The 60,948-nt window shown below is 43.2% G+C and overlaps 1 protein-coding gene across 1 annotated transcript; it reads left to right on the top strand.

Moving 5' to 3' along the window:
- Window positions 1-9,525: 9,525 nt before the first annotated feature.
- On the top strand, window positions 9,526-34,686 carry LOC115109287 (large neutral amino acids transporter small subunit 1-like). The gene is made up of 10 exons (XM_029634037.2): window positions 9,526-10,323; window positions 13,567-13,692; window positions 23,027-23,132; window positions 24,387-24,431; window positions 25,365-25,488; window positions 25,705-25,808; window positions 26,102-26,198; window positions 26,425-26,574; window positions 31,757-31,934; window positions 32,046-34,686. Exons 1-10 carry the CDS (start codon window positions 9,762-9,764, stop codon window positions 32,099-32,101), a joined length of 1,548 nt encoding a protein of 515 aa, XP_029489897.1. The 5' UTR covers window positions 9,526-9,761; the 3' UTR covers window positions 32,102-34,686.
- The last annotated feature ends 26,262 nt before the right edge of the window (window positions 34,687-60,948 follow it).

The following is a 60,948-nucleotide window of genomic DNA, read 5'->3' as shown; positions in this document are numbered from 1 at the left end:
CCGTAGGAGGGCATCAACCAGCAGCAGGACCGCTACCTCCGCCTTTGTGCAAGGAGGAGCAGGAGGAGCACTGCCAGAGCCCTGCAAAATGACCTCCAGCAGGCCACAAATGTGCATGTGTCTGTTTCTGACCGTTTGAGCAGACTCCATGAGGGTGGTATGAGTGCCTGACGTCCACAGGTGGGGTTTGTGCTTACAGCCCAACACCGTGCAGGACGTTTGGCATTTGCCAGAGAACACCAAGATTGGCAAATTCGCCACTGGCGCCCTGTGCTCTTCACAGATGAAAGCAGGTTCACACTGAGCACATGTGACAGACTGGAGACGCCGTGGAGAACGTTCTGCTGCCTGCAACATCCTCCAGCATGACCGGTTTGGAGGTGGGTCAGTCATGGTGTGGGGGGGGCATTTCTTTGGGGGGCCGCACAGCCCTCCATGTGCTCGCCAGAGGTAGCCTGACTGCCATTAGGTACCGAGATGAGATCCTCAGACCACTTGTGAGACCATATGCTGGTGTGGTTGGCCCTGGGCTCCTCCTAATGCAAGACAATGCTAGACCTCATGTGGCTGGAGTGTGTCAGCAGTTCCTGCAAGAGGAAGACATTGATGCTATGGACTGGCCCGCCCGTTCCCAGACCTTAATCCAATTGAGCACATCTGGGACAGCATGTCTCGCTTTAGTCCAGGTCTGGGAGGAGATCCCTCAGGAGACCATCCGCCACCTCATCAGGAGCATGCCCAGGCATTGTAGGGAGGTCATACGGGCACGTGGAGGCCACACACACTACTGAGCCTCATTTGGACTTGTTTTAAGGACATTACATCAAATCAAATCAAATGTATTTATATAGCCCTTCATACATCAGCTGATATCTCAAAGTGCTGTACAGAAACCCAGCCTAAAACCCCAAACAGCAAGCAATGCAGGTGTAGAAGCACGGTGGCTAGGAAAAACTCCCTAGAAAGGCCAAAACCTAGGAAGAAACCTAGAGAGGAACCAGGCTATGAGGGGTGGCCAGTCCTCTTCTGGCTGTGCCGGGTGGAGATTATAACAGAACATGGCCAAGATGTTCAAATGTTCATAAATTACCAGCATTGTCCAATAATAATAAGGCAGAACAGTTGAAACTGGAGCAGCAGCACGGCCAGGTGGACTGGGGACAGCAAGGAGTCATCATTTCAGGCATGGTCCTAGGGCTCAGGTTCTACGAGAGAGAGAAAGAAAGAGAGACTTAGAGAGAGAACACTTAAATTCACACAGGACACCGAATAGGACAGGAGAAGTACTCCAGATATAACAAACTGACCCTAGCCCCCCGACACAAACTACTGCAGCATAAATACTGGAGGCTGAGACAGTACATCAAAGTTGGATCAGCCTGTAGCGTGGTTTTCCACTTTAATTTTGAGTGTGACTCCAAATCCAGGCCTCCATGGGTTGATAAATTTGATTTCCATTGATAATTTTTGTGTGATTTTGTTGTCAGCACATTCAACTATGTAAAGAAAAAAGTATTTAATAAGAATATTTCATTCATCCAGATCTAGGATGTGTTATTTTAGTGTTCCCTTTATTTTTTTGAGCAGTGTAATTCTTATTGGATAGTTTTTTTTCAAAAGCTAACCAAATCAAATCAAATTGTATTTGTCACATACATATGGTTAGCAGTTGTTAATGTGAGTGTAGCGAAATGCTTGTGCTTCTAGTTCCGACAATGCAGTAATAACCAACAAGTAATCTAGCTAACAATTCCAAAACTACTACCTTATAGACACAAGTGTAAGGGGATAAAGAATATGTACATAAAGATATATGAATGAGTGATGGTACAGAGCGGCATAGGCAAGATACAGTAGATGGTATTGAGTGCAGTATATACATATGAGATGAGTATGTAAACAAAGTGGCATAGTTAAAGTGGCTAGTGATACATGTATTACAGAAGGATGCAGTAGATGATATAGAGTACAGTATATACGTATACATATGAGATGAATAATGTAGGGTATGTAAACATTATATTAGGTAGCATTGTTTAAAGTGGCTAGTGATATATTTGACATCATTTCCCATCAATTCCCATTATTAAAGTGGCTGGAGTTGAGTCAGTGTGTTGGCAGCAGCCACTCAATGTTAGTGGTGTCTGTTTAACAGTCTGATGGCCTTGAGATAGAAGCTGTTTTTCAGTCTCTCGGTCCCAGCTTTGATGCACCTGTACTGACCTCGCCTTCTGGATGATAGCGGGGTGAACAGGCAGTGGCTCGGGTGGTTGTTGTCCTTGATGATCTTTATGGCCTTCCTGTGACATTGGGTGGTGTAGGTGTCCTGGAGGGCAGGTAGTTTGCCCCCGGTGATGCGTTGTGCAGACCTCACTACCCTCTGGAGAGCCTTACGGTTGTGGGCGGAGCAGTTGCCGTACCAGGCGGTGATACAGATTCTCTCGATTGTGCATCTGTAGAAGTTTGTGAGTGCTTTTGGTGACAAGCCGAATTTCTTCAGCCTCCTGAGGTTGAAGAGGCGCTGCTGCGCCTTCTTCACGATGCTGTCTGTGTGGGTGGACCAATTCAGTTTGTCTGTGATGTGTACGCCGAGGAACTTAAAACTTACTACCCTCTCCACTACTGTTCCATCGATGTGGATAGGGGATGTTCCCTCTGCTGTTCCCTGAAGTCCACAATCATCTCCTTAGTTTTGTTGACGTTGAGTGTGAGGTTATTTTCCTGACACCACACTCCGAGGGCCCTCACCTCCTCCCTGTAGGCCGTCTCGTCGTTGTTGGTAATCAAGCCTACCACTGTTGTGTCGTCCGCAAACTTGATGATTGAGTTGGAGGCGTGCGTGGTCACGCAGTCGTGGGTGAACAGGGAGTACAGGAGAGGGCTCAGAACGCACCCTTGTGGGGCCCCAGTGTTGAGGTTCAGCGGGGTGGAGATGTTGTTGCCTAACCATGCTCCCTTCCTCCTGCAGTACATGTTTCGAAAAGAAAACAGCATCAGTAAATATCCCACATGAGTGATGACTGCTTACCTCCAAAGCTTGGAAGAGCACTTTGGGACCTACTTGCCTGTGATCCTGGCTCAGTTAACATGCCGTTAAGGGAAATCTAACAGCTGATCGAGCTGCAGACAACGCATTCACGGGTCATTAAGGATGCGTCATGCGGTCCAAACACTTAAAATACACACCCTATCCCCTCAGCCTTCAAATTAAGTGGAAACTTCTGATGACGTTTCATGACGTCTGACGAGTATACACTTGCAGGGCGAGGGAGTAAGGAATGATTTTTAAATGGACCACCCCGAAAATCTCCCCCTTCTAATTTCCTTCATTTTGTGACTAGAGTCAAATACTTTCTGTGACACACATCAGTCAAATACTTTCTATAGAACAAACTTCACATAGGCAAACGAAATTAATAATGAATGTATGTGTGTTATATTAAACATAGAGGGAATAAAATTAAGCAATAAACATTTCAGAACAACTATGGCTGAATTATTATCCTTACATTTTCAAAAACACTAGTCGAATAAGACATGGGGGAGATGACGAATTTTGACAAAGAGATGTATTTATAGACTAATACAAAATCAGTAACGGATTTAGGTACCGGCGGCAGCCGCCCAGGGCGGCATCTTGCCGGGTGCGGGCGCTGAAGGGGGGGTTCGCCCAGGGCTGCCATACCAGCTAGAACCGCCACATACACTTGAAACAAATAGCCAAACCGAAAACTGTAGGCATAAATGCTTTTTGCTACTAAGATCAGTGACATGTAGGCTAAACTAACAACGGGGTGAAGATCAGAAATCTCAACGAGCAAGCAAGTCAGCAGCAATGAAGAAAGCAAAATTCTGGCAGGGGGGAGATTTTCCGCACAACACCGGAAATTCGTCACTAGTTCATCCAGCAATGATTGATGTTTTCAGCCACCGGTAGCTTGTGTGTGCTTTATATGCGCTACAGTCAATTACGAGCGCATATCTACTTATATTACATCTATAAGTATTAATATACGTCTACTGTATGATAGCTAGCACATTTATTAGCTAACTAACGTTAGCCTGCCTAGCTGGAACTTCTGAAGAATGACATTTTTTTTTATTTCTACAATTTCCAAAAAAATAAACCCCAAAAAGCATATTTACTTTTTACGATACGTGTTTGTGCCGTAATGTGCATTAGTAGCACCATTTTCAAATTATTTGCATTCATTTTTACTTTCCCATTGTATATTGACTTCTCCATTGGTGTTGTTTAGAAAGTTTTCGCGGACTTTTCTTAGCGGATGTACAATCGTCGCGAATTGAATTATGGGGAGTTTCAGGCCCCGGAGTGACCATCATTGTACATTCGCAAATCCGACTAAAAACGAGGGCTGAGGGGCTTACGTTGCCAACATCCCTTGCTTGGCTGATCATTTGGACCGCCAGCCAAGATGGCAACGGGGATTCCCCCAGGGGCATAAGGCGAGGGTGTGTCTTTTAAGTGTCTGAACCGTGACTCGGAAGGGAATAAATACCCTGTCGTCTCCCTCTGAGCATTAATGCAGCGTTCAGAACAACTAGGAACTGGGAAATCTCCGACTCCAGTGCGTTCAAGACAACTGGGAATTCGGAAAAAACGAGCTCCAACTAGGAAAAATCCATTTGAACGGTCATCCAACTCGGAATTCCAACTCTGGAACTCGGGCCTCTTTCTAAAGCTTTTTAAAAATTGTATTTATTTTTATTGAATCAAATATAACAGATAATCTGACATCATGGAGTCAATAATTAACAAGAACCTAAAGGACAAACAAAAACAGAAAAATGTGTTATGACAGCATAAGAGAATGCAACAATGTGACTTATTCAGAAAATAATTAATTATAGAATACAACCATAGACAAGCTTTTCTTATATAGTAATTTCAGAGACTCAATTAGAAACAAACTCTCAAAAACACTTTAAAGCAGGGGTTTTATTTGTATTTTTTTGTGGATATAAAAATGTACCAACCAAAATCATGACATTAGTTATACATTTCAGAGTACAGTAAAAAAAATAAGTTCATAACATCATTGCATTTAATATCAATAGTGTGACCAGTTTTACTCAATATGTACTCTTCTATTTCTCTCCAAAATCTACTCGTGTACAAACAACTGTATAACAAATGTATCAGCGTTTCAGGTCCATCATTGTAGAAAGTACATGTCATGTCTAAACCTTAAAACCTGTTAGAGCTACTAGTTCCCCTTTGGGAACTCACCCCACCCCCCCCTGAGCTGTAATGTGGCGCAGGGAACGCAATAAATAATCCTAAAAATATTTAACCTCCACAGAATCGCTTGAAAAATGGCTCAAATGAAAGATAAAGAAGTTATTTATCTACCCAGCAAGTCAGATTTCTAAAATGTTTTACGGCGAAAACATAGCACATATTTATGTCCAACCACCACTGCATACATACCTCATTAGCTTAGCCAAGTAGGAAAAAATATGCAATCAACAAACGCAGGATTAAAAGAAAAATCATTTCACTAACCTTTTGAAATCTTCATCAGATGACAGTAATATAACATGTTACACAGTACATTCATTTTTTTTTCAATAATATGCAATATATATCCATAAATCTCTGTTTACAATTATGCATCGTTCAAAAATGCTACTGCAATGTCAGGAGAAATAAATAGCTCCGGCAGATAACGTCAGCTAACAAGGAATACACATCATAAACTTTGACTAAATATGCATGTTTTACATATGTATGGCAAGATAAACTTCTTCTAAATGCAATTGCTATGTTACAATTATTTTTAACGTTACATTTGGCGTTCACTAGGCTATAATAGAGAGTCGGCGCTCTCATTTAGCATGCTGACTCCTCTATCATGGAGTCGACAGAAACCCAAAATGAAGACGTAAATATTCCCTTACCATGGCTGTTCTTGCTTCAGAAGACGTGGAAGGGTTAATACTCACCAAGTTAGCGTTCAGTTTTCAAGTCTGTGTCTTTCCGTTCTCAAACTAGACACTTTTCGGTCGAAATGTATGCAAATTTCAAGTGGATGCGCACCAAAACGTCGAAAGTATACATTATATTTCGAGTAAACTTGTCAAACTATGTTTATAATTAAGCCTTAGCATGTTATAAAGGTCTACAGCAATCGTGAGGGCGAACAGATAAGCACACGTTGTTCAGTCCGTCCTGAGAGAAAGAGAGAGAAATTTCCCAGCTCCCATTGGTGAAACTTTTTTTTTGCGTCACCGGGACGTTTGGTCACGCTGAACGTCTCGTGAGCGCGCGATTCTCACAGTTACACGCCTCATCGAAAGCAGGCTTCACGCTGAAGACGTAGAAACTGTTTCCATGGTTATAGCTGTTTGGGAAGTGTGTATACGATGACGTCAAAGTGATGGCAACTTTTCCCATTACAAGAGAGACTTTGGGAGAATGCATGCCCTGAGACTTCTGCTTTAGCTAGAGACAAAATTTAAACGGTTTTATAAGCTTTAGAGTGTTTCCTATTCGATAATAATTTTTATATGCATATATTAGCAACTTTTGACAAAAATTTATCATGGTTTATATGGGTGCCGAATTCCTCCAGAAGGGGCAGTATTCAGGGCTAGCCCTAACAGGCACCATTGTGTTGGAGGGGTATATATTGTGCAAAATCTTTAGGTGCCCCTTTCTTAATAGAAATAAAAAGAAATGAAGATACAAAGCCTTTTGCCATGAAATGTCTGATAGTTGTAAATTCCAAAAGGGTTTCCCTCTTATGTGTGATCTTTCTTTTGCTAGAAAAAAATATTATATTTTGTGTTTATTTGTACACTTGGGACTTTTGAGTTCAATACCATTAATCAATAGACTAGGTTCTATTCTATGTGTATCTTGAGAACACATATGACTTTTAATTAGCTGGGAAATAGCTGAGGGCATAGCATTAACCACAGAGTGATATTCTTTGTATGTAACAGGAAAGGCTTTGACTCTTAAAAATACCTTGTAACATAACATTTGGCCACCACTATCAAACATGTCACCTACAAAGATGATATTTAAAAAATAAATATGAAAAAGTAATTGAAAAATCATTTCCATGCCATAAAGGCTTGCTGATTACATTTTGATAACATTAGTGGCAGTTTGGTTATGTTGTATTTTCAAGACAACCAAATTGTGAACCCCCAATTTTCTTACAAATATAGTGAGGAATAATGAACCAAAGATTCTGGAGATTCTATGCATTTTTCAAACACTTAATCTTAAAGATATTATTCATATCGACAAAATCACATAACTCCAAACCTCCTTTTTCCCTAGTTGCCCTAATAATTTCTGTCATAGATTAACAAAATATGATTGAACTATATGTCTGTACAACAAATGAAGGATTGTAACTCTGAGATAATCTGAGAGTAAAGGCACTTGCGAGAATAGAAAAAACTCTGAACAAAACGAGGTACCACATATAGACCTAAAGTTAACCATGTAACAAAATGGTCATTATCAATGTGAATCTTGCCTGTCTGCGCCTTTTAGGTCACCCTGGGTTGGTTGGATCTATTGCTGAGGTCGTCAAATTATCACGTTCTTCCCAACGATTATAGGCGTGTCCAGCCCTTTTCCCTTCCTTACGTGCCTTATTGACCAGTGGCCATAGTTTGTGCCTTAGCTGCCTCTCAAGATCTCAGGACTTCTGCGTCACGGAATGCTCTCCATGTCTTGTTTCTGAATGTGCTCATGGTGTATTGCATGATAACTGGTCGGGTTGTCTTGTCGTTTTGGGGGTATCCGACTCTGTGCACCGTGTCCACCAGGAATCCAAGTTTTCCCTGTCTTTGGAGCGATCTTGGCCAAAACATTGAACAAGTCTTTCCTCACATCTTCATTGCGGGTCTCAGGAAGGCTGTAGAGCCGCAAATTCCACCTCCTACTGTACCTTTCAGCCTCCTCACTGACCTTACTAGAATCCCTCTTTGGAATCATCCCTCGCAAAGCAAACGTTAACTAAACAAATAGCTAACATTAGCTAAACAAATAGTTTATTTTATTTTATAGTACAGGAAGTAATTTAGCTATCTAGTTAGCTATCTATCTAACCAGACTGGCTAGCCAACATGCACAGAGAAAGTTTGCTTTTGGGTCTCAACCAGCACTTAAATCTTATTGATTTTGGTTCAAAAGTCACATTGTTAAATTCCTTTCATAATGTAAATATGTTTGTGGTTCAATAAATCAATGAAACATGTGGTACTCCATAACTGTCTGAGTTCACAGGGATGCTGCTGCTCTCGTCGCCATTTTGTGTGACCTCCTCCTTCTAGAGCTTCACCTTTCCGACCAGTAGATCACTGAAATCATGATTTGACTTTGTATTTTTCTGAGTTCCCATTTGTCTTGAAAGCACCCTCAAAACTCATGGTACCCTTCACCAGCTCATATCTGTGTGAAGCTGGATTCAGTGCTCTCATCTGCATTAACACCAGATATCAATCCAGGTTGGATGTGACAGCAGAGATGAGGTGCACACTGTTGACCACGCCCCCTGACTTTGAGAATCTCCGAGGCCACATACATCAAGCACACCCATCCCATTAGTGGTGGTGAGAAAAGATACATTATGTCAGACTCATTTACAATTGACTGTTATAGCCCCACATTAAAATTATGTTTGAATACTGTTTGAATGTTTTTCAATTGACTGTCATAGCCCCAAATATGATTATCTTTTTAAATTCCACATGATTGGGGTTGAGAAAATTTTCAGATATCAAAATGGGGTCTTGGGACAAAAAAGTTTGGGAACCCCTGCTATAAACTCAGGAGGTACTTCTATGCACGCAACGGTGCGAGTTCACACAACATTAGGCCTACCGGACTGAGAAGCCAGAAAAATAAAAACATTTACAGATGCTATCACAGGTGTAGCGAAATGCTTGTGTTTCTGACTCTAACAGTGCAGTAATAATAGCCTACATAGCAATACAATTTTTTGTATTTTAAATAAATAAATAGGCTATCATGCACACATGAAGCATTCCAAACCAAAGACCATTAAGAAATGGACAGAAAACTGGTAAATATAATTAAATAACCCTTATCTCCTTTCACACAAGTGTAGCACAGTTTGTGAGCTATCCAAATAACGTGTCCACTTAAATAAATAAAGCCGTAGGCTAAATGAATGTAATAATGTGAACTATGGGAAATGACTGGAAATGGCAAGGATTAACGGGATATTGGATAAACATTAATAAACAAAGGGCAAACAATTCACAACATGGAATAATTCATTCGCACGGATTGGCGGGAGATAGTGAGCGCATTTGTGGAGAAAGAGGCACATACTGTTTCTTCGCCACAATGCCCTTCCTAGTATTACAATTCACTAATGCCTTGAAAGTACCAATAAAACTAGTTTGGCAGTTTGGCCCTGTCTGAGACATCCTTTGAGGCCAAAGCATCAGTAGAGGGCGCAAAAGCTTTGGTCTCGCATTGAGCAGTATGTGGGGTGGATTTGTGACGCTGTCATGAAAGGAGAAATGGAAGAGGCTGTCCTAGACAGACCATGAAGCTTTATACTAAAATCCTTTATACACAGAGTTCCGTTGACACAGCACAGAACACACACGTGTTTCTGTGTCAGCATCGTGTCTTTGCACTTCAGGAGCGACAGACAGGATCATAAACATTCAATTGGAGAAGAAAGAAAAAAGGGAGAGACACAGACACCAAGCAAAAAGCCGTGTCCCCACAGGAGCGAGCAATGTCAAGTTTAAAGAAAAGATATTCGAATTCGTCAGCCGAACGGGATGTGGAAGACAAGGAGGTTACGGAGAAGATGCTCTCTCCAGTCGGAGGAGAGAATGGAAACTCAAGCCGGATGGGAAGCCCGGATAAGGTACCCGGGGAAGAGAAGGTTGTCCTAGAAAGAACCATTACCCTGGTGAATGGCGTAGCTATCATAGTGGGTACCATTATCGGCTCGGGTATCTTTGTGACCCCGACTGGAGTGGTGAAGGAAGCCGGGTCCGTCGGACTGTCCCTTGTCGTTTGGGCAGTGTGTGGGGTGTTCTCAACCATAGGTGCACTGTGTTATGCTGAGCTGGGCACCACTATTTCCAAATCAGGTGGTGACTATGCTTACATCCTTGAAGTGTATGGTTCCCTGCCGGCTTTCCTGAAACTGTGGATCGAGTTGCTCATCATTCGCCCGTCATCGCAGTACATTGTCGCGTACGTCTTCGCTACCTACCTTCTCAAGCCAATCTTCCCTGACTGCCCTGTACCCGAGAATGGGGCGAAGCTAATCGCCTGTCTTTGCATCTGTAAGTAGCCATTCTGATTCAATTTACTATTCTCAAACTCAGTGCTACTATATCAGGTGGTAGTTACACACGTTGCATCCTCCTTTACGCATGGCGCCACGTCAGGATTTCGTAGTATGCAAATGTATCTTCCAACAGACACTGTTTTATAAAAATATTTTTAATGAAACTTCATTTTGTAATTTCCTGGACTATGTTGATATATGGTGCCAAAATCTTGAAAACACGTAGCCTAGGCTTACTCACTGCGACACTGTTATCTTGGCAGTGCGCTTGCCACTCACCCAAACGGAAACTCTGTAGGCTAGGTCTACTGTAGTTGAAAGAAACTGTTGAAAAAATAGCGCGTTATTTCATCATCCTTGGTTGGTAGAGGCCGGCTTTTTGCCAGCATTACCCAGGCGCCATATGGTCTGATCACACTCACATGGACATTTTATTTTTCTCCAGATAATTAATAATTTAAATTTAAATAAGGAAAATAATGTAAATACAATACAAATATAAAACATAATCTACAATAAATGATTGTTTCCCCATAATATGCTAATAACATTAATTCAGTTACACATCTTGCGCACATTATTCTCATAGACCCTTATTGCGCGGGGTATAAACGACAGTAATAATCAAATAAAAGGAAGGCGTGTGATGTGACTTACTATGTTCAATATCAATATGATGAAGGGATGTATTAAGTTTTGACACTATCCTTTATCACTTTGTTGATATCATATGCTTTGATATACAAATTAACAATATTGTATTCTCCAACGAACCAATTTGGACAGCTTTATAGGCCTATACATTCAGTAAGAGTTGTTCTATAAATGTTTTTGTGAGTCAGGTGGCACTGTGAAGTTCAACACGTAGATGTTAGCTAGTCTGTAACAGACATGGCTGTTGTGTTGTGCTGAACGATTATTATTTTTCGTTTTTTAAACAATAAATTGACCTAAATCGGTTCAATTATTTGAAATTTGTTCCGTTTTTTTTCTGTGAGCTCAATGCACACATTGCACAGTTTCTCTAGAGATAAATCAGATCCAGCCTGAACTGTATGATGTTGTAGTTTCCAACAGGCCAATATTCTACATAGTTTAGCGCATAAAACGCATTTGTAGTCTGTGTTTATTTTATGCCTGCTACGGAAGAGGCAGAAGAATGCACGACCATGCTTCGCAAGGTACAGTATCTCTACCTGAAAATACATGATCTAATTGATTAATAGTTGGTATTCAGCCGTCATAAAAGCATGCCTTATTTACTTTGGAGTACTACAAAATAGTGATTTTTGTCAAACCGCATATGCAGCAGCTCTATAGGGATGAGATGATGACTTGGAATGAAATAAGAAAGTCATCAAATAAAACAAATGTCACAATATACACAACTGAAATATTTGATTAAAGTAATGTGAATAAATGATGGTTAATAAGTGATAAGCAGTGGTGAGCAGTCACCACCATCATGGGACTTTGTTGTATTGTTGCATTCTGTGTTACATTATTCAACACATATCATAAAAACCGAAATAGAAAACCTTTTTTTATAATGAATCGAAACCGAACAGATCTCAAAAAGTACTTATCGCTCAGCACTACTGTTGTGCAGTGTTGGATAGTAGTTAGCCAGTTGGGATTATGGGTGGATTAGTTTGAGCTCTGCATTAATTAGCCAACAAATCAAAAACATTCTCACATTGTGGAGAAGCAGACTTTTCTTTCTGCTCTCCAATTCCATCTCTCTGTTACAGACTTTTGCCCCTTTTGGACCCATCTCTCTTGTAGCATACATTTCTCTGTTGGGGGTATGAATCAGTGGAGGCTGCTGAGGGGAGGACGGCTCATAATGTAGGCTGGAATGGAGTGAATGGAATGGAGTGAATTGTATCGAACGCATGAAAACCATGTGGTTGATACCACTCCGTTGACTCCATTCCAGACATTATTATGAGCCTTTCTCCCCTCAGTAGCCTCCACTGGTATGAATGCCTGATTAAGGTGCAGGAATGTGTGTGTGAACGTCATATGGTATAGGGCCTGCGCTAATCTCTAATCCCTTTTCTGAGCGTGTAATCCCCAACAGTGACCACATGATAGAGACTGAGATAGAGGGGCAGCCAAGCCAGGGCACATATATAGATTAGAGATAGGGTTGAAGCCAAGATGTTGTTGGTCTAGACTCTAGAGTTGACATGGTCAGTCAGGATAGCTAAGCTTCTATTATCCACAATACTGTTCCATGCAGTTTTGCTAATCCATTGAGTTGTGCTAGGCTAGGATGTTTGTCTGACCGTCTGTGTTATTGTTCCAGTGATTGATTTGGTGTTTAGTAGTTATTAGGTCGCCGTGCTTTAGTTTAATGTATATTTCCACAGTGGTGAGGTTTAACACAGTGGCCCCCTGGCTGGTTGTGGGTTGAAACCTCAGGTTCAGTCCATGTCATTTGTTTAGGAGGCTGAGACTGAAGCCTTTTTGCCTTGGTAGTCCCTTTACTCTGATCCCAGTGGCAGCAGGTCTGCTCTCTCATTCTCACTCTCAGTGTGAGTGTGTTTTCGTGTGTGTGTGTGTGCCATTCCTCCCAATCTATACTGTACTCCCACACAGGCCCTCTTTGTTCTGTTTGGTTCCCCATTATTGCCCAGGCTGATTTTATTTATGGTTCTTTGAAGTGTTCGTTAGTTAATCTTTTTTAATGGGGAGTCAGAGGGACAGGGGGAGGGCCTTGATTTTATTCCAACAAGAATCTGTTTACTGGGTCTCTGAACTATTCCACCCTCTGTGCCACATGCCACACCTCACAGCGGTCCAGCGCACTGATCATTTACATTTGAGTTATTTAGCAGATGCTCTTATACAGAGCGACTTACAGGAGCAATTAGGGTGAAGTGCCTTGCTCAAGGGCACCATAACATATTTTTCATCTAGTCGGCACTGGGGGTTCGACCCAGTGACCTTTCGGTTTACTGGCCCAACACTCTTAAACGCTAGGCTACCTGCCGCCCGATCACATATATAATGTGGGCTGGGTCCTGGGATTTCCCAACCCTAGCCTCAGGGTCCCGCTGTGCGTGCTGAGTGGATGCTACGCGAACAATTAGTACCTTCAGAAGGATTTATTGAGCTTACTGAGCTTATAAAAGGTGGGAGAATTTGTAAAGATTTTTTTTAGCTCATTCATGAAGACAGTAATAAAAAGGCATAACTCTCACACACGGTCTCTTTCTCTGTCTTTCCCCAGTGCTATTGACTGCTATAAACTGCTACAGTGTGAAGGCAGCCACGCGGGTCCAGGATGCCTTTGCAGCTGCCAAGCTCTTTGCCTTGGGCCTCATCATTATTATTGGTTTTGTGAAGATTGGCAAAGGTAAGATACAGCCACACAAAATCACTAACACACTCATCATTAATGCACTTTACAGGAGGAGGTACACAGTGAAAACTAAACAGACAAGCCATAAAGTGCCATGCGACGGGAAAGGAAGTGGACATTTGTAGCTCAGTTGGTAGAGCATGGCACTTGTAATGCAAGGGTAGTGGGTCCGATTCCTGCTTCAGATAAAAGTGTCTGCTAAATGGCATATATTGTTATATATTATAAGTCAGGCCCAATAACGATGTGTCAGGTGATCGAGTGCAGGAAGTTGGCGTGGCCTTCATTGCCAATAAGGTATTTCCCCATAGATGGAGGGTGTCCCCAAGAGAGTGAAGTAACTAACTGTCTTAGCCCAGCGCCCAGTTTTTCTCAAGTTATCTATCCGGATTTCAGCTATCAGATTGGATGTATAGAAATAGAATGTAAAGAACATGAGTCCCCATTCAAGTCAATGATTCATCCGTTCTATTCATTCTATTGTTATGCATTTAATCCTATCTGATAGGTAACTGTGCGCTGGCGAATAGAAGTCTTCTTCCTCTTGACTAGCAGGATCAAGCATTATCATGATTGATTTTATTTCAGTTTCATATGAGCTTATAAAACACTATCTTGAAGAATCATGTGCACAAAAAAACGAAACAAAATTACATACAATTGACATGCATGCAAAATAATCATAGCAAGTACAGCTACCACTTTGTATGTTACAAAATGATAGCTGTACTTGCTATGATTATTTTATTACTTGCTATGTAAAAAAAAATTATGAGCAGTATCAAATACGCCCTATAATTTCTAGACGCACAAAGGCAGCTTCATATCTCAGCAGCTTGAGTCAGTCTTTGAGAGCACAGGAAGCTGCTGCTATCATAGAACCAGGAAAAACACCTCATGTTGCACAATGTAAGAACAGAATGGATAAAAGAAATGGAAAACAAATAATCAATATTATACCCATCCTGTTCCCAACTCAAGGGTTCCAACTGGGGTCCTAAGGAAAGATTATGATCATTAACTTTAAGTGATATAAGTCCAACAGACATCACCATTCAATCCACTAGTGTTTTGGTCCAATTAAGATGTTCAGCCCAAATGAGAGGCATAAAAAACAACGTTATCATGTTCCAACAGTAAAACACTACTCCATTGTCCTGCGGGAGGAAGGAGAGCTGAGGGCCAGTCAGTACTGATTGAGAGATCAGTGTGGACTGATTCAGTGCCCAGACTGGGCTTATGGGCCACCTTGAAGGAAAACAAACAAGTCTTCCAGTCAGACTGATTTAATATTATGTAAAAGTAATTATGTTAGAATAAAAGGTACTGTTGAAGTGCAAGGAATTGCACTTTTTAAAACCTTTGTCCTGGAGATGCCTGAGATTTTGTAACCTGATGTTTTACTGTAGCAAGTTAGCAAATGAGAATTCCTTTACAGAAGTGTGTGGTTAGTGCATGGGAGCAAATGAGAATTCCTTTACAGAGGTGTGTGGTTAGTGCATGGGAGCAAATGAGAATTCCTTTACAGAGGTGTGTGGTTAGTGCATGGGAGCAAATGAGAATTCCTTTACAGAGGTGTGTGGTTAGTGCATGGGAGCAAATGAGAATTCCTTTACAGAGGTGTGTGGTTAGTGCATGGGAGCAAATGAGAATTCCTTTACAGACGTGTGTGGTTAGTGCATGGGAGCAAATGAGAATTCCTTTACAGAGGTGTGTGGTTAGTGCATGGGAGTAAATGAGAACTCCTTTACAGAGGTGTGTGGTTAGTGCATGGGAGCAAATGAGAATTCCTTTACAGAAGTGTGTGGTCAGTGCATGGGAGCAAATGAGAATTCCTTTACAGAGGTGTGTGGTTAGTGCATGGGAGCAAATGAGAATTCCTTTACAGAAGTGTGTGGTTAGTGCATGGGAGCAAATGAGAATTCCTTTACAGAGGTGTGTGGTTAGTGCAAGGTAGCAAATGAGAATTCCTTTACAGAGGTGTGTGGTTAGTGCATGGGAGCAAATGAGAATTCCTTTACAGAGGTGTGTGGTTAGTGCATGGGAGCAAATGAGAATTCCTTTACAGAGGTGTGTGGTTAGTGCATGGGAGCAAATGAGAATTCCTTTACAGAGGTGTGTGGTTAGTGCATGGGAGCAAATGAGAATTCCTTTACAGAGGTGTGTGGTTAGTGCATGGGAGCAAATGAGAATTCCTTTACAGAAGTGTGTGGTTAGTGCATGGGAGCAAATGAGTGATTCAAGCTTAACTAAACAGCTTACAGAGAGGTGCCACCCTATTTACCAGAGGCATGCCCCCCCTCCTTCAGTGTACCAAGACTGCAATGTCTAAGGTGCATACATTTGCAATGCTGCTCAGGGAACCGTTTCTGAGACTGATAACCTTTCCCAGGTAACCCTGTGCCCTTAGGGGCCAGATACCCTCTGTTGGGTGACTATGTGTAGTCATGGCCAGCTGTGCAACCATGGCTGGTCCTGTTCTTCCCTGTTGGCCTCCTTGTTATCACATCTTTTTCCCCTCTCCTGGTTGTATATTTGGATGCACATGAGTTAAGGGTGAAGTGTATGAGAGAGAATTTCTTTGCAGGCCAGAGCACTGGGCAAAAACTGGTTTAATCAACGTTGTTTCCATGTAATTTCAACCAAAGAAATCATTGTGATGACGTTAAATCAACGATGAAAACTCATTGGATTTGTAAAAACTCATCAATGTAAGGGCATTTTGTGGGTTTTTTTCACCCAACTTTGAACCTAAATCCAATGGCATGGTGAAATGTTTTGTTGATTTTGCATTGAATTCACATTAGTTGACATCTCAACCGAATGTAAATCAAAACTAGATGTTGAACTGACATCTTTGTCCAGTGGGGGAGCTCTTGCTTAAAGCACCAGACTAGATTGAATCAAACGTAACACTTTTAGCTATTTTTGTCAGACACTATAATACGGCTAGGTAGAGTTAATACTATCAATCATTCAGAGTTAAATATGGTTTCCCGGCTCTCTATCTTCTGTCTTCAACAGCAGCCCCACTCTCCCCCCCTCCATCTGCATGGTCCTGTCTGACTCTGCCACTGGTCACAGACAGATGAATGGCAGGCTCTAAGGGGGAAAATATATTTAAATAAAGAAGAGCTATGGGTGTCTGTGTCTGCAGGGTCAATATGTTAGTGCTGGTTGGGAGTGGAAGTTGGTGAGGGGCTAATGTCAGATGGGCATTTTCTCACAATGGATTTGTAAACAAATGTCTTGTAGGCCCCAATGGTCATTGGTTACTGTCTGCTTTTCACAAAAAACAGCAACTTTAAACACTTATTTGTTTCTTGTTCATTCTTACACGGACTGATCTTTCTAATAGAGGACATTTTTGATTAAGGCTTTTACTTGCAATGGTCATGGTAGTGGTTGTCTTTACTTGAATGAACTTGTTGTAAGTCCCTATGTGTCAGAGCATCTGCTAAATTACTTAAGTGTGTCTATATCTGTATTTCTTTGTCTGTCAGGATGGGTGTGTGTGTGATAGTTCTATTGCCCCGTGACAAACTCAGTGTTGTGAAATAGCTTGTATCAAATTACCATGGTCCTCCTGCTGCCAGCTCATGGCAGTGGTATGGAGGAGGATCTTCCAGAGCTGGACTGCTCTGGTCCGGTCTTGTCTTATCTGGGTGGGACGCCACTGGGTTGGAGAGATACATCTAATGACAGAGGTCGAATGAACGTTCCTCTTGTCCTTTTTCTCTTTTCCTGACTGAGAGACATGCTCACTTCGGTGCATTTTAAACCCCTGTTGTCTATACTGGGCAGTCACCTAGGGTAAACGGATTAAGTATACGATTCTGGGTCATTCCTTCATTTGGCAATGGGCTCAAGCAGGTTAATGGCAACAGGATTGTTAAAAACTAATCTGATTAGGCTACTGCAATAGTCCAGTTCCTTTTCAATCAAAATTGTTTTTGTTTGTCTTTTGGAGCCAGTCGGGAGGCTCTGTAGGGACATTCCTTGTCTGGGTGTCTTTAATGTGTGTTTTTCATGTGTACATCTCTGTCTCAGTACATCTCCCCTTGGCTGCTTATGAAATAGGCAGCCCTGCAATAATTTTGCCATCACATTTCTTTCTGCTGACTCAGTTGAACGAACGCTAGTCAGTATTGTAACGGGATCTCTTAATGGTTTATTTACAACCTGACCCAGCTGCTCATTGTGCTGCTGTGACCAACTTTAACCCTCCCCAAATACAACACACATACGCCCACTTCCTGGTGGGAAGGAGCGATGGGCCAGTAACCGAAAGATTGCAGGATCGAATCCCCGAGTTGACAAGGTAAAAATAGGTTGTTCTGTCCCTGAGCAAGGCAGATAACCAACCCACTGTTCACCAGGCGCCGAGGGGTTGGGTTAAATGCAGAAGACACATTTAAGTTGAATGCACCCTAACCCTAACCCAGTTGTACAATTGACTAGGTATTAAATCAAAATCAAATTCCCACATAGTCTCCCTCTGGCTAATCACGTAACTGCCAATCGTACCTGTCAAGCCACTCCGACATTGCTCGTCCTAATATTTATATATTTCTTAATTCCATTATTTGACTTTTAGATTTGTGTGTACTGTTGTGAATTGTTAGATACTACTGCACTGTTGTAGTTAGGAACACAAGCATTTCGCTACACCCGCAATAACATCTGCTAAATAAATTCAGTAAAAAAAGAAACTTCCCTTTTTCAGGACACTGTCTTTCAAAGATAATTCGTAAAAATCCAAATAACTTCACAGATGTTCATTGTAAAGGGTTTAAACACTGTTTTCCATGCTTGTTCAATGAACCATAAACAATTAATGAACATGCACCTGTGGAACGGTCATTAAGACACTAACAGCTTACAGAAGGTAGGCAATTAAGGTCACAGTTATGAAAACTTAGGAAACAAAAGAGGCCTTTCTTCTGACTGAAAAACACTAAAAGAATGATGCCTGGGTCCCTGCTCATCTGCGTGAACGTGCCTTAGGTATGCTGCAAGGGGGCATGAGGACTGCAGATGTGGCCAGGGCAATAAATTGCAACGTCCGTACTGTGAGACGCCTGAGACAGCGCTACAGGGAGACAGGACGGACAGCTGATTGTCCTTGCAGTGGCAGACCACGTGTAGCAACACCTGCACATGATCGGTACATCCGAACATCACACCTGTGGGACAGGTACAGGATGGCAACAACAACTGCCCGAGTTACACCAGGAACGCACAATCCCTCCATCAGTGTTCAGACTGTCCGCAATAGGCTGAGAGAGGCTGGACTGAGGGCTTGTAGGCCTGTTGTAAGGCAGGTCCTCACCAGACATCACTGGCAACAACATCGTTGGGCACAAACCTACTGTTGCTGGACCAGACTGGACTGGCAAAAAGTGCTCTTCACTGACGAGTCGCGCTTTTGTCTCACGGATTCGCGTTTATCATCGAAGGAATGAGCGTTACACCGAGGCGGTGTGTCACAGCATCATCGGACTGAGCTTGTTGTCATTGCAGGCAATCTCAATGCGGAGCGTTACAGGGAAGACATCCTCCTCCCTCAACGTGGTACCCTTCCTGCAGGCTCATCCTGACATGACCCTCCAGCATGACAATGCCACCAGCCATACTGTTCGTTCTATGCGTAATTTCCTGCAAGACAGGAATGTCAGTGTTCTGCCATGGCCAGCGAAGAGCCCGGATCTCAGTCCCATTGAGCACGTCTGGGACCTGTTGAATTGGAGTGTGAGGGCTAGGCCCCCCCCCCCACCCCCCCCCCCCCCAGAAATGTCTGGGAACTTGCAGGTGCCTTAGTGGAAGAGTGGGGTAACATCTCACACCAAAAACTGGCAAATCTGGTGCAGTCCTTGAGGAGGAGATGCACTGCAGTACTTAATGCAGCTGGTGGCCACACCAGATACTGACTGTTACTTTTGATTTTGACCCTCCCTTTTTCAGGGACATATTATTCCATTTCTGTTATTCACATGTCTGTGGAACTTGTTCAGTTTATGTCTCAGTTTTTGAATTTTGCTATGTTCATACAAATATTTACACATGTCAAGTTTGCTGAAAATAAACGCAGTTGACAGTGAAGTGACGTTTCTTTTTTTGCTGAGTTTATGTGTATGTGACCAATAAAAAGTTGCTGTTATCTATCCACTGATATTGTATTAAGAAGTTTTAAACTACTAGGCCACTGTTTTATCTTGACCAAATAATACAGCTGGCTCCAAACTAGGAGAACCTAGTGCTGTGGGCCAAGCCAGTATCTATCTTGACAAAGAAAACAAAAAGGATTCCAAGGTTAGCCTTATCTGAGTGGGGTTTGTAGATGTACCTTTTCTAGTGATAAAGATGGGTGTAAATAGTGAAAAACCATTTGGCAGTACGTCCAAACGGAATCACAACCGCAGACCACACGTAACCACACCAGGCCAAGACCACATCCAGCTTCTTCACCTTTGGGATCGTCCGAGACTGTGGGTTTGCACAACCAAAGAATTTCTACATAAATTGTCAGAAACCAGGGACCTGACCTGACTGCAGTTCTGCATCATAAACGACTTCAGTGGGAAAATGCTCATCTTCGATGGCCGCTGGCACCCTGGAGAACCGTGCTCTTCACGTATGAATCGCGGTTTCAACTGTACCAGGCAGTCGGCATGTATAGCGTCGTGTGGCGAGTGGTTTGCTGATGTCAACGTTGTGAACAGAGTGCCCCATGGTGGGGGTATGGGCAGGCAGGCATACGCTACGGACAACAAACTCAATTGTGAAGTTTGGTGCCATCCTTGACGATGCCTACTTCCTGCAGTGGAGAGATGAACACTATGGGCATAAGGATTGTACCAAACTTCGCTAACCTGCAACTCGGGACACCTGCATTTCACTATGGAACATGACGAGGGAGGTCTGGACTTCCTGGATGTACACGTCCACAAAGCAGATGGAGACATTGACCACAGTACCCCTCACCCTGAGGACCAACCTGAATAGTCTACCACACTCTCTTTCATTTGCACCACCAGCTGAATAGCGTTTTCTTCCTAATTGTCTTCCCCGTGCCCTTTATGAACTTGTCGATTCCCTTGTTCTGATTATTCGGCTGAAGGCCATTGAAGGCCGAAGAGTTTATTTTAACCTTGCTTAAATAAAACAATGAATTCTTAATGCTGAGCGAGCGTTGAGCATTTTCCTTTTCAATTATGATTACATACTTTGTTAGCACCTTGACTCATGCTGGTAAGAAGTGGAGGGTGCGCAACCAATATATTTGTGTCATAAGAGTGTCAGTGGACTAGCTGATGTTGCAGAACTTTGGGAAGACCCTTACCATGTTGGAACGTAATGCAGGCTTTAGGCTTAGAGTTGGGGGACAATAAAGGTGGAAGGTTATGGTCCTACATGAAGAGGGACATGGGGGTTCTCACGGCCCAGTGTTTGTCCTGTTTAATCATGGGCCCCTGTCTGAAACAACACTCTGGGAATTGTTTGTTCAGAGAATGTCTGGCTCTTTGGGCCAGCTGGTACTGTTGGAATGTCCATCCCTGGTGTGTTCCCTCAGGCATACGCTTCACATTTGGCTTGCTTTTATTTATTTATTTTTTTAACAGGTAGCCCCTGAGTTGTGGAATCAGTGAAATCCCCATTACTGCTGATGGTAGGGGATTAAAGTAGAGGTTGACCGATATTGAGAATTACAACAATACCGAATGAACACTTTATTTAACTTAATTAACATAATACGTAAAAATCCATTTATTGTCAAATAAATAATGAAACATGTTCAATTTGGTTTAAATAATGCAAAAACACAGTGTTGGAGAAGAAAGTAAAAGTGCAATATGTGCCATGTAAAAAAGCTAACGTTTAAGTTCCTTGCTCAGAACATGAAAACACATGAAAGCTGGTGGTTCCTTTTAACATGAGTCTTCAATATTCCCAGTTAAGAAGTTTTAGGTTGTAGTTATTATAGGAATCAAAGGACTATTTCTCTCTATACCATTTGTATTTCATACATCTTTGACTATTGGGTGTTCTTATAGGCACTATAGTATTGCCAGCCTAATCTCGGGAGTTGATAGGCTTGGAGTCATAAACAGCACTGTGCTTCAAGCATTGCGAAGAGCTGCTGGCAAATGCAGGAAAGTGCTGTCTGAATGAATGCTTACGAGCCTGCTTGCTGCCTACCACCGCTCAGTCAGACTGCTCTATCAAATATCAAATCATATACGTAATTATAATATAATAACACACAGAAATACGAGCCTTTGGTCATTAATATGGTCAAATCCGGAAACGATCATTTTGAAAACAAAACGTTTATTCTTTCAGTGAAATACGGAATCGTTCTGTATTTTATCGAACGGGTGGCAACCCTAAGTCTAAATATTGCTGTTACATTGCACAACCTTCAATGTTTTGTCATAATTATTTAAGATTCTGGCAAATTAATAACGGTCTTTGTTAGGAAGAAATGGTCTTCACACAGTTCGCAATGAGTCAGACGGCCCAAACTGCTGCATATACCCCGACTCTGCTTGCACTGAACGCAAGAGAAGTGACACAATTTCCCTAGTTAATATTGCCTGCTAACATGAATTTATTTTAACTAAATATGCAGGTTTAAAAATATATACTTGTGTATTGATTTTAAGAAGGCATTGGTGTTTATGTTTAGGTACATATTGGTGTAACGATTGTGCTTTTTCCGCGAATGCTCTTGTTAAATCATCACCCGTTTGGCGAAGTAGGCTGTGATTCGATGATAAATTAACAGGCACCACATTGATTATATGCAATGCAGGACAAGCTAGTTAGCCTTGTAATATCATCAACCATGTGTAGTTTAACTAGTGATTATGTTAAGATTGATTGTTTTTTATATACGTTTAATGCTAGCAGCATACTTTGGCTCCTTGCTGCACTTGTGCGTCTTCTCGTGGAATGCAATGTAATCGGCCATAATCGGCATCCAAAAATGCAGATTACGATTGTTATGAAAACTTGAAATCGGCCCTAACTAATCGGCCATGCTGATCGGTCAACCTCTAGATTAAAGTTTAAACCATGGATGCTCACAGCCTTTTGAACAAGCTCTAAATTATATTAGTGATATTTTGCCTGGGTACATTTGTCTAGACCTGCACTATTTCAACGGTTTCAAGTTGATCATGGTGCATTTGGTATCTAGTGTTGTATCATTCCAGAACCCTGCTCTGACACAATTCATAGGGATACTGATTCTGTCCACTTTGTGTTCAATGAGTCAGTCAACTTTGGACATACCTTTCCAACTCCCTTTCTCTCCTTCTTCCAGGTGACACAGTCAACCTCTTACCAGAAAATTCTTTCAAGAATTCAAACTACGACTTTGGGAACATTGGTCTGGCCCTGTACAGTGGTCTGTTTGCGTATGGGGGCTGGTAAGTACAGAGAACTAGAACTTGACTGACATCCAGAACTATTGAACACTAGGCCAGCATTTTGTCCTCCATTCTAATCCCATTGTAAACCCCCTCTTAGGAGGACTGACTAATTAAGAACTCTACTAAGTGAATTGAAAAGTCTGTTCAGACTAATCCTCCCCATGCCTGGTGTTCACTCCCTCTTTCTCCGTCCCTCTCCCGCTTTCTCCTCACTAGCTAGGCCTCCATCCAATTGGCAACATTTGCATGCAAATATTCTAAAATCTTCATAAATGAAATGTGCAAATTTCCCACAAGTGGTGTATTTCCACCAAACTTGAATCTAATGTTCAATGTGTTTCCATTTGTATTTTCAACTCTACTGATAGTTTTAAATAGAAAATGCACCTACTCTGGTCTTGGCACACAGCTCCAGTCTACATGATGAATTTATTTTTATTTAACTAGGCAAGTCAGTTAAGAACAAATTATTATTTACAATGACGGCCTAGGAACAGCGCGTTAACTGCCTTGTTCAGGTGCAGAACGACAGATTTTTACCTTGTCAGCTCGGGGATTCGATCTAGCAACCTTTCGTGTACTGGCCCAATGCTCTAACCACTAGGCTACCTGCCGCCCCTGTAGCCTGATGATGGATTTGAGCGAGAATGTTTTTATTTATCAAAATGGCAGTCAAGCATTGATCATCATGTCACCAGAATAAGACCCTTGATATGTTATTGGAAAGGAGCATCAAGCTCATATCTTGCACTTTCACCACCCTGTAAAGGTCATAACTTCTTTAATCCGCATCCTATTTTAAATTGCATGGTTTCCCAAGTCGTAGTGGGAGGAACACACACCAGTGTGGTTTCAAGTTGACTTCGATATGGTGGTGTTTACATCAATATTTGCGCATAAAGGCATTTCCACCGCCATTCCTCGCATAATTAATTTTACAGACACAAAAGATCCCACTATGTCAAATGAACAAATTATCTGCCGGCATTTACCAAATTGTACCAAAACTTCCTGTTTCCATCACAGCTGTCATATTTTCTTTAAATATGATGACTTTACTTGCATAACAACTGTGGATGGAAACTTGGTTACAGTCTCACTCTTTCCTCTCCCGTCTGGCCTTTTTACCACTGTGTGTTATGTTTTGTTCATCTATGGTATATGAAAGCTATGATTACAATAGATTTACACAAAGTGTTCTGCTCTGATTGTCTCTCTGTGTATCTAAACCATGTCTTCTTTATCTTGCAGGAATTACTTGAACTTTGTTACAGAAGAAATGATTGAACCTTACAAGTGAGTGTCCAAACTAGTCCATGGCTACGGTCCAAACACTTAAAAGACACACCCTCATCCACTTACCCTCGCCTTATGCCCTTGGGGGAATCCCCGTTGCCATCTTGGCTGGTCAGCCAAGCAAGGGAAGTTTGCAACGTAAGACCCAGCCCTCGTTTTTAGTCGGCTTTGCGAGTGTACAATTATCTTCACTCCGGGGCCTGAAACTCCCCATAATTCAAACCACAACGATTGTACATCTGTGAAAACTTAAAAACAACAATGGAGAAGTCAACATGCAAGTGTAAGTAAAAACGAATGCAAATAAGTTAGACATTTTGCTACTCTGTAAAAAGTACATATGCTTTGGAAATTGTAGAAATAAAAAATGTTCCTTCTTCAGAAGTTCAAGCTAGGCAGGCTAATGTTAGTTAGCTAATTAATTTGCTAGCTATCATACAGTAGGCGTATATTAATAATTATATATTTAATATAAGTAGACATGCACTCATAATTGACTGTAGCGCATATAAAGCACCCACAAGCTACCAGTGGCTGAAAACACAATCAGTGCAGGATGATTGTGTGGTCCACTTAAAAATCATTCCTTCCTCCCTCGCCCCTCGCCCTGCAAGTGTATACTCGTCAGACGTCATGATACGTCATCAGAAGTGTCAACTTAATTTGAGGGCTGAGGGGATAGGGTGTGTCTTTTAAGTGTTTGGACCGCAGCCCATGTTTCTTGTAACATACTATAGGTCAAGAATGACTACCTATGCATTTTGAAAATAATTACTGGTACATGCATGTTTTATGTTAACACGATTCCTGTGTCAGTCCGTTTCAAAGTTATAATTACTTCAGATTTTCTTCCGACGTAGGTAAACAAAGGAAGTATTATGTCAGAGGGGGCGTGTTAAACTCTATAACTCACTGCCCCCCCCTCACCCATAGGAACCTGCCTCGTGCTATCATCATCTCCTTGCCCATCGTCACTGTGGTGTACGTACTGACTAACCTGGCCTACTTCACCACTCTGAGTCCAGAAGAGATGCTGAGCTCTGAGGCTGTGGCGGTGGTAAGTTCTCCCCCATACTGAACCAGCCTGTACTAGACTCTCGTGACAGACTTATGGTGTTGAGATTAGCCTGTACATACAGTACAGAACTGTCTCTCTCCACTGGTACACACTCAATATCAGGTTACGTACATCACTGTATGTCTTAGTACACACAGCCCAGTGACAGGTAGACAGACTTTGTTTGCTGATATTGTTTGTGTTTCTGTCCTTCAGGACTTTGGAAACTACCACCTGGGCCCCATGGCTTGGATCATCCCTGTGTTTGTGGGACTGTCCTGTTTCGGCTCTGTTAATGGCTCTCTCTTTACATCATCCAGGTATCTCACAAACACACACACACTTACACCAGTGGAGTCTGATCGGAGGAGCTATAGGAGGATGGGCTCAGTGTAATGTCTGGAATGGAATTAATGGAACGGTATAAAACGTATAAAGCCATGTTTGACTCTATTCCAGACATTACGATGAGCCCGTCCTCCTATAGCTCCTCCCACCATAGTCCTCTGACTTACACTTATTAATTCACACACAAACTCCAAAGCTATATACAAGTATGCTCTTTTGGTTTGTGTGTATGTATAAATACTATAACCCCTGTTCTCTTTGTCAGGTTGTTCTTTGTGGGCTCAAGAGAAGGCCACCTCCCCAGTCTGCTGTCCATGATCCACCCTGACCTGCTGACCCCTCTGCCGTCACTCATCTTCACAGTACGTAACCTCTCTCTGACCAGGTGCTTCACAAAACTGCTCCACCATCGAGGGTTCTCATCATTCAATATGCAAAGTAAAATATAATATTGGAACTTGTAGTCAAACATTGAGCCTGAGGATTGAGGCTCAGTATTATGGTCATTATTAGCAATTTTTCATGCCTGTCTACAATAGTCACTGCTGTGTGCTACGTTCACATCTCTCTCTCATACTTCCCTCACAGTGCCTCATGACGCTGCTGTATGCCTTCTCCAACGACATCTTCTCTGTCATCAACTTCTTCAGTTTCTTCAACTGGCTCTGTATTGCCATGGCGATAATCGGCATGATGTGGCTGCGCTACAAGAAACCTGAGCTGGAACGACCAATTAAGGTGAGAATATGTGTAATGTCTCTAACCTGTTTTCAACTGATCAGGCACCAGAGAGAGAGAGCTCTTTGTTTGCGGCTGATGCACGTTCATTTTTAATTTAGTCATGTAGAAACTGTCACACTGGAATTTTCCACTCCTAATATCAGGTTCAGCAGTTTACTTGTCTAACATCGGCTCACTTGCGCTGAGGTGGGAGGGGTGGCAATATTTGAAGTAGGTCCTTAAAAACATGTGCAAAAGTGACAATTTCATGCAGCACTAATTGGAAGTTTTAAGACCCACAAAATGCAGGTCTTAACGGTAACTCAGTTGATAATGGCATGGATGGTGAGAGCGGAACAGAGGCCTATCCAGACATGACACACAGTGCCCATGGAAGAGAGATGTGCATTTTGTGCCTGTGAATCTTATATTTAGAAACATAAAAAACTGTTGGTTTCCTCTCATTTTGTTTAATATGATTAAAAAACAAGAATGCCTACCCTCCCCTTAATCAAGGCTGGTTTAGCAGCATCGCATAGGTATTTTAGGTCTAATGCTGGCCATTAACCAGGTAGCCTATGAATAAAGGGCTTTTAAATGGTCTACTGAGAGTGCTTTGAAATATATATTTATGATTATTTTTTCCTCGTGTTTTCATTATTCATAAGCTTTGCCACTCGTTGGATTACCAAAGACACGCCCGCTCCTCCAAACTAGTCTATCTTCCTATAATGCCATATCAATTGCAATTCGATTTTTTTTATCTGCCTTGAACATAGGCAACGGTACAATTGACAGGAGCCTAGTATTTTGTATAGATGTGCGAATGATATGCGCAAAGACATTTATGCCTTTGTGTGCACAGTGCCATGGAACGAGATAAGCGATTTGTGATATCATGCATCTGACCCGATCCTATTTCAAAATATTGTTGTTGGTTTACATTTATTTTATTTTATTTAAACTAATTTATTAGAAAGATTCACCGTCCATGGGTTTTTGGTGAGTATATACTTGGCTCAAATACAATGCAATTTCGTCTGCTATTTCTGGAGAAGTGCAAATATGGTAACTTCGTGCTGAATCTTTATCCAGCTTCTTTGAAATTGCCTTACCTTATCTCTAAGTTGCCCCTGTATCCCACGGCGAGCAGTTATGGTGCCTGTAACTGTATTTAGACACAGCTTATTTAAAACCGCTTTTTCATTTTTTATAGAATTTGAATAGAATGATTCATATCTTATCAATAGACTAGTGAATTTAATCTGATTATTGACTATGTTTTGCCTGTCCATGTCTGCAATTTACAGTAGGTCTAGTCCCTATATACACACAATGCCTTCGGGGGTACGCCAAATAAATAAAAAAAAGCATTTTCAAACAGTCCATTTATATTTTCCAACGGGGCTATACATTTGGGTGAGGTTTTTTTCTCGCCTTAATAGCCTCGTTTCAATATCCAAAATAAAATGAAACCATCTAGTGTTCAGCGAAATAACAACCCAATGTCAAATACAGGTAACGTGGTCAAATAATTAACATCCAATCACATTAACCGTTACTCTCTCGCGGGAATTCCAGTGACGGTCCGAATGTAGCAAAACGTAGCTGCTGCTCATTCTGTTTGCTCGAAAATAGATTAATGGTTCAAAAAAGTAAGGCCCGCGTCCATAGCGACACATACCAGCTCTACTGCACCTGTCGACGACACAATTGTTCTGCTTCCACAAGCACATCCAATGCTAGCATCAGTAATTCTACATTTGTTGATAACCCAGCTACCATTGACACTGACAGTTGTGAATCTGATGCAGCCGAAGAGCTACTGCCCTTACCCGGGAAAGCACCGAACAACAGACAGGGACGTTGTACCATCAAAGAGGCGCAAATATGATGAACTACATTGATTTGGGGTTCACTTATATTGGGAGTAGTGCCTTTCCTCAGCCACAGTGTATTATATGTGCAAAAATACTATCTCACAACTCAATGAATCCTTCACTCTTGTGCAGACATTTTGAAATATGCCAATTTGAAAAATAAGCCAGAATTAAGACGACTTTCGAGTAGTAAGACGTATAAAAGCAACAGATACCATTAATAAAAAGGGTCTAGAAGCTTCTTATATGGTGAGCTAACGAGTGGCTAGGACAGGCAAGCCCCATTCTATTGTGTAGGACTTTATTCTTCCTGCTGCCCCGGATATGGCTGGGACAATGCTGGGGGAAAAGGACAATAAAACTATACAGACAATGCCTTCATCAAACAACATGGTTTCACAACGCATCAGTGACATGGCAGATGTTTTGAAACAATTACTGCTTCGCATACAAGCCAGTGAGTTCTCTGCATTACAGCTGGATGAGTCAACAGACGTGAAGGGCCTGGCTCAGCTCCTGGTATATGTCCGTACATTTATGGGGGGTCAATTAAGGAAGACATCCTCTTCTGCAAACCACTGGAAACCCAGTCAACAGGAGAGGATATTTTTAAAGTACTTTGAGATGGACTTTGAGATGTGTTGGTATCTGTACTGATTGCGCAAAAGCCATGACAGGGAGACATAGTGGAGTGGTAATGTGCGTGCAAGCAGTTGCTCCCGACGCCACTTGGGTACACTGCAGCATCCACTGAGAGGCTCTTGCTGCCAAGGGAATGCCTGACAGCTTGAAAGACGTTTTGGACACTACAGTGAAAATGGCTAAATTTGTTAAAGCATGCAATGATATAGGCAGTGACCATGTAACACTTTTACAACATACCGAAGTGCGGTGGTTATCAAGGGGCAAATTATTGACACGTTTTTTTAAATTAAGAGACGAGCTTCAAGTTTTCTTTACTGACCATAATTTTCATTTGTCTGACCGCTTGCATGATGACAGGTTTCTCACACGACTGACCTGTCTGGGTGATATTTTTTCTCACCTGAATGATCTGAGTCTAGGATGACAGGGACTCTCCGCAACTATATTCAATGTGTGGGACAAAATTGAGGCTATGATTAAGAAGTCTGCATGAACAAGGACAACACACAGGTCTTTCCATCATTGTATGATTTTTTTGTGTGGAAATTAACTCAAGCTTACGGACAATGTCAAATGTGATACAGCGAAGCACCTGTGTGAGTTGGGTGCGCAATTACGCAGGTACTTCCCGAAACGGATGACACAAACAAATGGATTCGTTATCCCTTTCACGCCCTGCCTCCAGTCCACTTACCTTTATCTGAACAAGAGAGCCTCTGCCAGATTCCTGGATTGGGCTGCGCTCCGAGTATCCTGCCTTGGCAAATCGTGCTGTTAAGACACCGATGCCCTTTGCAACCACGTAGCTATGTGATAGTGGATTATTGGCCTTCAATATCATGAAAACTAAATACAGGCACAGACTGTGTGTGGAAAAAGACTGAGACTCTCACCAATACAACCCAACATTGCAGAGTTATGTGCATCCTTTCAAGCACACCCTTCTCGTTAACTTGTGGTGAGTTATTCACAATGTTTGATGAACGAATAAGGTTTTATATGTAAGGTGGTTAAATAAAGAGCAAAACTATTGATTATTATTACATTATTTGTTCCCTGGTCCTATAAGAGCTCTTTGTCACTTCCCACAAGCTGGGTTGTGACACAAACTCACACTCATTCTTATGTTTAATAAATGTACCGTATAGTGTGTGTGTGGCAGGCTTACAATGATGGCAAAAACAACATTTGAGAGTGCGCTGACCCTGGTGCTAGCGGGGGTACGCAGCTGGAGGTTGAATGTTTGTAGGGGTACGGGACTATAATACGTTTGGGAACCACAGCTCTAGCCTATGTTTAACTATGTATTTCCAAATTGAAGCAATTCAATTAGAAAAATGTAGACTGCAAAAATGTTCAACATATTTAGTAAATATGGGGCAGGCTATTTAACGGACTATGCTATAGCAGAATAATATTTGTAAATACACTACTTGAAGCAGCCACATATTTAGCCATGGAGCACGCTTCGATTGGCCAGTGAGGGGCCAAGCGTCGACACACCCACAACTTGTTTATTTATCAAAACCTACAGCGCTACTGCCAACAGTAAGATTTACCATTGCAAGGGAAGGGGGATGCCTAGTCAGTTGCACATCTGAATTCATTCAACCAAAATGTGTCTTCCGCATTTAACCCAACCCCTCCGAATCAGAGCAGTGCGGGGGGCTGCCTTAATCGATGTCCATGTCATCGTCGCCCAATAGAGCCCAGAGAGAGAGAGGGAGGACGATAGAAGAAGAAGAAAGAAAAGAAGGAGCTTGAACTGGTTACTTGGCGGCGTAGACCGCAGTGTGACCTGCTATTGGCATGAGCTGCTGGCTATAGAAGGTAGAGCAGCATGTGCACTGAGACAGTCGCCCTAGGACTGTTGGACACACAGAGACCCTTTGTGTGACTGTGGGTCCTCTGCCTGCCCCCAAAATGGACCTATAATGGCCTGAACCCATCTGTCTGGTTGACATGGCGATGTGTTAATGAGGGGAGTGGCCGAGAGAGGCAGTGAAGTGAAAGAGGCCAGCGCTGCACAGTTCAGATCTCTATCTATCACAGATAAATCTGTCCTGTGTGTTTGTGTTGGGACTGGGTTTGGGACAGATGACCTTACAGTGGCTCTGTGCCACAATAAAGGAGGGGCTGGAGGGGTTCTTCAACATTGACCATTCAACTCTCTGCCTTTGAATATCTCGCTCTCGTATACCCGCTTGCTGGTACTCATTTAGTTAGTGTGGATCAACATCAGACTGCATTTGGCAGCCTCTGAAAATGTCAGTTATTGGTCCGATGGTCCAGCTGGATGTGAGTCAGTGTTCTGATTCAGAGTTTGACGAAAGTGCACAAACACTCCCCTTCCCTCTCCACTCAGCATTTCACATCTAACCCTCCTCAGAGTTTTAACCTTAAGCATTTACCTCAGTAAGACTGATGAGAGAGGCCCATTTGCTATGTATTATCTTCTACTTTTAAAATATTGTATTTTAAATATTATATTTAGTAGATGAAGATGCTTTGTGAATTACTGTCATACAATTTCACAATATTTTCCTATTTTAATTCCCTCAAGATGGGTTTAGTTTGAATCCAGTCATTATCTGTGTGTTTTGTTAACGGTAGTGTCAGTGTGTTTGTCTGTCCTGGTTTATTTATTCAGTGTCACATTTAAATGTTTCCCCCAGGTGAATATCCTGCTGCCTATCAGCTTCGTCCTGGCTTGTATGTTCCTCATCGTGGTGTCCATCTGGAAAACACCTGTGGAGTGTGCCATTGGTTTTGGCATCATTGCCACTGGAGTGCCAGTCTACTACATTGGCGTTTGGTGGCAAAACAAGCCCAAATGGCTCCTTCAGTTTATCTGTAAGTTTCCGTTATGAATTGCTTCAATGCTCTCTCTGGACCTATCTGCATGATTGTAGTCTGTTTCTGATTATACAGTGATTGTGACTTACGGTGTGTTTCTCTCTCCAGTCTCTTCCACGGCGCTTTGCCAGAAGCTGATTGGGGTGGTACCACAGGAATCCTGAAGAGGAGCTAAAGCGACGAAGCCCCTCGACATACAACCCCAGTGACCACTTATCTACCCCCTCACCCCTGGAGGCACCTGCTCCCAGTCTACACCCTCACTCAGCCACCATCAATGTTTTTTAGGTCTAATCATTCCTTCTGATCTCCTAGTGTTCTAGTGCAGGAGAGCCATGCTGCTAGACTGCTGTGCCCAGCACGGTCCCCCTCTACCCTGCACATACTGTAGCTGTTGGGATACCTTCAGACAGGTTTTCACTGCAAACATTGTTTCAGTCTTCAAGATTTTGTTGATTTAGAATGTCTTTGTACTGAACCACGGCTCACAAGTGTTGTATTTATGAGGATTATGTTACTTCTGTTTACAGAAAAATTTAATCTCGTTCAAACTATTCTTTCACTGAAGGTTTGGCATCCCTGTGTTCATATAGTTGCAATCTGTGCTTTCAGTCGATTGTGATGTGTGGCCTGGCTTGGTGCTAATTCCTGGTAGGCGAAAGCTAGAATTGTTGTTCAGATTCACTGACTCACTGTTTCACAGTAGTTCTGCCATTACCCAGTTAGTGAGTCAACTGCTTCCCAGAAGGGCATCGTGTCTGTTTGTTGCCATGGCTTCTATTTCAGCAGCTTACAGGCTGTTGAACGCAGACATTATGTGTTGTAGTCTGGGTGTTTGTTTTTCTGTATGCTTTTGTTTTCATCTTTTTGGGGGGAAAGGTTTAATGTATCTGTAAAGGATGGCAAAATATCAATTTGATTTTACTAGTGCCTCTGATAAAGCCAAGGCTATTCAGTTCCCTGACTACAGACACACTTACATTTACATTTACATTTAAGTCATTTAGCAGACGCTCTTATCCAGAGCGACTTACAAATTGGTGCGTTCACCTTATGACATCCAGTGGAACTGCCACTTTACAATAGTGCATCTAAATCTTTTAAGGGGGGGGGGGGTGAGAAGGATTACTTTATCCTATCCTAGGTATTCCTTAAAGAGGTGGGGTTTCAGGTGTCTCCGGAAGGTGGTGACTGAACTCATCTGACCCCTGAGAAGCTGAAAACTGAGGGTAGACAGGGAAATGGACGTGTAACAGTGATTGGAGCGTAAGTGTTATAATTCTTATATTTCTACTTTCATGAGGTAGATACAGTGGAGCTTTTTTTTAATGCTGTCAATTAACTTTGTTGTATATCCAAGGACGTCTTAGTTTCCCGTGAGATTTCTGGTTCACAAATAGACCATGCATGGGACATAATTATTATAATTATAGTTATTTTTACAACTATTCCGAGTATACAAATTACAGAGACCCTTTTGCTTGTCTGTAGATTTGTCATTAAATCACCATTAGCCTTCCGACTGTACCATGTCTTACCTCAGTGGACCTACAGTATCACAGGAATATAATATAGCTGGTTGTAAATCTTACAAATATAACATGTTTTTTTTTATGCTGAAGTAATACAAACTTGTGAACATAATAGTTGCCTGCTTGAGCTCAATCCAGACTACATACATTACGAGCAATGATTTCATTTGTTCTTAGATCACAATGATCGTGTGGGTATCATCAGATGCACATGGGTATTGTTGCTATTAACTACTGTTATGTCGAAGAGTTTTAAAACAGGACAGGTTGTAACCAAGGCCCCCAATAGGAACACTGATGTCACAGTGACTACTTTTTACCTGTGACAAGGCTGGCTAATAACCTCATGATTTTGGGTTAGAATGGGCTATTGTGGGTGTGTATGTGAGTGTGTGTATATGTCTTAGAATAGGGTCACAGCTGTAAAGATGATTTCATTGCTTTAGTGTGTCTGTTTCTGTGCTTGCATGTGTCTACTGTACGTTGTCACTACTGTCAGCAACTATCAACTTCATAAAAGGATTTCTACATTTAAGTGTGATGATGAGATTTGTGCGGTAAAGGTTTAATGAGGTATGGACCATGGTTGTTGGAAATGTGTGGTTTCCCCGTCAAAAAGTGGGTAGGCGGGCAGGGCATAGCAGAGCAAAGGTTAAAACCACAGTCTTTGGATACAGATGCCTCAGAGGGTGGGACAGGGGAGACACAGGACTGGAGGTGGATGGTTGACAAGATTATTAATTCATTGTTATTTTTTTGCTGAAAAAAAATGTTCAGCGTACTATATTAACAAAAATCATCCTGCAGAAGCTTGTCCAGGCCTGTTTATTTGAATGTGTTCCTCCACATTGTGGCACGGTAAAGCTATGTAAAGCCAATGACATGTGCTGTGCTATAGACCACGTGGTCACTGTGGTAACCATATAGCTCATGAGTCTGACTTACCATTGGTTTCCTGGAGGATGTGTCATTGTATGTAGAACAGCAGAATAGCTTGCTAACACTCCAGCCATCAGAAGATGTTAACTAATTTAAATAGTACTGTAGAAGGTTTTATTTATTTATTGTAGGATCTGTTAGTCCCCACATTTTTTTACAGGGCATTTGTTAAAGTGCTTTATGAATAAATCTTGTTTTTTTTCCATACATGTATGTATTGTCAATTTTTTTGTCTCCTTTATCCTGTGTTCTTATCATGTTAATAAAATATGTTTCAATGCAATCCTCTTTGTAACTGATTTTTAAATACACTACAGGACGTGCTTCACATGGACTACTTGTCTGGACAAACCCACTGGGCACAAACATCCATTCAACATCTAGTTTTGTAGAGTTGTCAACTAACGTGACTTCAACTTCAAATCAACAAAAATATAAACCATGTCATTGGATTTAAGTTTAAAGTTGGGTAAAAAACGTTGATTCAATGTCGTCACATTGCATTTTTTTGTTAAAGTGACATGGAAACAGCATTGTTTAAAATCATATTTAAAATTGTATTTGTCACATGCGCCAAATACAACAGGTGAAACACTTACAGTGGGGCAAAAACGTATTTAGTCAGCCACCAATTGTGCAAGTTCTCCCACTTAAAAAGATGAGAGAGGCCTGTAATTTTCATCATAGGTACACTTCAACTATGACAGACAAAATGAGAAGAAAAAAAATCCAGAAAATCACATTGTAGGATTTTTAATGAATTTATTTGCAAATTATGGTGGAAAATAAGTATTTGGTCACCTGCAAACACGCAAGATTTCTGGCTCTCACAGACCTGTAACTTCTTCTATAAGAGGCTCCTCTGTCCTCCACTCATTACCTGTATTAATGGCACCTGTTTGAACTTGTTATCAGTATAAAAGACACCTGTCCACAACCTCAAATAGTCACACTCCAAACTCCAAGACCAAAGAGCTGTCAAAGGACACCAGAAACAAAATGGTAGACCTGCACCAGGCTGGGAAGACTGAATCTGCAATAGGTAAGCAGCTTGGTTTGAAGAAATCAACTGTGGGAGCAATTATTAGGAAATGGAAGACATACAAGACCACTGATAATCTCCCTCGATCTGGGGCTCCACGCAAGATTTCACCCTGTGGGGTCAAAATGATCACAAGAACGGTGAGCAAAAATCCCAGAACTACACGGGGGGACCTAGTGAATGACCTGCAGAGAGCTGGGACCAAAGTAACAAACACTCAAATCCTGCAGTGCCAGACGTGTCCCCCTGCTTAAGCCAGTACATGTCCAGGCCCGTCTGAAGTTTGCTAGAGCATTTGGGTGATCCAGAAGAAGATTGGGAGAATGTCATATGGTCAGATGAAACCAAAATATAACTTTTTGGTAAAAACTCAACTCGTCGTGTTTGGAGGACAAAGAATACTGAGTTGCATCCAAAGAACACCATACCTACTGTGAAGCATGGGGGTGGAAACATCATGCTTTGGGGCTGTTTTTCTGCAAAGGGACCAGGATGACTGATCCATGTAAAGGAAAGTATGAATGGGGCCATGTATCGTGAGATTTTGAGTGAAAACCTCCTTCCATCAGCAAGGGCATTGAAGATGAAACGTGGCTGGGTCTTTCAGCATGACAATGATCCCAAACACAAAATACCAGCAACAGTGTGTGAAAGCCTTGTGAAGACTTACAGAAAACGTTTGACCTCTGTCATTGCCAACAAAGGGTATATAACAAAGTATTGAGAAACTTTTGTTATTGACCAAATACTTATTTTCCACCATAATTTGCAAATAAATTCATAAAAAATCCTACAATGTGATTTTCTGGATTTTTTTTCTCTTTTTGTCTGTCATAGTTGAAGTGTACCTATGATGAAAATTACAGGCCTCTCTCATCTTTAAGTGGGAGAACTTGCACAATTGGTGGCTGACTAAATACTTTTTTTGCCCCACTGTACTTACAAGTCCTTAACCAACAATGCAGTTTTAAGAAAATAGAGTTAAGAAAATATTTACTAAACAAACAAAATAAAAAATAAAAAAGTAACACAAAATAACAATGAGGCTATATACAGGGGGTACCAGTACCGAGTCTGTGTGGTGGTACAGGTTATTCAAAGTAATTTGTACATGTAGGTAAGGGTAAAGTAACTATGCATAGATAAACAGCAAGTAGCAGCAGTGTAAAAACAAGGGGGATGGGTGTCAATGCAAATAGTCTGGGTAGCCATGTGATTAATTGTTCAGCAGTCTTATGGCTTGGGGGTCGAAGCTTTAAGGAGCTTTTTGGACCTAGACTTGGTGCTCCAGTACCACTTGCCGTGCAGTAGCAGAGAGAACAGACTATGACTTGGGTGACTGGAGTCGTTTACATTTTTTGGGGGCCTTCCTCTGACACCATCTAGTATATAGGTCCTTGATGGCAGGAAGCTTGGCACTTTGATGTACTACCCTGTGTAGCACCTTACGGGTCGGATGCCGAGCAGTTGCCATACCAGGCGGTGATGCAACTGTTCTGGATGCTCCCGATGGTGCAGCTGTAGAACTTTTTGAGGATCTGGGGACCCATGCCAAATATTTTCAGTCTCTCTTCACAACTTTCTTGGTGTGTTTGGACCATGATAGTTTGTTGGTGATGTGGACACCAAGGAACTTGAAACTCTCGACCCGCTCCACTACAGCCCCGTTGATGTGAATCTGGGCGTGTTCGTCCCTCGTTTTCCTGTAGTCCACGATCATCTACTTTGTCTTGCTCCCGTTGAGGGAGAGGTTGTTGTCCTGGCACCACACGGCGAGGTCTCTGACCTCCTCCCTATAGGCTGTCTCATCATCGTCGGTGATCAGGCCTACCACCGTTGTGTCGTCAGTAAAAAAGCAGAGTCAGACGCAGAACACAGTTCTGAGTAATGATTCCAAAATGTACTCCAAAATAGGTAAGATTCCAACAAGGAACAAACACAATAATCCATAGCACGAACAACGAGAACCAACATGACAAACAATAACACACAAAACAGAGAGGGAAATCAGAGGGTTAAATAAGGAACATAATCAATGGAATGGAAATCAGGTGTGTATGATTAAGACAAAACAAAACGAAAATGAAACATGGATCGGTGGTGTCTAGAAAGCCGGTGACGCAACCGCCAAACGCCGGGATTTCTGTGTTCGGCCTAGTATGGTTCTCAATCAGAGGCAGCTGTCAATCGTTGACCCTGATTGAGAATCATACGTAGGTAGCCTGGTTTCACTTTTGAGTTGTGGGTGTTTATTTTCTGTGTTTGTGTTTGAGCCACACGGGACTGTTTAGTTTGTTTCACGTTGTTATTTTGTATTTTGTAGTGTTCAGTTTTTCTTATTAAATTATGGACACTTACCACGCTGCAAATTGGTCCGATCTATCTTACTCCTCATCAGAGGAAGACGACGAACATTACACCTAAATTTAATAGAAAGGATATTTTTTCCATTCAGTAGCGATTGCGCATATGAAGTGGCTATGTTGAGCATTAAAGTGACCATTTTAAACAGGTTCTATATGCTAGATTTAGAGTTATTTGGCAACTTTAGTTGTGAATGATACAAACCTTAGAATATCTTAGAAATCAAAACATATATGGGCTGCATGATGCAACTATACGATGTTGATGATTGGAAAAATTGCAAAACAAAAAAAGCTCTGTTCCTTGCCTCAGGCTGCACACTCTGTTCTTTCATCAACTGATCATATTTTCACCCATCAGACGATTCTCAATTTAATCTTGTCTTTACTAGCAGCATGCTCTACCGTTTGCCAGCAGTATACCACCCTACATCCCACTGCTGGCCTGCTTCTGAAGCTAAGCAGAGTTGGTCCTGGTCAGTCCCTAGATGGGAGACCAGATGCTGTTGAAGTGGTGTTGGAGGGCCAATAGGAGGCACCCTTTCCTCTGGTCTAAAAAATATATCCCAATGTCCCAGGGCAGTGATTGGGGACATTGCCCTGTGTAGGGTGCTGTCTTTCGGATGGGGCATTAAATGGCTGTCCTGACTCTCTGTGGTGACTAAAGATCCCATGGAACTTATTGTAAGAGTAGGGGTGTTAACACTGGTGTCCTGGCTAAATTCCCAATCTTGCCTTCATACCATTATTGCCACCTAATATTTCTCAGTTTACAATTGGCTCATTCATCTCCTCTCCCCTGTAACTATTCCCCAGATCGTTGCTGTTAGAGAAAATGTGTTCTCAGTCAACTTACCTTGTAAAAAAAAAAAAAGTGAATTTGTTTAGATTTAGAATGCCTGATTATCAAATGGGCAGGAACAGGGGCAAAAATACATCATCTGCATACATTCAAATAGTGAACGGAGTTCGTTTTTCAATGTGCTGGGTAGGCTACTCCGGTTTTCTTTAAAAGCTGAAAATGAAATATAGTAGCTGCTTTCATATGGGATTGGATATAGAAATGTCTGGGTTTATAAGAACACCTAGCCTATTTCACTCCACGCATCAACCACTGTTTGAGGACTATGCAGCCTATCGCTGCGCAACAGGTGATATTCCGCCCAAACACTGTATACCAGGGGCTCTCCAATCCTGTTCCTGCAGCTACCCAGTGCTTCATTTGGGAAACCAAATTAAATCTGTTCTGCGACATCGATAGTAAGATGTTTTCACAGCGAAACATATTTCCTTAAACTGTTGACAGCCCCTCTCTCTGCACTCTTGAGAAAGGAATTAAAGAGAGAGGAGATGGAAAAGCACGGTGGTGAGATATTGTGTAGCTTAAGGTAATTTGCCAGCCTATTCATTATGAAAATATAAAAATGCCCTATTACTTGGCTATTAAAAATCCAATGCAAATTCATTCACAGTAGGTTGGTGACACCTTAAATGGGGAGGACAGACTGATGGTAATGGCTGTGGTAGAATAGGTGGAATAACAAATACCATTCCATTTGCTCCGTTCCAGCCATTATTATGAGCCATCCTCTCCTCAGCAGCCTCCACTGATATTATAATTGTAAGCTAACTCTGTAAGGCACCTGCTTTCTTTTCCACGAAGCTCAGTCCGGCATAGTGGGGGACCGGAGTTTTTAGCTGTGGTAAAAGCTCTGAAGGTGTGGAGACACTGGCTTGAGGGGGCTAAACACTCTTTCCTCATCTGGACTGACCACCGTAATCTGGAGTATATCCGGGCAGCGAGGAGTCTGAATCGTCAGGCAAGGTGGGCCATGTTTTTTTAACCAGATTTAGGTTCACCATCTCCTATAGACCAGGGTCCCTTAACACTAAGGCCGACGCGCTGTCCCGTCTCTATGACACCGAAGAGCGGTTCATCGACCCTACTCCCATCCTTCCAGCTTCGTGTCTGGTGGCACCGGTGGTATGGGAGGTGGACGTGGACATCGAGCGGGCGTTGGAACCTGCTCCCCCACAGTGCCCAGTGGGTCTTCAGTACGTGCCGCTTGGTGTTCGTGACCAATTGATTCGGTGGGCCCATAAGCTACCCTCTTCAGGTCATCCAGGTATTAAGAGGACAGTGCGGGGTCTTAGGGGGAAGTACTGGTGGCCCACCTTGGCTAAGGACGTGAGGTTTTATGTTTCCTCCTGTTCGGTGTGTGTAAGGCTTCTAGACACCTGCCTAGAGGGAAGTTACAGCTCCACAACGGCCGTGGTCTCATCTGTCGGTGGATTTTCACACTGACCTTCTCCCGTCTCAGGGGAACACTACGATCCTGGTTGTTGTGGATCGGTTTTCTGTCCTGCCGTATCCTCCCGTTGCCCGGTCTCCCTACGCCCCTACAGACTGCGGAGGCCCTGTTTACCTACGTCTTCCGGCACTACGGGGTGCCTGAGGACATTGTTTCTGATCGGGGTCCCCAGTTCACGTCCCGAGTTTGGAGGGCGTATATGGAGCGTCTGGGGGTCTCGGTCAGCCTGACCTCGGGTTTCCACGCCGAGAGTAATGGGCAGGTGGAGAGAGTGAACCAGGATGTGGGTAGGTTTCTGCGGTCATATTGCCAGGACCGGCCAGGAGAATGGGTGAGGTAGATCCCATGGGCGGAGTTGACTCAGAACTCACTCCGCCACTCCTCCACAAACATGTCACCTTTCCAGTGCGTGTTGGGCTACCAGCCGGTCCTGGCACCGTGGCATCAGAGCCAGACCGAAGCTCCTGCGGTGGAGGAGTGGGTGCAGCGCTCACAGGAGATCTGGAGAGCCGTCCAGGAATCTCTCAAACAAGCTGGTGGTCGGCAGAAGAGGAGCGCTGACCACCAAAGCAGTGAGGCCCCCGTGTTCGCACCGGGGGATCGGGTCTGGCTCTCGACCCGAAATCTGAGCCTCCGCCTGCTCTGCCGGAAGCTGGGGCCGCAGTGTATGGGGCCATTTAAAGTCCTGAGGAGGATAAACAAGGTGTGTTATAGGTAACAGTTCCCTTCTAACTACCGTATTAACCCCTCGTTTCATGTGTCTCTCCTCAGGCCAGTGGTAGCTGGTGAGGTGAGGTGCCGGAGGTCCCTCCGCCCCCTCTGGACATTGAGGGGTCCCCGGCGTACACAGTACATTCCATTCTGTACTCTAGACAACGGGTGAGGGGCCTACAGTACATAGTGGACTGGGAGGGGTTTACGTTCCGGAGGAGAGGAGCTGGGTACCGGTGGAAGACATCTTGAATCCATCACTGCTGAGGGATTTCCATCGCCTCCAACCGGATCGCCCTGCGCCTCGTCCCCCGGGTCGCCCTCGAGGCCGGTGGCGGCGCGCTGCAGGAGCCGCGCGTCGGAGGTGGGGGGGTGGTACTCTTCCTGTTCGTGCGGCGCTCGGCGGTCGTCGTCACCGGTCTACTAGCTGCCACCGATTCCCTTTTCCTTTTCTGTTGGTTATGTCTTTATTGGTTTCACCTGTTTCTTGTTTGGGGTTTTTGTTCAGGGCTATTTAAGCCGTCTATGCCCGCTTGCTTTTGTGCGGGCTTATTTGCTGTTCTGTTTGTGGATGGTTACATTTGTTTATTTGTTGGACTGTTTTGGTGTCCTGTTTTGGGTAGGTCAGTATTTGTCGCCTATTGTTGTTGACCTGACCTTGTTCGGTCCGGAATAAATTACGGAAACCCAAAACCCTCTGCTCTCTGCGCCTGACTCCGCAGCCACCACTCCAACCCTCCGATTACTGTCTGCATTTGGGTCTTGTCTTGTGATAGTACGAACTGGCAATGACAGACCCAGCAGACTTGGACCAGCTTCGCCACACTGTCTCCCTGCAGGGAAACACCATTGGGAGTTGCTACAGGGCCTTTTGGAAGGGCTCGGTTCCTTGGTTACAGGCTATTATGGAGCAAATCAGGGAGTTAGCTCAGACTGTCTGCCACCTCTGAAAAACATCAATCACCCAGTAATGTTTTTCCTTATCTGTGGTGAGTTGGTACAGCCTATCCCGACTCCCTGTGAACCCTGCTTACCTCCAGAGCAATATACAAATCAAATCAAATCAAATTTGAAATTTTAGGGAATCCTGGTGCCTGCCCGGGTTTTCATTCCCAGTCCTCGCTTATTTTTGAGCTACAGCCATTTTTGTTTACTTCAGACCCATCGAAGATGGCGTATATAATTACGCCAATGTCAGGCTATGTCAGTTTGGAAACTGATGTCATAAGGTGAAAGCACCAATTTGTAAGTCGCTCTGGATAAGAGCGTCTGCTAAATGACTTAAATGTAAATGTAATGTAAATGAAACAACAATCTGTCATTTGCGGGCATTTGGAGGAATTCATGGCAGAGGTGAGACGTTTTTGAGTATCCGGGAGAAAGGCGGCCAGCAAACTGCTTGACTTACGTCAACTCCTGTAGTGTGGCAGACTACGCAGTGGATTCTCGCATGTTGGCCGTGGAGAGTGCCTGGAATCCGGAGTCTCTTTTCGATACTTTTCTGCACGGATTATCTGAGGAGGTTAAGGATGAGCTAGCTGCTCGCGAACTGCAGGTGGACATCGACTCCCTTATCGCCTTAACCATTAAAATTGATAGACACCTAAGGGAACGTAAGAGTGAGAGGTTTGGTCTAGGGCACACTCGTGCATCCGATATGGAGCGTTCACCTCCTATGGAATCTGGAAGTTTCCGAAGGCAGCTCTTCCGAGAGGAGTCGAAGCCACCCGAGCTCTCGTAAATCTACTACGGGTGAGTTGGATACTCCTGAGCCTATGCAGTTGGGAAGAACTAGGCTATCAATTTGGGAGCGCTCATGGAGGATGAATAATAACTGTTGTCTGTACTGTGGAGGGATATGACATTTTATAGCTACCTGCCCTATTAGGAAACCCTTGCCTCTAGTGGGTACCAATACTATGGTGAGTCAGACTGAGAGTTCCCTAATTCCCATCACCTGCACACCACTTTTTGCTCTTGTACTGTGGAGAGACCAATCTAAATCTCTTCGAGTGCTCATTGACTCTGGGGCTGATACAAATCTTATGGATGCCACGATAGCTTCGGAGTTTGGTATTCCCTCTCAGCCTCTCTCTGTGCCCATGGATACTAGGGCACTGGACGGCCACTCTATAGGGGAAGTCACCCATAGTACTGTGCCCATTCAATTACGGGTTTCTGGTAATCACAGTGAGACAATACAGTTCCTCCTCATTACCTCTCCCCATGTTCCGGTGGTTTTGGGATTTTCCTGGCTTCAAAAACACAATCTGATTGGATTGGTCCACAAGTTCCATCCTGGGTTGGAACCCATTTTGTCATTCCCACTGCCTTCAAGCAGCACAGCCTTCCTCAAGTCATCTTCTCAGGATGTTAGCAAGACTGGATGTCTCTGCCATTCCCACTGAGTACCATGACCTCCTGGAAGTGTTCAGTAAGACACGTGCTACTTCCCTTCCCCCGCACCATCCTTATGATGGTCCCATTGCTCTTCTCCCAGGCACTACACCACCTCGGGGTCGATTGTATTCTCTGTCTGGACCAGAGACCAAAGCTATGGAGGAGTCTCTGGGGCCATCCGTCCGTCTGCATCGCCTGCCGGCACTGGGTTTTTCTTTGTGGAGAAGGACAAGACCCTGCGTCCGTGCCTTGACTACCAGGGACTTAATGACATTACTGTTAAGAATCGTTACCTCCCCCCTACCTCTCCTCGGTGTTTGAACCTCTCCAGGGGGCCACCATATTTTCCAAGTTGGACCTTAAATGCCTACCACCATGTTTGGATATGTGAGGGGGATGAGTGGAAGACAGCCTTCAACACAGCCAGTGGACATTATGAGTACCAGGTCATTTGGACTTCCCCCACTGTTTTCCAGGCTTTGGTCAATGATGTGCTTCAGGACATGCCAAACCGGTTCATGTACCTTGACGGCATCTTGTTTTTTTCCCCCCGATCTGCACAAGAACACGTACTTCATGTCAGACAGGTCCTTCAGCACTTCCTGGAGAAGCAATTATTTGTGAAATCCGAGAAGTAAGTTTCCCCGCTCTGTCACCTTTCTGGGATATGTCATTGCTGAGGGCAATGTTCAGATGGATCCTGGAAAGGTGAAAGCAGTGGTGGATTGGCCTCAACCAACGTCCAGGGTGCAGTTGCAACGGATTCTTGGTTTTGCAAACTTTTACCGCCGTTTTAATTCGGGACTACAGCACACTGGCGACCCCCCCTCTTGGCACTCACCTCTCCCAAGGTACCGTTCAAATGGTCTCCAGCTGTCGACAAAGCTTTTGTGGACCTGAAGCATCGGTTCACAACAGCACCCATCCTCATCCAGCCGGACGTCCTGTCAATTTGTGGTGGAAGTGGATGCTTCGGATGTTGGAGTGGGGGCCATCCCGTCCCAGCGATCTGCCCAGGACCAGAAGCTTCATCCCTGTGCCTTCCTGTCCCATCGTCTCAATCCTGCTGAGCGGAACTACGATGTTGGCAACCGAGGACTCCTGGCGGTGAAGATGGATCTGCAAGAGTGGAGGCACTGGGTGGAAAGAGCAGAACAGCCATTCTTGGTCTGGACCGACCATAACCTGAAATCTCCGTACAGCCAAGCGCCTCAACTCTAGGCAGGCACGGTGGGCCCTCCTGTTCACCAGATTTAACTTCACCATCTCTTTCCGCTCCAGGTTCAAAGAATGTGAAGCCTGACGCCCTCTCCCACCTATACAGTTCCTCTGCCTCGACCTCTGAAACCATTCTCCCTACCTCATACCTTGCTGCCGCTGTGGATTGGGGTATTGAGAACCTGGCACACCGCAAGGCACACCGCTCCCAGCCTGGACCTGAAGGGGGCCAGTTTGTCCCTAATCCAGTCCTGGAATGGGCTCATTCCTCCAGGCTGACCTGTCATCCAGGGTCCCGTCGTACACTAGCCTTCCTTCCACAACATTTCTGGTAGCCCACAATGGTCCCTGACATCTCTGCCTTCCTCACTGCATGCACTGTGTGTGCTCAAAACAAGATTCCACGGCAAGCTCCTTCTGGCCTCCTGCAGCCACTACTCCCTCCGTATGATGGCAACACTGTCATTTTGACGGTAGTCAACTGGTTCTCCAAGGCCGCCCATTTCATCCCTCTCCCCAAACTGCCTCTCTCTGTGCCAGTTCATCTTGTATGTTTCCAAGTCAACCAGCATTTTTCCCGTTCTCCTGCTTTTTGCATTCTCCTTTTTCTAGTCCTCCTGGTTTTGACGTTTGCCTGTTTCTGGACTCTGTATCCGCCTGCCTGAACTCTGCCTGCCTTGACCACGAGCCTGTCTGCCACTCTGTACCTCCTGGACCTCATGATCTGGTTTTGACCTTTTTACCTTTTTGCCTTGTGCCTTGATAGGAACTGTGCTGCCAGGCTTGCAAGGACAGACCAGATACAATTTAAATTAGCACTGAGGTGTGAAGTAAAAGGTGTCAAGGTTTTTGGGCCCCGTATTACTGTTGACGATATCTGGAAATGTGCATGTACACCCTGGCCCATCTACTGTTGCTAGCCCCAATGCACAGTATCCGCTTCACTGATTTCTGCTCTCGTAAAAGCCTGTGTTTTCTGCACGTTAACATTAGAAGCTTATTACCTAAAATTGATAAATTGAAAGTGTAGGTTCGCAGCTCCAATCCAGATGTGTTGGTCATTACTGAGACGTGGTTAAGAAAGAGTGTTTTGAACACTGATGTTAACCTTTCTGGTTATGACCTTTTTCAGCAATGTTACCCTCACAAATATTCCTGATGGGCATCAGTCTGGCGTTTTCTGTAATTACCTTAGTGATCACTGTTTTACAGCCTGTGTTTGTAATGGCTGCTCAGAGAAACAACCTTTCCTGATTTGTCATAAGCTTGCTAAAAAAATGTAATGAGCACGCCTTCATGAACTGGCCTCTGTAAAATTGTAAAGAATCAGCATGATCACTTCTGTCAAAGACACTTGGACTCTTTAAAGATATTTTCAGTGGTATTGTTAAACACGCTCCCATAAATAAAATGAGACCTAAAAACGGGTTCAGGCCCTGGTTCAACTGTAATCTTGCAGAGTTACTCCACCTAAAGAATTCCCTTTGGCAAAAGGCTCGGCACACGCATACTCAGGCTGACTGGCTCTCGTTCAGGCAAATGAGAAATGAGTACACCCAGGATATCCGGAAGGCCGAAGTTAGTTCGTTTAAGGAGAAGTTCTCTCTCTGTGGGTCTAACCTCAAGAAGTTCTGGGAAACGGTTAAAGACCTGGAGAGTAAACCCTCCTCACAGCTGCCCATGTCCCTTAATGTTGATGTGGTTGTTACCGACAAGAAGCACCTGGCTGACCTCTTTAATCACCACTTAAGTCAGGATTCCTATTTGACTCAGCCATGCCTCCTTGCCCGTCCAACATTTCCTCATCTCCCACCCCTTCTAATGTGACTATCCCCAATGCTTATCCCCCCCCCTGTCCAGCTACAATGCTTCTCCCTCTTCCCTCCTGCCCAGTTACAAATGTTCTCCCTGCAGGCAGTCACTGAGTCCGAGGTGCTAAAAGAGCTCCTTAAACTTGTCCCCCAAAAAACATCTGGGTCAGATGGTTTCAACCCTTAAGGCTTGGCGATGATAGGGGCAGCAACCTTATCTCCAACCTTTTTAATGTCTCCTTTCTTGGGAGGTTCCCATTGCTTGGAAGGTCTATTTTGCCCTGTTTATCAAAAGTGGTGGAGAACCTTGTCAATAATCAACTGACTGGCTTTCTTGATGTCTATAGTATTCTTTCGGGTATGCAATCTGGTTTCCGCTCAGGTTATGGATTGGTCACTGCGACCTTAAAGGTCCTAAATGATGTCACCATTGCCCTTGATTCTAAGCAATGTTGTGCTGCTATTTTAAATGACTTGGCCAAAGCTTTTGATACGGTAGACCATTCCATTCTTGTGGGCCGGCTAAGGAGTAGTGGTGTCTGAGGGGTCTTTGGCCTGGCTTGCTAACTACCTCTCTCAAAGATTGCAGTGTATAAAGTCAGAAAATCTGCTGTCTCAGCCACTGCCTGTCATTAACCATTCAAGTACTCAAATAAAAGTGCTTGTTTTGGGCAGTGTACACAGAAAAAAAAGCATTTTAAATAACAAATATTCAAATACACATGTATACTGAAATATAAACGCTATCTATATATATATATATATATATATATATATATATATATATATATATATATATATATATATATATATAGATCCCAAAAATGTTCCATACACACAAAAGCTTACTTCTCTCAAATTGTGTGCACAATGCCACAGATGTCTCAAGTTTTGAGGGAGCGTGCAATTGGCATGCTGACTACCGGAATGTCCAACAGAGCTGTTGCCAGAGAATTGAATGTTAATTTCTCTACCATAAGCCGTCTCCAATGTCATTTTAGAGAATTTGGTAGCACGTTCAATCGGCCTCACAACCGCAGACCACGTGTAACCACTCCAGCCCAGGACCTCCACATCCGGCTTCTTCACCTGCGGGATCATCTGAGACCAGCCACCTGGACAGCTGATGAAACTATGGGTTTTCACAACCAAAGAATTTCTGCACAAACTGTCAGAAACCATCTCCGGGAAGCTCACCTGCGTGAGCCTCCTCACCAGGGTCTTGACCTGACAGCAGTTTGTCATTGTAACTGACTTCAGTGGGCAAATGCTCACCTTCAATGGCCACTGGCATGCTGGAGAAGTGTGTTCTTCTTGGATGAATACCAGTTTCAACTGTATCAGGCAGATGGCAGACAGCGTGTATGACGTCATGTGGGCGAGGTGTTTGCTAATGTCAACGTGTGAACGAAGTACCTCATGGTGGGGTTATGGTACGGGCAGGCATAAGCTATGGACAACGAACACTCTTGCATTTTATTGATGGCAATTTGAATGCACAAAGATACCGTGACGAGATCCTGTTGCTCATTGTCGTGCTATTCATCCATCACCATCACCTCATGTTTTAGCATGATAATGTATGGACCCATGTAGCAAGGATCTACACAATTCCTGGAAGCTGAAAATGTACCAGTTCTTCCATGGCCTGCATACTCACCAGCCATGTCACCCATTTGAGCATGTTTTGGATGCTATGGATTGACGTGTACGACAGCGTGTTCCAGTTCCAGCCAATATTCAGCAACTTCGCACAGCCATTGAAGGGGGGGCAACATTCCACAGGCCACAATCAACAGCCTGATAAACTTTATGCAAAGGAGATGTGTTGCGCTGCATGAAGAAAGTGGTGGTCACACCAGATACTGACTGGCTTTCTGATCCACACCCCTACCTATCTAACAATACACGAATCTAAAAGTAAAAGAATGGAGTTAAGAAATATATAAATATTAGGACAAGCAATGTCCGAGTGGCATTGACTAAAATACAGTAGAATATAATACAGTATATACATATGAGATGAGTAAAGCAGTATGTAAACATTATTCATTAGGGCTAGGCCCCTTTTTTCTCCACTTCCTGTCTGAATGACGTGCCCAAAGTAAACTGCCTGTTGCTCAGGCCCTGAACCCAGGATATGTATATAATTGGTACCATTGGAAAGAGAACACTTTGAAGATGGTAGAAATGTTAAAATAATGTAGGAGAATATAACACTAGATATGGTAGGAGAAAATCCAAAGAAAAACCAACCAGATTTTTTTTTGAGAGAGACCATCCTCTTAGAAATATTGAAAATTAGCTCCCTGGATGCAATTCCCATGGCTTCCACAGGGTGTCAGCAGTCTATGTTCAAGGTTTCAGGCTTGTAACTTCAAAAACTAATAAGAAATAACTGTTTAAGTAGAGGGACACAGTCTTGGAAATTTGTGTTTGCGCACACCATGACGACATTACGCACCTGCTAAAATCGGTTTCCTATTGAACATACTTCTTTCCGTAATAAATATTATAGTTTGATTGCATTTTAGGGTATCTGAGGAGTAGATAGAAACATATTTTTCCTGAGGAGAGGTTATTTTCCTGGCTCGTCATTGTTGGTAATCAGGTATATTACTGTTGTGTCGTCTGCAAACTTGATGATTGAGTTGGAGGCGTGCATGGTCAGGGAGTGAACAGGGAGTACACAAGGGGGCTGAGCACGCACCCTTGTGGAGCCCCTGTGTTGAGGATCAGCGAAGTGGAGGATTTGTTTCCTACCTTCACCACTAAGGGGCGGCCCGTCAGGAAGTCCAGGACCCAGTTGCACAGGGCGGCGTTCAGACCCAGGGCCCCGAGCTTAATGATGAGTTTGGAGGGTACTATGGTGTTGAATGCTGAGCTATAGTCAATGAACAGCATTCTGACATAGTTATTCCTCTTGTCCAGATTGGATAGAGCAGTGCGATGGCGATTGCATCGTCTGTGGATCTATTGGAGTGGTAAGCAAATTGAAGTGGCTCTAGGGTGTCAGGTAAGGTAGAGGTGATATGATCCTTAACTTGACTCTCAAAGCACTTCATGATGACATATGTGAGTGCTACAGGGCGATAGTAATTTATTTCAGTTACCTTTGCTTTCTTGGGTACAGGAACAATGGTGGATATATTGAAGTGGGGACAGCAGACTGGGATAGAGAGAGATTGAATAAGTCCGTAAACACTCCAGCCAGCTGATCTGCGTCTGGGCCAGCAGCCCTGCGAGGGTTAACAAGTTTAAAATGTCTTTCTCACGTCGACCACAGAGAAGGACAGCCCACAGTCCTTGGTAGCGGGCCGCGTCGGTGGCACTGTGTTATCCTCAAAGCAGGCGAAAAAGGTTTTCAGCTTATCCGGTAGCAAGACATTGGTGTCCTCAACGTGGCTGGTTTTCGTTTGTAATCCGGCATTGTCTGAAGACCCTGACACATACGTCTCGTGTCTGAGCCGTTGAATTGCCACTACACTTTATCTTTGTACTGAAGTTTTGCCTGTTTGATTGCATTACGGAGGGAATAACTGATTCGCTAGTTTAGTTTTGCTCGAGTACTGCCATCTGTCCACGGTTTCTGGTTTGGGTAGGTTTTAATAGTCACCATGGAAACAACATTCCCTATACTCTTCCTGATTAACTCAATCACCGTGTTTGTGCATACGTCAATTTTATTCTCAGAGGCTACCCGGAATATATCCCAGTCTGCTGGATCATAACAATCTTGAAGCATGGCTTCCGATTGGTCAGAGCAGCGTTGAATAGACCTTAGCACGGGTACTTCCTGTTTGACAAATGGAGTCGTGATCTGATTTGTCCGAAGGGAGGGAGTCGGAGGGCCTTTCTCGAAAAGGTGAGTAGCAGTGGTGTAGTGTTTTTCCTAAGCTTTGACCTACAGTCAATGTGTTGATAGAACTTTGGCAGCGTTTTCCTCAAATTTGCTCTCTGTTGTGAGTTTTCTTTATTACTCTGAGTGTTTAAGTCTCTGTAAAGCTATTTTGTCTGTACTCTGCATTGTTGTCGATTCTGAGCTCTTGCTGAGAGTAAAACAAAGTACTCTGCATTACAGAGCTTTCTACTGCAAGCAATATATGTAGAGTATCTATTATGGAGTAATTGTTACATTCATTTTACCTGTTCCTATTTGGAAGAATCAAATAAAGACGATAGACCATTGTGTATTTCTCTTACAAGACTCATAGTGGGGTGTGTGTTGTAACAGCCTCTTCGGAATGGGTGGGCCTGGGTGGGCCTGGGTGGGCCACTGGGGAACAGCAACATTTTCTCTCAGACTCGTGGCAAAATGTGTAGAATAGCATGAGATTAGCTATAAAACTGCAAATGATTCTCACTGCCCCATGGCAAAATGTATAGAATTGCTGGAAGTTAAAAATGTTTCCCCAAAAATGTCCACCCACCAACACATTTCTGGCTATGCTATTTTTATGGATTAAAAATATTGTTTAGTGTTCTGGAATCTTTAGAAATTGAGTGGAGTAAAATGTATGTTCTTGCAATTGATCTGTAACAAATTAAACGTGTATATTGTCATTGTATTTGATGCTTCAGGCTATACAATACTCTGGATGTCTCATATGACTTGGCATTGATGGATGTTGGTGTGAATGATCAGAGGATGGCCACATTGGCCTTTGACATACTTCCTTTAGGAAAGATAATTCTTCATTTATAACTAGCTAACACAACTTGCACTTGGTGAACTGCGCTTGTTGGAAATGGCACAGTAGAGTTATGCAGGCATCATGCCGAGCCATGTATTACTAACCTTATACTTGAAGTTGTGTTCATGTGGTGCATGAAACTACTTGGTAATCTAAAACATGGCATTGGGTGTTGCCTCCACATTTCGCATGCAGGCCCTAACTGACCAAGGGCTGTCTTTCTGCCTTAACATAGGGTCTCGGAGTCTCCTGAAGGCAGCTCACACATTTTCCATCATTGTCACCCATTGAAGTGACGATGAACATGATGCTAAGTCTGTAAGAGAAGAGATAGGTAAAAATAGGAGGTTGTGCATGTGTATTGCATTCAAGGAATTGTGGCCTAGGAGTGCAGATAATCTTGCTAAGCATTCACGTGACATCAGAGCAATGTGTTTACATTCCTAATAGTTAGAGAATATTTGGTGAACTGCATTAAATATGTTCCACACAATTATGACATGCCAATGCCAGTCACACAGGTCAATTAGAGCAAAGAAGACTGGGCAAAAGGTATTAACATTGAAGTATTGAGTGAATTCACTGAAGTGCAGTGGAGGGTATTTCAAGTATGGGCACTGATAATCTCTCTTTAATTGATTGTTATAACACCCTTTCTCAGGGCTGCATAGTGAGTGGGCAGGTGTTCATTTCTAACCATCCATCAGTTGATTGGACTGTCTTCTCCATAACCTAATAACATAAAGACATTTGGAAGGGAAGAAACAAATGTTCGATCAAGCTATTTGCCACACTTGTGAGCTTGCTGATGAAACGTTGCCTGCTGCACGTGAGGGGGAATTTAAATAGGGTTCAACAACAGCCACCCAATGTGGATTTCTCCAGATCAGGGACTGTTTTCTATCTCCCACTGTAGCCTGTGTTCTTCTGTTTCCCTCCCTTTCTCCCGCCATGATACTTTGTGCAAAGCTCTTTGTTGTGAGTTTTCTTTATTACTTGGAGTGCTTAAGTCTCTGTAAAGCTCTTGTGCATTCTACCTTAGTCTGTAGTCTGCACATTATTCAGTACTGAGCTCTCTCTGAGAGTAAAGAAAAGTATTCTGCATTACAGAGCTTACTACTGTGTGGACTGTCTCTTTTGTTTGGGTGACAATATAAGCAAGCAATATATGTAGGGCGTAACAATCACTCACCAACTTGTGAGCCTCTGTAATATGTTGCTTGCTGATATTGTCACCCAAACAAAGACACAGTCCACACTGTGGGTCACGCTTTACATGAAGTTGCCCTATGTGTATGTGCTTCTTAACACAGCACACATCCAACCCGGAAGCCAGCCGCACCAATGTGTTGGAGGAAACACCATGCACCTGGCAACCTTGGTTAGCGCACACTGCGCCCGGCCCGCCACAGGTGTCGCTGGCGCGCGATGAGACAATGATATCCCTACCAGCCAAACACTCCCTAACCTGGACGACGCTAGGCCAATTGTGCGTCGCCCCACAGACATCCCGGTCGGTTATGACAGAGCCTGGGCGCAAACCCAGAGTCTCTGGTGGCACAGCTGGCGCTGCAGTACAGCGCCCTTAACCACTGCGCCACCCCTAGTCAAGGTAATTGAGGTAATATGTACATGTAGGTAGGGGTAAAGTGACTATGATTAAATAATAATCAGGAAACTAAAAACTAAAAAGATTTGGCATGGGTCCTGAGATCCTCAAAAGGTTCTACAGCTGCAACATCGAGAGCATCCTGACCGGTTGCATCACTGCCTGGTAAGGCAATTGCTCGGCCTCCGACCGCAAGGCACTTCAGAGGGTAGTGCGTATGGCCCAGTACATCACTGGGCAAAGCTGCCTGCCATCCAGGACCTCTACACCAGGCGGTGTCAGAGGAAGGCCCTAAAAATTGTCAAAGACCCCAGCCACCCCAGTCATAGACTGTTCTCTCTACTACCACATGGCAAGCGGTACCGGAGTGCCAAGTCTAGGACAAAAAGGCTTCTCAACAGTTTTTACCCCCAAGCCATAAGACTCCTGAACAGGTAACCAGATGGTTACCCGGACTATTTGCATTGTGTGTCCCCCCCAACCCCTCTTTTAAGCTGCTGCTACTCTCTGTTTATCATATATGTATAGTCACTTTAACTATACATTCATGTACATACTACCTCAATTGGCCCAACCAACCAGCGCTCCCGCACATTGGCTAACCGGGCTGCATTGTGTCCCACCACCCGCCAACCCCTCTTTTTACGCTACTGCTACCCTCTGTTCATCATACATGCATAGTCACTTTAACCATACCTACATGTACATACTACCTCAAGGGTAGCCTAGTGGTTAGAGCGTTGGACTAGTAATCGGAAGGTTGCAAGTTCAAACCCCCGAGCCGACAAGGTACAAATCTGTCGTTCTGCCCCTGAACAGGCAGTTAACCCACTGTTCCTAGGCCATTATTGAAAATAAGAATTTGTTCTTAACTGACTTGCCTGGTTAAATAAAGGTTAAAATTTTTTTTTTTTTAAATAAAAATAAATAAATCAGCCTGACTAACCGGTGTCTGTATATAGCCTTGCTACTGATATTTTCAAATGTCTTTTTACTGTTGTTTTATTTCTTTACTCACACACACACACACACACACACACACACACACACACACACACACACACACACACACACACACACACACACACACACACACACACACACACACACACACACACACACACACACACACACACACACACACACACACTTTTTTTTCCGCAATATTGGTTAGAGTCTGGAGGTAAGCATTCCACTGTAAGGTCGACACCTGTTGGATTCGGCGCACGTGACAAGTAACCTTTGATTTGATTTAATAAACAGCGAGTAGCAGCAGTATAAAAAAAGGGAGAGGTCAATGGAAATAGTCTGGGTAGCCATTCGATTAGCTACCCTACTCAGTAGTCTTATGGCTTAGGAGTAGTAGCTGTTAAGAAGCCTTTTGGACCTTGTCTTGGCGCTCCGGTACCGCTTGCCGTGCGGTAGCAGAGAGAACAGTCTATGACTAGGGTGGCTGGAGTCATTGGCAATTTTTAGGGCCTTCCTCTAACACCGCCTGGTGTAGAGGTCCTGGATGGTACTGGGCCGGACGCACTACCCTCTATAGTGCCCACGGACAGAGGTCGATCAGTTGCCATGCAGCTGTAGCTGCAGCTGTATAACTTTTTGAGGAGCTGAGTACCCATGCCAAATCTTTTCAGTCTCCTGGGGGGGAATAGGCATTGTAGTGCCCTCTTCACAACTGTCTTGGTGTGTTTGTATCATGATAGTTTGTTGGTGATGTGGACAGCAAGGAACTTGAAACTCTCAACCTGCTCCACTACAGCCTCTTCGATGAGAATTGGGGAGTGCTTGGCCTTCCATTTCCTGTAGTCCCTGTAGTCTACGATCATCTCCTTTGTCTTGATCACGTTGAGGGAGAGGTTGTTGTCTTGGCACCACACTTCCAGGTCTTTGACCTCCCCTATAGGCCGTCTCATTGTTGTCGGTGATCAGGCCTACCACTGCTGTGTCGACGGCAAACTTAATGATGGTGTTGGAGACTTGGCCACACAGTCATGGGTGAACAGGGAGTATAGGAGGGGATTAAGCACGTGCCCCTGAGGTCTTACGGCTGAAATCCCGTTAACGGGATCGATATGACAACAGTCAGTGAAAGTGCAGGGCACCAAATTCAAAGAACACAAATCTCATAATAAAAATTCCTCAAACATACAAGTATTAAACACCATTTTAAAGATACAATTCTTGTTAATCCCACCACAGTGTCCGATTTCAAAAAGGCTTTATGACGAAAGCATACCATGCGATTATGTTAGGTCAGCACCTAGTCACAGAAAAACACAGCCATTTTTCCAGCCAAAGAGAGGAGTCACAAAAAGCAGAAAAACAAACAAACTGCATTTTATCCCCCAGAGCACTTCTCCCGGTGTGTTGAAGAGATGGCTTCTGCCTTTGTACTGAACTTTCATTCGAGCAGGGTGGATGAGGTAGCCGGTGATGTTCTTCTCCTTCAGTGCTTTGGCGGCAGGTCTGAACTGCTTGCGACGTCTGGCGAGATCCACGCTCATATCCGGGAAAAGGCTGACCCTCTTTCCATCGATGGTGATGTCCCCTTTGGCTCTTGCGAGTTGCAGTATCTTCTCTCTGTCTTAGAAATGGAGGAACCTGATAAGGACGGCCCGAGTTCAGCCGACTTCTTATCAATTTTCATAGAAAGACCTTTGTTACCGTCCTGAATTTCCCGGAGGAGAGTAGCCAGCATGTCAGTAGGCTCGCAAGAGGCTGCTGAGAGCAACAGTCTGGAACTGTCGTCTGAGTTATGAGGGCTAATGCTAATCTTGCTAGCTGTAGCGTTATCGTGAACTTGGGTATCAACTACGTTTTGGTCGTCCTTCTTGCCTCTCGATCGGAGGTCCATGGCTCTTTGGGAAGGTAAGTACTTGACAATTTATCAGCCGATGTTAGAATATTGTTTCAACGTTGTTATTTAGGTAAAAATAGAATAACTTTGAAGAGCTCGGTTTGTCAACGTCTGCTCAGCTCCGGGGCATCACGTGCTCCCCATCAAACGCCATTTTGATAATCAGTTCATAAACCATGTGTTAATCGGTACATCGCAAATCTCTTCCCTACTATTCTGCACAGCTGTCTGGCACAGCTGTCTGGCACAGCTGTCAATTTTTTGGTCATTAAATGAAACTGGTATACTCTATATTTGTCACAAGTTCCTTACTTTCTCCCCCTTCCACTTGTCATGCTACAATTAGTTTGTTGTAATCTTGAGTAGAGCAGACATTTCCATATATATGTGTGACATAACTTCACCAGTCCTATTTATGATATAATTTACAAAGTTAATACCTTTTAAAAATATATCTTGAGTTTAACTATAATATTTATTGTAATATATGTTTTGTATTTTCTGGTGGATTAAACTGAAATTGCAACCAACTTTCCATGGCTTGTTTTAAAAATAGCGATATTTTCGAGATTATTTTATTTTAAAATAACAGAAAGAGAGAGGTTGTAATCTGAATAAAGGGAAAAATAGAGGCAACTTAATGTTGTTACCCATGCTGGTATTTAAAAAAAATCTAATAAAGATAATAAACCATTATGTAGTTCTCTTAAAAGACAAGAGATGTGTTGTAAATGGAGAGTTATGCATTAAAAAAGTTGTTTAGGGAATTCAGTAGAGGGGATTCTATGTTCTTGCAATTAACCTGTAACAGATTAAACATGGGTGTATACTGGTGTATACTGCCCTACAAAGCAAAATAGCAGTAACTGCACATTTGGTAAAAAAAGAAGTGTAATTGACATTTTTGATAATTTAAATACATGCTTTATCATGTCACTGCCTTCCTGAAGACAAACAATGTATATGAAATGCTTCAGTCTGGTTTTAGACCCCATCATAGCACTGAGACTCCACTTGTGAAGATGATAAGTGACCTTTTGATGGCGTCAGACCGAGGCTCTGCATCTGTACTTGTGCTCCTAGACATTACATGGGCTTGCTCCTACCTATCTTTCCGATTTGGTCCTGGTACCGACCTACGCGTACGCTATGGTCACAAGACGCAGGCCTCCTAATTGTCCCTAGAATTCTAAGCAAGGAGGCAGGGCTTATCAATAGTTATTTTATCACAAACATATCAAGACTGTTTCAAGGACATATTTTTTCCATCTACATAACATTGCAAAAAATCAGAGACTTTCTGTCCAAAAATGATGCAGAAAAATGTATCCATGCTTTTGTCACTTCTAGGTTAGACTACTGCAATGCTCTGCTTTCCGGCTACCCGGATAAAGCACTAAATAAACTTCAGTTAGTGCTAAACACGACTGCTAGAATCTTGACTAGAACCCCAAAATTGTATAATATTACTCCAGCGTTAGCATCTCTACACTGGCTTCCTGTTAAGACAAGGGCTGATTTCAAGGTTTTACTGCTAACCTACAAAGCATTACATGGGCTTGCTCTTACCTATCTTTCCAATTTGGTCCTGCCGTACATACCTACATGTACGCTACGGTCACAAGATGCAGGCCTCCTTACTGTCCCTAGAATTTCTAAGCAAACAGCTGGAGGCAGGGCTTTGTCCTATAGAGCTAAATTTTTATGGAATCGTCTGCCTACCCATGTGAGAGACGCAGACTCGGTCTCAACCTTTAAGTCTTTATGAAGACTCATCTCTTCAGTAGGTCCTGTGATTGAGTGTAGTCTGGCCCTGTGAAGGTGAACGAAAGGCACTGGAGCAACAAACCACCCATGCTGTCTCTGCCTGGCCGATTCCCCTCTCTCTCTGCCTCTAACCCTATTACGGGTGCTGAGTTACTGGCTTACTGGTGCTCTTCCATGCCGTCCCTAAGAGGGGTGCGTCACTTGAGTGGGTTGAGTCACTGACGTGATCTTCCTGTCTGGGTTGGCGCCCCCCCTTGGGTTGTGCCATGGCGGAGATCTTTGTGGGCTATGCTCGGCCTTGACGCAGGATGGTAATTTGGTGGTTGAAGATATCCCTCTAGTGGTGTGGGGGCTGTGCTTTGGCAAAGTGGGTGGGGTTATATCCTGCCTGTTTGGCCCTGTCCATGGGGCCACAGTGTCTCCCGACCCCTCCTGTCTCAGCCTCCAGTATTTATGCTGCAGTAGTTTGTGTCGTGGGGTTAGGGTCAGTCTGTTATATCTGGAGTATTTCTCCTGTCTTATCCGGTGTCCTGTGTGAATTTAAGTATGCTCTCTCTAATTCTCTCTCTCTCTCTCTCTCTCTCTCTCTCTCTCTCTCTCTCTCTCTCTCTCTCTCTTTCCCACACTGTGAGCTTGCTGGTGAAACGTTGCCTGCTGCACGCGAGGGGGAAATGAGATAGGGTTTAACAATAGCCACCCAATATTGACTCTGCAGGGAGGGGATTTTCACACGTGTGAGGGACAGAAAGAGTTGCTCTGATTTTCACTTCCCTGTGTCAACACAAACAGAGGGTGCTCTGGGGATCAAACATTGTCTGTTTAACTAGGATTTGTTACAGTCTGTTGTTGAGCTCTGTTGTTGGGCTGGTTTGAAGGGGAGACAGAGGAGGAGGCCTGTCTCAGTTCCAGTCCCAGTGCACCAGGAGTCTTCCTGAGATCTGGGGTTGAACTGGAACTGACTGAGACTGAGAGGCGTTTCATATTTTGTTATTTCCCTCCTCCTCTCCTGTATGTAAACTCCAGCACAACATTTCCTCTGAGGAACACCCAGTGGGCAGAATTGGCAGGTGCTACAGTCTGGTATCTCCACCATGGATAGGCCTTCCCTTCATATCCTCCTCATATCCAACCACCTACTCTCATAATTTAATTTAACCTGCCTTGCTCATCACACAAGGACAAGGCAATCTTTCTGGATGCAATTAATGAACACCATTAGACTTGAATGGGGTGGCTGTCATCATAAGATGAGTGTGTGTGTGTGTGTGTGTGTGTGTGTGTGTGTGTGTGTGTGTGTGTGTGTGTGTGTGTGTGTGTGTGTGTGTGTGTGTGTGTGTGTGTGTGTGTGTGTGTGTATATAGAAGGGAGAGAAAGTGATATTGTTTAGATGAGTAATTGAAGCAAATTGAAGTGTTTTCTTTCCAGGCGTAATACAAGGCATTTTCGTTGGGATATGAGGTAACAACAGGGCCTATGTTAAAAGTGTTTAAAAGAGTAAAAGTATTTGTTAGGTGTTTAGTCTGTTAAAATATTAAATGATTAAAAGACAAAAAGCAATTGTGAATATGTTAAATTGTGTTTGGGAAATAAAGATAGACTTGATTTTTAAAAGGTATTGGCAATATTTAATTAAATATAGAAATGTGTAGGTGTCTTAACTTAACCTGTCCAGTGGCCCAACTTACCATGTAATTTATGCCAAGAGACCACTTTTTTTCAAAACTGTAATGTTTGCATGAATTATTATTATTTTCAAGATTACACACACAATATATGTAGATATCTTTGTTAGAGAGAATACTATATTTTCCCTTGATGGAGTGATGCTGAATGTAAAAATTGGCTCAGCTTACCCCTCTCTCCCCTACATGCAAGTTTAAACATTTTTATTTCAATAAACTGGACTCATTGCTTACTGTCCTTCCAGTGGTCTGCAGAAATACCTTTTCCAGATTGATATCCCTTTAATTAAGCCTAACAATATTATTTCCTATATTCCCAGAACTTTAAAACTTGCTTATTGGTACTTTACCTTTATTTAACCAGGTAGGCCAGTTGAGAACAAGTTCTCACTTACAAATGCGACCTGGCCAAGATAAAACAATGCAGTGCGACAAAAACAACAACACAGAGTTACACATGAGATAAACAAAAGTACAGTCAATAACACAATAGAAAAATCTATGTACAGTGTGTGCAAATGGAGTAAGATTAGGGAGGTAAGGCAATAAATAGGCCACATAGGTTAAATAATTATAATTTAGCATTAACACTGGAGTGATAGATGTGCAGATGATGATGTGCAAGTAGAGATACTGGGGTGCAAAAGAGAAAATAAAATAAGTAAATAACAATATGGGGGTAAGGTGTGCTATTTACAGATGGGCTGTGTACAGGTACAGTGATCGGTGAGCTGCTCTGACAGCTGATGCTTAAAGTTAGAGAGGGAGATATAAGTCTCCAGCTTCAGTGATTTTTGCAATTTGTTCCAGTACTCTTAACCCACATTGTGTGCCTCTAGGTAACCCTGTCGCTTGTTCATGCTGCGTTCGTAACCAAGTGTGAAGTGGGAGTTTACCACAAATGACTTGGAAAAATCCACTCAAATGGCCTTCCAACTGATAATTACTAGTGGGAAACTTGTCTATCATACCAGAGCTCCGACTTCTATATCGAATCTCCCATTCCTCTCAAATGGTTTTGAAAGAGCTGTTGCTCAGCAACTCACTGCCTTCTTGAAGCCAAATGTACACAAAACACTCCAGTTTGGTTTTAGACCCCATCATAGTACTGAAACTGCACTCGTAAATGTGGTAAATTACCTTTGAATGGCATCAGACCCAAGGCTCTGCGTCTGTCCTTGTGCTCCTAGACCTTAGTGCCGCTTTTGACACTGTCGATCAACACATTTTTTGGGAGAGATTGGAAACCCAAGTTATTGACTTGTTTAGATCTTATCTGTCAGAAAGTTAGCAATTTGGATGGTTTTTCCTCTGACAAATCCATGGTAAGTTTTGGTGTTCCTCAAGGTTCTGTTTTGGGACCAGTATTTTTTACACTATATGCTACCTCTTGGTGATGTCATATGGAAACACAATGTCAACTTTCAATGCTATGCAGACGATACACAGCTGTACATTTAGATAAAAAATGGTGAAGCCCCAAAATTGCCTATCTTGGAAGCCTGTGTTTCAGACATAAGGAATTTTATCTTTTAAACAGAGATGCTAGTTCTAGGTCCCAAGAAACAAAGAGATATTCTGTTTGATCAGACAATTAATCTCGATAGTTGTACAGTCTTCTTAAATAAAACTGTGAAGGACCTTGGCGTTACTATGGACCCTGATGTCTCTTTTGATGAACATATCAAAAATATTTAAACAGCAGCTTTTTTCCATCTTCGTAACATTGCAAAAATCTGAAACAAGATGCAGGACTCCTTATTGTTCCTAGAATTTCTAAGCAAACAGCTTGAGGCAGGGCTTTCTGTCCTATAGAGTAAATAGTAAATTGCGCCAAATATATTGATAAAAGTCACCTTGTCCCAGAGAGATTTACACGGTTATCAAAACGTCATGCCAGAGTAAACCTACACGAAACACATAATTTAAAAAAACAACAACCTATGAATGAATTGTCAAAAAACCATTGGAATCATTTCCCTTCTTGACCAATAGGTTTTATGGGTATTATGTGATACTGTGGTACTCTATAGAGGGCCTGGATGACAGGGAGGTCAGCCCCAATGAT

The sequence above is a fragment of the Oncorhynchus nerka genome, linkage group LG25 (genome assembly GCF_034236695.1).
Source record: "Oncorhynchus nerka isolate Pitt River linkage group LG25, Oner_Uvic_2.0, whole genome shotgun sequence".
NCBI classification, from domain to species: domain Eukaryota; kingdom Metazoa; phylum Chordata; class Actinopteri; order Salmoniformes; family Salmonidae; genus Oncorhynchus; species Oncorhynchus nerka.
This window is presented reverse-complemented; position numbering and strand designations above follow the sequence as displayed.

Excerpts from the sequence above, each read along its gene's own strand:
- LOC115109287 (XM_029634037.2), top strand. The coding sequence starts at position 9,762 with ATGTCAAGTTTAAAGAAAAGATATTCGAATTCGTCAGCCGAACGGGAT. Across the intron at positions 26,575-31,756 it reads AGCTGGAACGACCAATTAAG|GTGAATATCCTGCTGCCTAT; the intron begins GTGAGAATATGT and ends TGTTTCCCCCAG. Across the intron at positions 31,935-32,045 it reads ATGGCTCCTTCAGTTTATCT|TCTCTTCCACGGCGCTTTGC; the intron begins GTAAGTTTCCGT and ends TTCTCTCTCCAG.